At 38.5% G+C, this 72,089-nt stretch overlaps 2 protein-coding genes across 2 annotated transcripts; both read left to right on the top strand.

Moving 5' to 3' along the window:
* The first annotated feature begins 34,229 nt into the window (after positions 1-34,229).
* Positions 34,230-39,299, top strand: LOC114688860 (zinc finger protein 431-like). The gene is made up of 4 exons (XM_037201800.1): positions 34,230-34,430; positions 34,622-34,682; positions 35,602-35,822; positions 39,196-39,299. Exons 1-4 carry the CDS (start codon positions 34,397-34,399, stop codon positions 39,297-39,299), a joined length of 420 nt encoding a protein of 139 aa, XP_037057695.1. The 5' UTR covers positions 34,230-34,396.
* Positions 39,300-42,323: 3,024 nt separating this feature from the next.
* Positions 42,324-61,150, top strand: LOC114688859 (zinc finger protein 120-like). The gene is made up of 4 exons (XM_037201799.1): positions 42,324-42,350; positions 58,934-59,054; positions 59,248-59,314; positions 60,455-61,150. The coding sequence occupies exons 1-4, from the start codon at positions 42,324-42,326 to the stop codon at positions 61,107-61,109; spliced, it is 870 nt and encodes a 289-aa protein (XP_037057694.1). The 3' UTR covers positions 61,110-61,150.
* The last annotated feature ends 10,939 nt before the right edge of the window (positions 61,151-72,089 follow it).

The raw sequence follows: 72,089 nt of genomic DNA, 5'->3' as shown, positions 1-72,089 counted from the left end.
AAACTCTAGATCAATGGTTCTTAATTTTTCCAATTCTCTGATTCTTTAAATTGCACTAACAGTAGTTACTCATGTCATTGTGAACAATAAACATAATTGTTTCTTTATTTCTTAACTTTAATTTTGCCACTGTTATGAATCATAATTCAAATATTTGATTGCAGGATATCTGCTGTGAAACCCCAATGGGGTTGAGGACCACAGCTCTGAATGCAGGCAGAAATCTCCTCAAATCCTTGCAGTGATGCTGGGGCATTGTAATTTTTAGTTTTTATTATCAGACTGAATCAAACTAGTCACCTGGAAAGAGGGACCCTCAATGAGGAATTATATAGATCAGCTTTACTTTGAACATGTCTCTGTGGTATTTTATTAATTGTTAATTGAGATAAGAGCTCCCTAAAATGGGAAGAATCATTTCATTGTCTCCAACATGTACTGTGTATGTATGAAGAACTTCAAGCTTAAGCACAAACAAAGAGGCAGCATGGGTGATTTATTTCTACTCTTGTTTGTAGATGTGATATGATTAGCTGAGTTCTCACCTTGATTTCCAAAAAATGGAACTATTACCTGAAATTGTGGCCTATGATATATTTTTCATATTCTAAGTTGCTGTGCTTGATAACTCAGTGTAATAAAGATGTTAAGAATGCACTCTATGACAGAGGGGTTTTCACAAGTCAGTGAGATGTGTATTTCATGAAATGCTCAACAGCACCGTATCTGTCCCAAAAGAAGAGATCTTACTTCCTCCCGAACCCAACCTGTGTTGTCCTCTCACAGTTTTCCAAAGACACAGAGACACCCATAGACTCACAAACCACTTCACCCTGTCAACAAATGTCCTCTGATATTGTCTTGCCATATCAAGTACTATGCTAAATTCTTCTAATGTGTTATATACAACAAGCTTCACTTCAATGAATGAATTTTTCTTTGAATTTCCTGACCATTAACATTTTCAGATATGGGGAATTGGATCTGAATTCACTTCCTTGACTATGAAGTTCAATCTTATGCTATGTCCTTCATTGAAGGTCAGAAGAAGCTCCTTCAACCTGAGAGCAAAGTAGCACCTTAAATTCCAGGTGTGCAGGGTATTAGTAATGACTGTCAGTGTGTCCACTAGTTACCTTAGGTTGGAGATTAACTCCAGGCCTGATGTACAAACATCCCTGTGAGGACTTCTCGGTTTCCCTCTAACTTCTGAGCCTCTTCATTAAGGTTTCTGTAAACAGATCTTTGACAAATTTCCTCCTTCCAAAGTAACTGGACATTATCAGATGTGAAAAGTCACTTTGATTTTTTTCCTTCTCCTCCTAGGACATGAAACAGGCCCTTTTGAGATACATCAAAGGCTATCCAAGGAGAATACAGTCTGAAATAACCACAGGTACAGTTTTAGAAAGCAGATCTGAGGAACAGAGTGCAAAACAAGGGCAGGACAGCAGGCACACCCAGGAGATTCTTGGTTATGTCTTTGGCAGTTTAGCCTCTCTGCATGTCAGTTTTTCTTTCTAGAGAAAGATGGGTTGGGATGCACCATGGAGATGGGTTCTATCTCAAGGCATGTCTTATAAAATCACTTCCTTCATAAGTGGGACTTTGTTTGTTTGTTTGCATGTTTTTTTGGTGGGAGTGATGAGTTAGCATTTGTATGAGCTAAGCTGCATATCTCTTTTTGGTGAAAATCTCTTTCTGGGAACAGAGGAATCAGATGCTAAACTTAGCAAATATGCTGAAAATGAAGCTTTAGAGCAGAGAATCACTTCACTTGGTTGAAAAAAATCATTAACACTTCTCTTCATGACTGTTACCAAATATTGTGTGTCGATCCTGTCCTTTTACCATTTGGAAAGAACTCATGTAGTATATATTGAGTCCATCTATTAATATTTTCTTCTCTGTCTTGCTATTCTTATTTGAAGGTTTGCTTGTTTGAGTGGAAGTGAACTGCCCCATTTAAAATGGGGGGAAATTTTTTTCAAAAATATACTATTGTAACAGAATATGTTTGCGAGTTGTAAAAGATTTTCCATTGAATAAATCAGAATTAAGAGGATCCTGTTAAATGCTGGGGCAGAAGTCAGAGTCAGCAGAGTTTGCAAAACAGATTTTTTTTGCACTTTAGTGAGAGAAGCACTTTATTTTTTAAAATTTTATAATTAATTTATTTTTATATATTAGCTACAGATTCCCTGGTCCTCCCTCTTCCCACTCCCCTGACATCCTCCCAATCCACCCCGCATTCCCATCTCCTCCAGGGCAAGGACTCCTCTGGGGATTCATCTCAGCCTGGTAGGTTCAGTCAAGGCAGGTCCAGTCCCCTCCTCTCTACACCAAGGCTGAGCAAAGGGTCTCAGCATAGGACCTAGGTTCCAAAAAGCCAGCTTATGCACTAAGGACAGGCCCTGGTCATACTGCATGGAGGCCTCCGAAATAGTTCAAGATACTCAACTGTCTCACTTATCCAGAGGGCCTGATCCAGTTCCATGGGGGTTCCTCAGCTATTGGTTCACAGTTCATATGTTTCCACTAGTTTCGCTATTTGTCCCTGTGCTTTTTCTAATCACAGTCTCAATATCTCTTGCTCATATAATCCCACCTCTCTCTCACTGATTGGACCCCTGGAGCTCCACCTGGGGCTTGGGTGTGGATCTCTGCACTTGCTTCAGTCAGTCACTGGATGAGAGTTCTATCATGACAATTAGGGTGTTAAGCCATCTAATCACCAGAATGGGTCAGCTCAGGTACTCTCTCAACCATTGCCATTAGTCTATAGTGGAGGTATCTTTGTGGATTTCTGGGGACCTCTCTAGCACTCTGCTTCTTTCTATTCCCCTTGGGTCTTCTTTCATCTTTGTATCTCTTTCCTTTTTCTCCCACTCTGTTCCTGATCCATCTTGGAACTCCTGCTCCCCTAATCACTCTTTACATTGACCCTTGCCTTCCATTAACCACCTCACCCCAGTTTGCTTATGAAGATCACATCCATTTCTTTGTCACTGGATGATCCCTGTGTCTTTGGTAGGGTCCTCTTTACTAGATAGCCTCCTTGGAATTGTCAGTTGCAGTCTGGTTGTCCTTTGCTTTATTTATATTTAGTATCCACTTATGAACGAGTACATACCATGTTTGTCTTTCTGAGTCTGGGTTATTTCACTCAGGATGATATTTTCTAGTTCCATCTATTTGCCTGCAAATCTCATGTCATTGTTTTTCTCTGCTGAGTAGTACTCCATTGTATATATGTAACACTTTTTCTTCATTCATTTCTTCAGTTGAAGGGCATCAAGTTTGTTTCCAGGTTCTGGCTGTTATAAATAATGCTGCTATGAACATAGTTGAGCATGTGTCCTTGTGGTATGATTGAGCATTCCTTGGATATATGCCCAAGCCTGGTATAGCTGGGTCTTGAGGGAGGATGATTCCCAATTTTCTAAGAAAGCATTGTTATATTAAATTCACCCAGAATGATTTTTATTCTTTTTTAAATCCTTGTGCCTTCTTACACGATGCTCCCTGAGCCTTGTGTGTATTGATTTGAACAAGAAAAGGCATGTTTGCATGTTTCTTTAATTTTATTACCAAGAAAGGACAAAGTTCAGAGAGTTTTATTGAAATGACCCACAAATCTTAACTTTTTAAAAATATGGATGACAGGTTTTTAAAAAGGAAGACATGCCATCTCTCCAAAAAGTAATGTACTTAAGAATGATATCAAAGCTGGTTTCATTGGCACAGGCATGATTAATACACAAATGAATGCTCTCTTCCTCCCTGACACACGCACACATGTCCACACTCACAAATCATCTGTGAACATAAAAGTAAAAAATATGTATGATGTAAAACAATATGCTCGTCATATTTGCTGATCTAACTGGGACACAGATACCAATGTGCAGCTGTATTTTATATTTAATTAATTGTTTAATGCGTCCCCCATCAGAAGTAAGTCATTCTTTCCTGTCCGCAAAACCAATGACAGAAGTTAATGATAGAATATTCAAGTCGCTGCTTCTCAGTTTTCATCTCCTTAAGAAAGTCTCAGTAGCTCAGTGGTTACAGAGAGAATAGAAATTAAAACACATTTCATGTCTGTCTCTTAGTGCATCACACTCAATATAAAGTGTGGTTATTTTCAAGGGTTTTGTTGATTTTTCTTTTTTTCTTTGTATTCTTACATTTTTCCTTTTTCTTTTACTTTTTCTCTTTCTTTTTCTTTTTTTTTGTTCAGAGCATCCTGTTTGGCTGGCACTCCAGGATGTAGGTTCACATGGTTATGTTTTTTCCAATGTCACGTTCATCATGGAAGGTTAGTATGACATGGACTGTTAGCAACAGTGTGATGAAATATATTATATTACTGTGAAAGACGAGATGAGACTCTACTCTGAGGTGCTCTGCCGTGTCATAGAGAATTAGGATCAAATTCTTCTTTTTAAGTTGCTGATTTATGTCATGATGTGGGAAGAAAGGGAATTCTTAGACTCAAAGCAACAGCTTACTATAGTTATTTGGATAACTCGACCAAATATTGAATATTTCAATGGGAGAAATTCTACCCTGATGGAGAAGATTGTCTACAGAAGCAAATTTTTTAATGAGTAGAGCAATTATATATATTTATTTTATATTATATATTTTAATTTATAATACATATAATAAAATATCATATAATTTTAACTAGTAGAGCAAATATATTAAAGTAGTAGAGCAATTATATATATAACCATAAATATATATTGTTGCTATATTTTCAATGGAGGCCAATTATTCATATGATGATATTAACGTGATTAAAGCTACATATTAGAGAACTTCTTATGCTCATGGAAGAGACAAACATCACTGATCCCATCACTTCCTGTATGACGCTTCTGTGGTTACCAAATTATCACAGTGTTGAACATGAAATAATATAAATAAACAATATAAATAAATAAAATATTTTACATGTATAATAATATGTAATAAATAGAATAATATACATTCATAATAACATATAATAAATAATATAATTAAAAATATACATTCATAATAATGTATAGAATGAATGATGAATGAATGAAATATGATATATTTATAATAATATATAATATAAATGAATAAAATATTAGACATTTATAATAATATATAATAAATAATGTAAATAAATAAAATAATATATATTTTTCATTTATGTCATATAGGCTTACTGCAGTGATCTGTAGGTGTTTTCCTGCACATTTAAGATAAGACTATCTCACATTTCTTGCAGGCATGTGTAGGAGTTTCATGCATTCATTTTCACATATCTGCCCCAAACACACTTCTTGGTACATGTGTGTTTGTAAAAAAATAAGACAATGGCTGGGTAGTCCCATATTTTAAATATTTTGTTGAAATTTTTTGTAGGTGTCCAGCTTTGTAATGTGGTTTCTTGGCTTAGAATCACTTAATGAGCTAATTATAACTTGGTGTTGTGAACATGAAGATGAGATGGAAAATTGATCACACAGATTTGAAAGAGTCCTATTAACCAGAAGTGTTTAAATCACAGCCATATCCTCTGACATTCACACCTTATATTTACTCAAGGGAATATATCAAGAAAATGCATGCTCCAAGAAATATTGTCATTACGCTGCTGCATGTGAATAATATTTTCACCAATCTGTGTACCCAAATGGCCTGTCATGTATTTCGCTTGTTTCTCTCATGTATCATTTGAAATCGTACTTGGGACTGTAATTTATCTTCATAGATAGCTCGTAACCGCTCCCTTAGAGATGGGGGTGGGAAGACACAGCATCAGGGACACAGACACTGAGAGTTTGTTGAAGGCAAACAGCAGAATCATTTATTCAGTAACAGGGAAGGCCTTATATGCTCTCCTCCCAGCACCCAGGCTGTGTCCTGATCTAGTGACATTGTGAGGTCATCCCTCAATGGCTGGGCATGATGAGGGACTCTGACAGTGCCTGTTACTAGGTGCCCAGGCAGACTCTGCACGATCAGGAACTGTGACATTGACTAGGAAATCTGATGGCGACTATTGCTAGGTCCTCAGACAGACTCAAAGTTGGCTCTTAAGCAGGAAGGAGAAAGTAGCCATGCCTTGGCTACAGGTCTGAGCCAATTTCCTCAACCCTGTGGGCCTTTAGATTTTGAATTGTTAAATCTAGTCAGTGTAGCATATGCAACACTTAAGTAGATGTGTTTGTCGTAGTTAAGGATTCATGACTCATGATGTTTCTTCACTTTTGCTAGAAATGAAGTGATTGCAGCCCCTCAGTCAATTTTATTTTTCTGTTTACATGTCATACATGATAAATAGAAGAGACTATACAACTCTATGAACTTTAAAATACATATAGATGTTTTCTTAATGATTTCAGATTTAGTTTTTGTTTTACTGATGTTTTAATGCTTCTTCCTTTTTTGTGTTATTGTAACAGTTTTCCTATAATATACTTGTTTATTTTCTTTGTTTAGAATATTTTTATTAAATGGTTGTTTTGTTTATTATACTGAATTCTGACAAAGATTTTTATTTTATTTAACATACCAAATCAGTAGCTTCATTAAGAACAAGTGTCTGTGAAGTATAAGATATGCAAAGTTAAGATGTCATTCATTTACTCAATAATTTTTACTTTAGTTTTTTAAGAATGGAAATGGAAATCAAGAAATTTCATTATTTTCTCTTATTTCAGAACAATGTTCTAGTTGCAAAACACAATTATTTTCCATTTTTGAGGATATCTCATATATTTTCTCTTGGGATTCCAAATGAAACAGTGGTTCTCACATAGATGTCCCATAATTCTTTAGTGAGACTGGTTTCTTTTGCTACATTAAACATAAGTAAAAAGAGATAACCATTAGAAGTATGACTGTTTCTGAATTTTGGATCCCCCAAATTTATTGTCTAGACCTATATAACTTCATTGATTTTTAAATTTAGTTTCTTGAGTGTTCTGTGAATTTGAGGGAAATACACTTTGTTGGTAAGTACACTCAGATCCACCACCCCTTTTCTTCTTAATCAGTACAAACATACACAACAAACAAACACACATACACACACACACACACACACACACACACACTCCTTTTTAAATAACCTATCAACTCTGATTTATGCTGATGATATTTTAATGGATGTGAAGCTTTCCACTTCAGAATGGTCAATCTATCAGAGTTTTTGTTAATCACTCCCTTTTAGAATATTTTTTGCAAAACACCAATGCCAATCTCTTATTTGATATTTAGAAATTAAATAAAACCAAAATTCTCACCCCATTAAGGTCTAATATCCAAAATATACATACTGAACAAAAGAAGTGGAATAAAAAAGTTTCACCTGATAAAATTTATTATCAAAAATATACATATAGAACAGAAAAAAAACTGATAAATAAAACAAAAATTCTCTAATATCCAAAATATACATATTGAATATGATTAGACAAATAAAAATTGTCATCTGATAAAGGTCTAATATCAAATATGTACTTATTTAACCCAAGAAATTAAATAAAAAATTTTACCTAATGAAGTCTGATATCAAAAGTATACATATCAAACACAAGTAAACAGAAAAGCAAAAATTGCACATGTGAAAAAATTCAAATATCCAAAACCTTCTTATTGAACACAAGAAATTCATTAAAAAAATTCTCATCTGATAAAAGTCTAATATCCAAAATATACATTTGGAACACTGAAATCAGATAAATAAAACAAAAATTATTACATAAAAATGTCTAATATCCAAAATATACTCATTGAACACAAGAAAGCAGACAATTAAACAAATATTCTCATCTTATAAAATTCTAAATACAAAATGAATATATTGAACAAAGAAAACCAAAATTCATACCTGTAGCACTAATATATAATATATATATATATATATATATATATATATATCCAAAATATACACACTGAACACAAAAATCAGATAAATAAAACAAAAATTATTATCTGATAAAACTTTAATATCCCCTACGTTTATATTCAACCCAAGAAACCATATAAATAAGAACAAATTTTCATCGGATAAAGGAATAATATAAAAAATATACACATCGATCACAACAAATCAGATAATTAAAATGAAAAATACCAACTGATCAAGGTCTAATACCAAAATTATACATATTAAACACTAGAAATTAAATAAAATAAAATTGTCCTCTGATAAATATTTAATATTCAAAATATATATATTGAACACAAAAAAATCAGTTCAAAAAACAAATATTCTCATCTGATAAAGGTCTAATAGCCAAAATATACATATTGAACACAAGAAATCAGATGAATAAAATAAAAATTGTCATCTGATAAAAGTCTAATATCAATAATATACAATTGGGACATACAGGCTTTGTGGCATCCGGCAGAGACATACAGGCCTGGTGGCGGCCTGCAGAGGTGGACAGGCCCAGCAGCAGTAACAAGCAGAGGTAGGTAGGCCCTCAGTGGCAGCCGGCAGAGACATACAGGCCTGGAGGCTGCCCACAGATGTAGACAGGCCCAGCAGTGGCGGCTGACAGGGACATACAGGCCAGGTGGCAGCTGGCAGAGACGTACAGCCCAGCGGCAGCTGGCAGAGGTAGACAGGCCCAGTGGCGGTGGCCGACACAGACATACAGGACTGGCGGCAGCCTGTAGAGGTAGACAGGCCAGGGAGCGGCAGCTGACAGGGACATATAGGCCTGGCAGCAGCCGGCAGAGGCATAGAGGCCTGGCGGCAGCCTGCAGAGGTAAACAGGCCTGGCAGTAGTGAGAAGCAGAGGTAGGTAGGCCTGCGGCGGCAGCCAGCAGAGACATACAGGCCTCTGCGGCAGCAGCCAGCAGAGACATACAGGCCCCTGCAGCGGCTCGCAGAGGTAGACAGGCCTGGTGGCGGAGACAAGCAGACACAGGTAGGCCCACAGCAGCAGCACAACAATTAATAAATGGGACCTCTCAAAATTGAGAAGCTTTTGCTGGGCAAAAGACACAGGCAATAAGACAAAAAGACAGCCAACAGAATGGAAAAAGATCTTCACCAACCGCACATTTGACAAAGGGCTGATATCCACAGTATATAAAGAACTCAAGAAACGACATCAAAATGCTGAATAGTCCAATTAAAAAATGGGCTAAAGAGCTAAACAGAGAATTCACAAAACAAGAATCACAAATGGCTGAAAGACATTTAAAGAAATGCTCAACATCCTTAATCATCAGAGAAATGCAAATCAAAACGACTCTGAGATACTACCTTATACCTGTCAGAATGGCTACGATCAAAAACACCAATGACAGTCAATGTTGGAGAGGATGTGGAGGAAAGAGAACACTCCTCCACTGTTGGTGGGAATGTAAAATTGTACAATCACTGTGGAAATCAGTATGGCAGTTTCTCAGAAAATTAGGAATCGAACTACCTCAATAACCAGCCATCCTACTCTTGGGCATATACCCAAGGAATGCTGATTCATACCATAAAGATACATGCTCAGATATGTTCATAGCAGCACTATTTGTACCAGCCAGAACCTGGAAACAACCTAGATGCCCATCAATGAAAGAATGGATGAAAAAAATGCGGTACATATACACAATGGAGTACTACTCAGCAGAGAAAAACAATGAAAGCATGAAATTTGCAGGCAAATGGATGGAACTAGAAAAAAATCATCCTGAGTGAGGTAACCCAAACCCAGAAAGACAGTTATGGTATGTACTCACTCATAGGTGGATTCTAGATATAAAATAAAGAACAATCAGACCACAAACCCATAGAACCATGGAGGCTATATATATAGCATGGAGGTCCCTAGGACGACTGTGGCTTATAATAAATTTCAGTTTTACTCAATTATTGAAAAAAAATAGCCAAATGAATGGAAACACATGAACTATGAACCAAAGGCTGAGGGGCCCCAGCTGGATCAGGCCCTCTGAATAGGTGAGACAGTTGATTGGCTTGATCAGTTTGGGAGGCAACTAGGCAGTGGGACCAAGTCCTGTGCTCATTGCATGAGTTGGCTGTTTGAAACCTGGAACTTATGCAGGGACACTTGGCTCAGTCTGGGAGGAAGGGACTTGACCTCCCTGGACTGAGTCTACCAGGTTGATCGCAGTCCTCGGGGAGGACTTGTCCTGGAGGAAGTGGGAATGGAGGGTGGGCTGGGGTAAGGGGAGGGTGTGGGAGGGTGGAGAATAGGGGAACCCGTGGCTGATATGTAGAACTGAATGGTATTGTAAAATAAAATTAAAAAAAAGAAATTTGCTACTCACCCCACATACTATCCACAGACCCCTTTACTCCCTCTACCCACCCCTAGCTCTCTCTCCCAAGCCACACCACATCCCCACATACCCAAAATTGAGGTCTCACATGGGGGTCAGTAGAGCCCAGCACTCTGAGCCTAATCATGTACAAACCCCTCCCTACTAAACCAAGGCTGTTTAAGGTGTCACTCCACAGGAACCAGGTTCCAGAAGCCTGCCCAAAGACCAGGGACAGATCATGATACCCTGCCTGGGTGGCCCCCAAATAGTTCAAGCCAAACTACCATCTTCTGTATTCAGAGGACCTAGTCCAGGACAATAAGGACTCCACAACCACCAGTCCACAGTTCATCGGCGGCTTCTACTAGTGTGGCCGGTCAGATGCAGGTACTTATGATGAACTTTAGCATATATGAATTTCTATGATAATATTACCTTGTGTATATAACAATTCAGGAGGAGATAAACATTCAGTTCCACACAGCGAATGAACTAATGGATGTCCTATCAATCGGAAAGATAGATCCGTGGCTTTGGATGAAGGGGATGCTGAAGGGCTTCCCTTGTATCCCAGCAGAGGATCCTGCAAAGGTCAACTTGACTTCTAGTGTATGGTGAGGAAAGCACATTAGCAGGAAAGCAATGCCAGTTTCCATGACATCTGCAGCTCTTCCATGGACATTCTATGGTATCCTGGAGAGCCCTGGCATCCTCTGTGATGTCACCTATGTTGTGGCAACACCACCTGCCCTTGGGAAGTTTATTGAATGTATTCAACATTTACTGATGAACATGATGGCATAGTAAAGAGTCTAATTCAGAAAGAGAATGGAGAGGGTAGAAAACCAGAGAGTGACAGAAGAAAGCTGACCTTCAGCATCAATGTAAAACATCAAGGAAGAAATGGTCAAGAGAATGGTGTAATGAGATCTGTGCAGGAAAAGGGAAGCTTCCTGGAGGAAGTGGGCTTGAGTTGAATCTTCCAGTAATGGGGTCCAGAAAGCTGGAGTCTCTGGGAACCAACAGAACTTCCCTGCTTGTCATGGCTTTTGAAATTCAAGGATTCTAGGATTTTAATTTAAAATAAAGAACAATCAGACCACAAATCATAGAACCATGGAGGCTATATATATAGCATGGAGGTCCCTAGGATGACTGTGGCTTATAATAAATTTTGGTTTTACTCAGTTATTGAAAAAAAAATAGCCAAATGAATGGAAAAACACGAACTATGAACCAAAGGCTGAGGGGCCCCCAGCTGGATCAGGCCCTCTGAATAGGTGAGACATTTGATTGGCTTGATCACTTTGGGAGGCAACTAGGCAGTGGGACCAAGTCCTGTGCTCATTTCATGAGTTGACTAAAACCTGGAGCTTATGCAGGGACACTTGGCTCAGTCTGGAAGGAAGGGACTGGACGTGACTGGACTGAGTCTACCAGGTTGATCGCAGTCCTCGTGTGAGGATTTGCCCTGGAGGAGATGGTAATGGGGGGTGGGCTGGGAGTAAGGGGAGGGCCTGGGAGGGGGGAGAATAGGGGAACCCGTGGCTGATATGTAGAACTGAATGGTATTGTAAAATAAAATTTAAAAAAAGAAATTTGCTACTCACCCCACATACTATCCACATACCCCTTTCCTCCCTCTACCCACCCCCAGCTCTCTCTCCCAAGCCACACCACATCCCCACATATCCCAAATTGAGGTCTTCCATGGGGGTCAGTAGAGCCCAGCACTCTGAGCCTAATCATGTACAAACCCATCCCTACTAAACCAAGGCTGTTTAAGGTGTCACTCCACAGGAACCAGGTTCCAGAAGCCTGCCCAAAGACCAGGGACAGATCCCCTGCCTGGGTGCCCCCCAAACAGTTCGAGCCAAACTACCATCTTCTGTATTCAGAGGACCTATTCCAGGCCCATCAGGACTCCACAGCCAACAGTCCACTGTTCATGGGCTTCTACTAGTATGGCCAGTCATCTCAGATGCAGGTACTTATGATGAAGCTGCAGGCTGTTAATTGCTCTCCCAAGAATGATCCTTTTCCTTGTCTGAAGGCCTAAATGAAAGCCTTCCTTGATCAGTCCAGTCCTTAATACAACATTGTTTTACTTTTTAAATACTTGTCACCTGGTGTCATATTGACCTTCTGGCAAAATCATTCTTTTCTCAAGAAGAAAACTGGAAATTTATGGCACAACAGGCCTTAGGGTTGGCTGTGTCATATAATGTCTCAATAAGTAGCTTGTTAGAATCTCATTCTTTGATATAAGTTTGGGCCCAGTTGCTTGTTGTAAATCAGCAGTTGTTCCTTTGTAATGGTTTGGAAACAAATGTCTGGACAATGCCGGTCAACAAATTTGTATCCTGCTGTCCTAATCTTTAAAAGACCTGACTAGAATACACTTATCTTTGGGGAATTTTTTTTGAGACCGTCCTTCCTCCTCTAAATTCTGTTCCATGAGACTTAGTATCTCCTAAGCATTAGTAAATCCTTTAAAGCAACAATTATATTCATCTACATCACATGCTTGTAGTGAAGTACTCCCCAATGCATGAGATGCCTTTTATAACCACTCACAAAATTAACTATAAATGGATCTGTTGTGCCCAGATCGTGACCCCCAGAGAGACCACCAAAGACGAGCATGCTGGAATGCAAAAGCAAGGTTTAATTCTGGTTATCCAAAAGCAATACAAGCCTAGGCAGTGACTTCATACAATACATCCAACACAGTGGAGGCTGGAGGCAGTGCCCGCCTGTCTGCAAGCTCAGTTTTTAAAGGCAAAAGCCACAAGGTTACATCTTTTAGGGGTGCTAGTATGGGTAAAATTCTGATTGGCTCGCTTCTAGGAGCTTTCTAGAAATCATGGCTTAATCTTACTTCTAAGGGAGTGGTTACCCACCACCATTTCTCATTGGCTGCCATCAGGTGGGGACATTTCTGTGGTTAGTTACCCTGGAAACCAGGGAGAGGACATTCCATAGTCCAGCAGTCATTACCTCGTTATTACCTTGTGACTCTGTACTTTTACACTTCCTGGTTTCTGGAATCTGGACTGACTTGTTTCAGTAACTATTGGCCTATTCCTAGAAGGAGAAAACTTAGGCCTTAGTTTTTGGGTGAAAGCATTTTGGTCTTATTTCTAAGATGGCTCATTTTGGTCTCAGAGTACTAGAAGGTACTCTCCAAGTTTGGCAACATGCTTTCCATGGGTGCACCAAAAGCATGTTGAAGTTGAAAGATGGTTTTGAGCACAGCTCCCTCCTTCCAATTCTGTGAGCAGATTCAGCCCACAGAGCAATTATTCAGAGGCCTGCCCCTGGGTCCAGGAAGATTGAAGTACCACATAGGACCTCAGAGGATAGGGTATTCTGCAGACAGGTTCCCATCTAGATCCACGGAGGACCCACCACACTGGATCCTCCACCTCACCATCTGCTCCACCCCATCTGGAGACAGCAGCCCCTCACTCACCATGTCATGGTTTCCCAGCTCAGCCATGCTGTCTGCTCAGCTCCCTGCAGCAGCACTCACAGCACAGCACACAAAACTGCTGGTGCCAGCTCCTCTTCAAAGAAAAGTCTGAAGCCTGGGGTGGTAGGAAGAACCCTGCACCACTTTTGACTGGCAGGCCACCTGGAGGACCTGATTGGCTAATGAGACCTCAGTGACAAGACCACATCCCATAGGGTTACAATGTGCTTAAAAACACAGCACAATGGTTCCTGTCCCTCCCTTCCACCCCAGACAAAGACTTTTTCTAGATCAGCAGAGATATGCATATCAATAGCACTTGCCCCTGGCTGCAAAAGTAAACCCTGCTCTATTCCTGCTCTCCTTAGGCACTTCCCCTTCTTCCTCCTGGACACAATGTGGCTAGCTAGGATTCAAGCAAACACCTCAACCCAGCTTGAAACAGGCCTGAGTTTCAAAGTTCTCAAAGGTGCTAACATAGGTCCCAGGACAAGTTCAGGATGTTTTAAGAACCATCTGGTAACAACTGATTAACCATAGAATGCCCCAATGCTGGAGGTAGTTTATAAAGTTTGACAAACAACCGGCTAAAAGTACAAAGTAACATAACACACAAATTCTGAGAAGCCACTCAAACATAAGCCAATCAAAATTGTACCCATATTAGCACCGATAAATGATGTAACCTTATGGCTTTTGCCTTTAACACCTGAGCTTTCAGAGGGGGAGGTGGAACCTCCTCCAGCATCTACTGTTTTGGATGGCTTCACAAGGGCCCTGGATCATAAACAAGACATTAGGCCTTTCTCCCAGTAGAAAGCTGGACGATGGCTCCATTCCTTAGGGAGTTTTATTCTTGAAATTTAGAGCAAACTGTTGTCAAATTAAATAATAATAAAGAGTAGTCTTCATGGAAAGTTGAATACTTAGAGAATAATGAAGCTAAGAAGAATGCATTTATGAGCACCATTGTTAGCCAGCACATCTTCCTCCCTGGGCAGCTGAAAAAAAAAAAAACAAAAACAAAAAAAAAAACAAGCATCTCTACATGATCAGGACTGCTAGAATGAATCCATGTATGTAGAAAATTGATTTCGTAGAATATCTGATAAGCATGCAGGATGGGAAGGAGATCATTTTAACTAGCTGTTGTCTGTCTCAGGGCTGTGACATCATTGCAGAGAATTCCATTTTAAGCTTTATTTTATTTTACTTGTCTGCTTAGGAATAGGGAGAATTCTACTTGAATATGTCTAGCCTTCCTAAGAAAAATCCACATACTTCCTTTGTTTAGGAAAATCATGCTTTACCTGCATCCTGCAGGTAAGAACTTTCCTCATTTCTTTTTTCTTGGCTGTTGTGATGGATATTCTTATCACACTTACTACTTGTGGAATTAACTAAAACCCTACGAGTTGGGTATACCTGTGATGGTTTTTTTTTTTTTTTGAATGTTTTGAAAAAATATCCATCATTAATCTGGATAATTTGAGGTTAAATCCACCCTCAGCTGCTTGGTGGCTGTGTATACATTAACCAAAGCACTCAGGAGGCAGAAACAGTTGGATTTGCCTCAATTTGAGGCTGGCCTGGGCTACAGAGTGAGTTCCCCAGATACACAGATAAACCCTGTCTCAAAAACACCAAAAAAAATAAAATAAAAATCAAATGAAGTTTAAGATCCACCTTTAATCTGGATTGCATCTCTGGTGGCAGCCTGCACATAGAAAGTATATTGAAGGAGGAAGCTCTCTCTCTCTTTGCCACTTTGCCCTAGCACTGGTACCAAGTACATCCTTTTACCAGCATTAGACTTTTCTTCCTTGGTATTTTGGAGTATACTGAAGACCAGCTGAGACATGCAGTCTCATGGAATGAACATCTACTGGCTTCTTCAAATTTCCGTTGGGAGGCAGCCATTGTTGGACTACCTGGACCACAGCTTGTAAGACATTTTAGTAAAGCAACTTTCTACATACATGGAAATATTCATTCTCCCAGTCCTGGTCATGTAGAGAACCTTGAATAATACAGATGTGTTTTTTTTTAAACCTACTCACTGAAGATGATGTGCTGGCTAACAGTGGTGTTTATAACCACATTCTGCCCAGCTCCATTATTCTTGAAGTATTCAACTTTGCCTGAAGACTACTCTTTATTATTATATAATTTCCCAACACTCTGCTCTGAATTTCAGGAATAAAACTCCATAAGCAAATGGAGCCATCATCCAGCTTTCTGAAGCTGAAAGACCTATTTATCCTGTTTGTGATCTAGTTCCTGCTGTTTTCCCCTGCCTGTCTGAAGTCCCTGTGACAAGCAGTTAAAAAGTATAATCAATTCACCTTACCTCAGCGTGAAGCCACCTAAGAAACATCTCCTTTGGTGTGCTTAAATCTCTCTTCAGTTGTTAATATTCTGGGAATCCTTCCACCTTTGTGACAGGGAATCTCCACCCCACATAGTATAGTGGGTTGTACAAGCTAGTTCACCACATTGTGTCCAGGAGGAAGAAGGGGAAGTGCCTATGGAGAGCAGGAAGATCACATTGTCTGCTACTAGAGCCAGGGGCAAGTGCTATTGAATTGCAAATCTTTGCTGGTCCAGAAAAGGTATGGGTCTGGGGTGTAAGGCAGGATCAGGAATCATTGTGCTGTGTCTTTAAGTCCAGTGTAACCCTATGGGAGCTGCTCCTGTCACTCAGGCCGCATTAGCCAATCAGGAGCTTCAGGCGACCTGCCAGTCAGAAGATATGCAGTGTCCTTCCGGCCTCCTGCTTCAGAATTGGCTAAGAAGAGAATCTGTCTCCAGTAGTTTTGTGTGCTGTGCTGTGGGTGTTGCTGCTGCAAGCTGAGCAAAGGGCATGGCTGAGCTGGAAAACCACAATATGGTGAGTGAGGGGCTGCTGTCCCCAGACTGGGAGGAGTGCTCAGTTGAGTCATGGGAGTCAGTGTGTCGGGTCCTTCCCTTGCTGGGTGGGAGGAAGTGGTCAGGTGCAGAGTTCTGCTTGTTCTTGCTTGTCCTGCATTGTCCAGCATGGTTCCACTCTTCGTGCCTGCTCCAGTGTGGATCTTCGTGGTCCTGCAAAGTCTTGGCAATTGTTGGGGCCAGCTGGCAGCCTCCAAATAACTTCACTCTGCTGGCTGCATCTGTGCAGAACATTGGGAGCAGGACTGTGCTTTTGAAATGTCCTTGTTGACATCACTGTGAAATGCCGGCACCATGTTTGTATTGTTTCTATGGAACACAGATTTCCAAATTCAAAGAGGCCTGGTCCCTCCCTTTTCTTCCAGAAGTTCTACACTTTCAACATTTAACATTAAGATTTAAAGTCCACCTGGAATTAATTTTAGGAGCTTGTAAACAGTATTTCCTGTGTAAAGTTGCACTCTACCATGGAGGTGCCTACACTGACTGATTCAAAGTCGTATAGCTACATAGGTTTTCAAATATTTTTGTCACTTTAAAACATTAGTTATTGGTTTCCTTTTTAATATTCATTTTCTTTTAATGCACTACTGATAATTTTTCTATGTTTCTCAGTTTCAGAATTTTAGTATTTTTTTTCTTAACTGGCGTTTGCTTATGTATTTATTTATGTCAGTTTATAGCAGTGCTTCTCAATCTTAGAGATCATGGCTCCCTTTGGGGGATCAAATGACCCTATCACAGTACTGGCCTAAGACTGTCAGAAAGTGCAGATATTTATATTATAATTCATAACAGGAACAAAAATATAGTTATGAATTGGCACTGATAATAATTTTATAATTGTGGTGTCACCACATCATGAGAAATTGTATTAAAGAGTCACAGCATTTGGAGGGTTGTGAACCATTGGTTCGGGTCAATATCTCTTGTAACCAAGATTTGTCTCACATTATATAATTGAGAATTGCTTTGAACACCTAATCCAGCCTCTGCCTTCCAGTGCTGGAAAGAGTCCTTCAACTCCTTCCAGTCTGGGCCTTGACTGGTCTGTGGGAAGGAAAAAGAGACCAGTGAAGGAGTATCCTCCAACTTCTCTAGATTTTATTGTGAATTTACAAATGAGGTGGAACTTGTGTAAGAATTGAGTTCAAAATGCCAGGCGGTGGTGGTGCATGCCTTTAATCCCAGCACTGGGGAAGCAGAGGCAGGCGGATCTCTGTGAGTTCGAGGCCAGCCTGGGCTACCAAGTGAGTTCCATGAAAGGCACAAAGCTACACAGAGAAACCCTGTCTCGAAAAACCAAAAAAAAAAAAAAAGAATTGAGTTCACTGACCAACTATAAAGCAGGTTTAGTCACAGCAGAGAGAAGGATGAGCAAGAAAAAGGGTGAAAACTTTCCTGCTGTGATAGTAGTTGACCTTAGCAATGAGTAGTGAGGTAATCAATGTTATAAGATCAATAAATGTTCTGACTGGCCATTTCTTGGGTCCACAGACCAGGCAACCAAGAATCTGGATAAAAAACTGAAATTTCGTGAAACCTAATTAGAGTAGTTACACCATTTGAACCTAAGAAATAGAACTGGATAGAATGGTGTGGCCCTGCCTAACATGACTGTGCTTTCCAGGTTTAAGATGTATACCCCAAGAGAAATGGTTTTAGTAGTACTTGGTGTCCTCTAATACAAATCCCTGATTCTGGAGCACATGGCCATAAAGCCTGTTTCAACTTTTTAACAAAATGTTTTGGGATTATATTTACATTATTATCACTATGTCTTCCCTGCTTTCATACCCTCCCATAGACCCTTCATTGTGTTCTAATCCATGACTTCTTTTTGTTTAACAACAGTTACTGTTTGAATGTGACCTGTGTTTGGTTGCAGGATTTCCCAGCTATGAAGCAACAGGTTGGTTGCAATGGACATTGAGTATGTAATGAACTATGCACCCATAAAACCCTGTGCCTTGGAAGAAAAACAGGAAGTGATCTAGGAGATTAGAGAATTTTACCAAACTACCAAATCCCCTTGTAAGTGTCCTATCCAATCTTAGTGTGGAAGGACCTACCTGGGAGGTTTTTTTTTCTCTGAGTCCTTTGAATTCTGCTCTCCCAGTAGGGAAACTGCTAATGTCCTGAAGCCCAGCTTGGTGATCCTAGCTGATGAGGGATTCTGGGGAGGGTTAGCAATCAGGAGCACCAGCAGAAGGTAGCATCCAGGTTCTTTCCAGGATTCTCCTCTTGTTCTGCTTTAGGGAGCTGTAAGGAAGTCCACAAGCCATGCCATGGCGAGTGTAGCATGTTCAGAGCAGGTCAACTGAGATGTCATTTCTTCTAGGACTTGGATGAACCATGATCCAGACTGTAGTTTTGTTTGTCCATGTGGTGACATGGGCAGTAGTCCTTGTCCTGTAAACCTTCCTGTGTATGGATTTCCTGGGTATGTAGAGGCTCTGCAGCCCTATATGGGAAGATACACTTATAACATCACTGTCCAGTGTGCAAACACAGCCAAGTTTTTAGTGTGTAGTGGGAAGACAAATTGGATAACTGGAGGTCTGGTGTCTAGAAGTTCTGAACATTGCACTCCACTTTCAGGTTTGTCTTATAAATATTACAAATGGTTTAGAAACTGGTTAAAATTGGTGATATGGATTGTCTTTCAGCAATACATGATTAGAATGCTTCTAACTTTGCTATAACCAGCTATAGTGGTATAATTTGGTGATGTTCAGTTCCCCAGACAAAAGCAGTTTCTGATCTGTAGAAATTTCTCAGGAGAAATTTCATGGTGTTGGGTGGGTGGATAGGGCAAAATTCACATCTTATGCCATAATCCATGTGACACAAAGCATTCATAACTAATAAGAAGTCTTTGTGTCATGATTTGGGAGCTGGTTGGTGGCCTAAATTAAAGCCTGGTACATCCCCCCACTCACTCTGTTTTAAACTGTTTTTCTCCTTAGATATTTCTATTGCATGTATATTTATATGTCTGTGCACATAAATAAATATGAGCTGCTGAGTCCATTTTTTTTCTAGTTCTATGATTTTAGTGCAGTCCACTTTGTTTTAAAAAGCCAGCTAGGAGGCTCATCCCTGAAAAACACAATTCTCCCTCTCAATAGTCATTAGTTTCCTGTAGTTCTTGGTCTAGGGAGAAGATTCATTAGATCCCCTTAAACCTTCTCTTAGTCTATGTACTGGCCATGTTTACTTTTCCACAAGATCTTCTTGCAGTGCTCAGAGTCTGTCTACTTTGTCAGCTGTGGCTGTAAGTTCCCAGCTCATGTATGAATGCAGCTCTGGAGTAGGTCTCCTGCTCCAGAGCCCTGTGGTTGTAGTGGATGGGATGCCCTGCTGTCTCCTCTGGCCTGGATCTTAGAGCAGCTCTCCAGTTTAGCTGCCAAGCCCTTCCCATTCTGCTACTTACCAAAAACTGATGTCACCACAAGATTCCCATATCCTCTGAGTCAGGCTAAAAATAGGGTCTGGAAGGGTATTTCCAGGGAGGAGGAATGTCTGTGAGCACGTTATGTGGGTGTGTCTATGAGGGACTTGCCTGGGGGATGCATGTGGTGATTGCAGTGCTTGTGAGGAGAGGACTGGAGGAATTTCTGTTGAGTTTGCTTTAGGGGGAGGGTGTGATTAGTAGGTGATTTGGGGGCTTGTCCCAGGGCAGTAAGAATGCAGAGCTGAAAAAGCTCACAGGCCTTGTGCACCAACACTGTTCTTTTCTTGCCTACCTCAAATATCTGTGGGGCTACAGGAGGAGTTCATGGAGTGTCACCTAGCCTGATAATTTGCAGCCCTGGAACTAGTCCCTGGAAACCCCTGGACCTGGATCTACCTGGACAAGGAGTCAACCAGAGCTGATAATGAAACCCAGAGATGTGAAGTTCACAATGTTGCTGTTGTAGTTGCTAGGAGTAGCTGGGTGCTGGGAATAATGCAAGAATAGCTTGCCATGGTCACAGAGCTGAGAACTTGATGCAGGAAAAGTGAGACAGAAATCCACCTACATTTTCAAAGGATTTTCCTGCCACCAGGTTGCCTTCTGATTCTTTATGTATAAGCCAGTCTCCAGACCCTTGTTTGAGTCCCTATGCCTTCCAAATACTTCTTGGTTGCCCAGCTTCCATACTTAGCTTTCCAGGAGCCCCCATTGCCTCTGAAACTTCAAATATTGCTACAGTCTTGGATGTTCCTGAGACAGCATGGGTGATCCTCATAGGTGAGCTCCTTGGTAAAACTGGAAATGTTATAAGGCAAATAATCTAATTACTGTTGTTTTGAGGCATTTGCTATTTTGTATTTAAAACTTTTGTTATATTGGTTATTATGAGAATGATGGAGCTTGTTGATATTATAAATTATTGCTGTTGTTATAGATTGTGGTTTTGGTCTGTTGGAAAGAGTTATGTTAATTACATACAGAATGGCAAAGACCTGCCAAACAACTGACAACAAGTGCTGGAGAGGAAGTGGGAAAAGAGTAATGCCATGAGCAAGAAAGATATGTGTAGTTAGTGTGACAAAAATTATATTTTAAGATGCTGGTGGTCATCACACAAAGTTCACACTTCCAGTTCCTAACTAAGGTCCTAAGACTCCTTCCTCAAGGCTGCTCACCTGTTCTAAGTATGTTTGCTCAAGGTCAGGTCTAGTCTCTAACAGCCATCTGTTTTGAGGGTTGGGATTCTGGGGGAGACTTTCCATATGTAGAGTATATCAAGGTGGTGTCTCTCCAGATGTATAGACTAGAGCATTGCTCTTGATTTCTGCTTATATCCTGTCAAGTGTGTGTCATGGGGTTCTGGGCCTGTGTCTGCTTGTCATTAGTGAGTGATGTCACTTGGTTCTACTTATCAGGTACAGCTTTGGGTGTAGTGAAGTTACTGACGAAGCTATTTTTACTTGTCTAAAAGACCTTTATTATAATGCTCATTCCAATTAGGCTTCAGATTCACATATGCATTTGACCATGAATAACAAATAATATACCAGGATTCTTTGAAATTTATAATGGTATAGCTTTTCATTATGTACCTAATATTGGGAAAAATTAAAGTTTTCCCTGTAAGAGTTATTGGCAGCAAAGTTATTAAAACCGTAATCTCGATAAACATAATTGATATTGAAGAAGTGCACAACTTGACTCCCTTTTCAGTTTGAGGAAAAGGAGCAACCTTGTCATTATTTCCACATTGGTTTACATGCAAGGTATATATTTCACTTAATCTATCATGGGGCATTAGGTGGGCCCTACTAAAATTTTCATGGTCTAATAAATTATGGTATAGAAACAAACTTATACTTTTATTCTTTCTCAATAGAATGGGTTCATTGTTTTCTCACACAGGACATATCCTACTTCTTTGTAAACATTAATACTTAGTACCTGTGGTAGTCTGGATGGAATTTTCCCCCATAAACTCATAGGGATTGACAATATTAGAAGGTGTGGCTTTGCTGGAGGAAGTGTGTCACTGTGGAGGTAGGCTTTTTGGTTTCACACATGTTTAAACCATGTCCAGTGTCCCAGATTACCTGTAGATCATGGTGTAAATGCCCAGCTCCTTCTCCAGCACCATCTCTGCCTATATGTTGCTATGTTCACCATGATGATAATGGACTAAACCTCTGAAAATTTAAGCCACCCAAATTAAATATTATTCCTTGTAAGAGTTACCATGTTCATGGTGCCTCTTCACCACAATAAATACCCTAACTTAGGCAGTATATGATTCATTACTCTTAGAGAGGAAATACTATGAGAAACACTGCTAATTTTACTTTTGATAGAATCATATTTTCTATAGGCTTATGTAGTTTCTCTTCATGTTTTATTAATATAAATCCTAGTAATCCAATATAGTCCTTCTTTATTTCATGTAACATACAACAACAGATATTTAACTCAAAGTGTTGATAGCACAACAAATAATAGTAAAATTGTTCTTCAACAATCTTCTATTATTTTGATTCCAGTAAAGTTAAAAATAGAATGATATTCCAAAAATTTCAATACAATACTTGGAAATTTTCAACTATTTTTAAAAAATATTCTTAAAAATTCAATGGGTGAATGGTATCTGAAATGTTTACTTTTATAGGTATTGTTTATGTTTCCACAGTTTAAGCCTTAGCATAAACAAAATTTAAATAGCTCAATTTACAAATAAATTAGTTAAAATATTTCTAAATTAGAAGTTCAAGAAAAGATGGATATAAATTTCGTAGAATGATTGGAAGTAGGGAAACAACCTAGGAATATAAACAGTATAAATTTTCTCCCACTTCCAGATCTATTGAAGTTTAAGGGAATATAAAGACCATTGTTTGAAAGGTCCCTCTTGTTCAGAAAACTGTCATGCTTTGAATAATGGGCCAATGGTATAGAATGAAATGTTTTCTGGGATTTGTTTCAAAATATTCAGTAGATATTATCCATTAAACTATACAGTGTGAGGATTATGCTAGTTGGAGCATTCTAATGAGAGTTTGTCTCAAACAACAAAGCAAAGTGTATTCAACTGTGTGTGTGTGTGTGTGTGTGTGTGTGTGTGTGTGTGTTTCTGTGTGTTATTGAGGAATGTCTTACTATCATAATCCCTTCATAGACCAGGATGGCTTGAATTTAAGAAGAACTTCTTGGCTCTGCTACCATACCAAGCTATATTTATTTCTGAGAGTGATTTGACAGGGACCAGTGCCTGACACCTGAAATGACATTAAGAGATATTGTCCTGAACCATGAGACCTCTGCTGAGGTTAAGCTGGGACACTTCAATGCATTTTGGAAAAAGATTTCAGAATGAGACAATGAGACAATACAAATCAGAGTTGGAATTTTATTTTGAGACAGGATTTCTCCATGTATCTGTAGCTGTCCTTGAACTCAGTATATAGGTAACTTTGGTCCCAAACTCCCATATCTCTTCCTGCCTCTGCTGCTCAAGTATTGGAATAAAAGCTGTGTGCCACATCATGCAATTGTAATTTTATTATTTATTTGCTTATAACTGTTCGTATCTATGTCCTCATTTATGTGTGAAAAGGCATGCAGGTGTGTTCTGGTTTAGGTATAATAGTCAGAGAACATTTTGGGTATTGGTCCTTTGCCTTCAGCATGTTTGAGACAGGGTTCCTAGTTTACTATCACATATAAATAAACTTGCAAGATTTCTTCTGTGCACCTTTTATGTTGCCTTAAAATTACTGGATTAAAGCATGCATTGTGGCAACTGTTTTTATAAGACAGACAGAAGTAAAGGGATAGGTTCAAGGTGAGTACTTTATTTGTTAAACCTTTTTCACAGCCTTGAAGTTTATTAAGTAGAGATTTTTGAGTGCATGTGTTTTCAAACACAGTCTCACATTCTAACTCTGTCTCACCTTGAAGTCACTAAGTAGTAGATTGGTTAGAACTGGAACTTGAAGAGAGCCACCAGTTTCTGCCTTAAGTGGCCAAACATATAAAAAAAATTTCATTATAGATTTAGCACAGTAGGAAGAGGGACTTTTGGAAAGTGTCATCTTGTGATAAGAGCCATTCTTAAGAATTAATACAGAGCCTTGCTATAGTTTTGGTGACTTTTTCAGTTCCATTTCAGTGAGTTCTTAGGGAGCTCCTCTCTCTTTGTTTGTGTGTCTCTCTGTCTCTTTGTCTTTCAGTCTCTCTTCCTCTCTCCTTTTCTTTGATACCACAAGGAGTAGAAGTAGCAAGCCAGAGACATGACAGAAACATTTCATAGATAGAGCTATGTAAGCCCTTTGGGAATGAAGCTCACCTGTCTGAAACAGAGCTACAGGATTTGTTGTCTTCCCTCACTGTGTCCACATTTCAGTCTTCCTTTTTTTTAAATTTTTTTCTTCTGTCAAACAATACATACCAACTACAGTTTCCCCTCCTTCCACTCCTCCGAGACCTCTCCATTGCTCCTCTCTTCACCAGATCCACTCCTTTTCCATTTCCCTTCAGAAAAGGGCAGCTATCCCAGGGTTATCCACCCAACCCTGCATAACAAGAGACTAGGCAGGAACCCTCCTATCAATGCTGGACAAAGCAAGCTAACAGGAGATAAAGGATTTCAAGTGCAGGCAATAGAGTCAGAGACACACCCGCATTACACTGTTAGGAGGTGCACAAAAACACCAAGCTATAAGTGGTAACACATATGTAGAGAGACTGGTGTGGGCACAAGCAGGCCGTGGTTGCTTTTTCTGTCTCTGTGAGCTGCTATGAGCATTTCTGAGTAGATTCTCTGCACTGTGTTCTCTTCTGTCCTTTTAGTGAGAATTTTTTTTTTTTCAAAATCCATTCTGGGCTTTTGAGCTGAGATTTTCCTCCTTCTATTGCTATTAGTCTTAGGTTTGGTCTTTTAATAGTGTTCCAGATTTCCTGGATCTTATGTTTCAGGAAATCTTTAGATTTAACATTTTCTTTCATTGATATAGCCATCTCTTCTATCATATCTTCAAGGTCTGAAATTCTCTATGCCATGTCTTGTATTCTTTTGGTGAAGCTTGCCTCTGTAGTTCTTGTTTGAATATCGAGATTTTCATTTCTAGAATTCCTTCAGTTTGCATTTTTTAAATGCTTCTATTTTCATTATCAGGTCTTGAAATGCTTCATTCTTTTCCATTAGGTGTTTGTTTACCTTTGGCTTTCTTACAAGGATTTGTTAATTTTTTTCCAATATTACATTTATCATTTCTCTGCTTTCTTTAAAGGGATTCATTCATTTCCCCTTTAAGAACTCCTATCATCTTTATAAAGTTTGTCTTAATTGTCTCTCAAACATGATGAAATGTCCAGGACTTGTTGTAGTAGGACAGCAGGAATCTGGTAGTGACATATTGCTCCAGCTGTTGTTGACTATGTTCTTATGCTGGTGTCTGTGTATCTGAATTTGAGGTGATTGTGTATCCAGGTGCTGATTTCTCAGTTTTTTTTGGATGGATGTTTTTTTCCTTGGTTTATATTTGCCCTCTGGTCTTCTATTCAGTGTGGCCTATGGCTGAACAGGGATTTGCATCCCAAGTTGCGGGCTTGAAATCTTTCAGTAGGTGTGGCCTTTGTTCCAACAGTGAGTATCTGCTCAAGTTTGGGGATGACAAAATGGAAGAGAGGAGAAATTTGGGGATAGGGTTGAGAGGGCACTTAGAAAGTAGGGAGGTCATTGGGCAGGTGACCTACATGACATCTGGCACATTGTATGTCCTTTGGTTAGTGAAAAATTCAACAGAAGTAGGAGGCTACAACACAGAGATGAAGAGAGAAGTGGGATTGAGGATAGTGTTGGGGGTTATTGAAAGAAGGCAGGAGGTTCAATAGTGAACAGGTTACATGGATTTCTGGTGGCTGGCATGGTCTCTGGTCCAGCAGGGGGTCTTTATCTCAAGTTGTTTACTTGTTCTTCTGGATTGTGTGGCTGCATTTGAGCAGAAGATAGCCATTCTATTTGGGGTTGAGGACATGGCTTGGGGAGTGGCAGCTGTCGGGTTGATGGGCGACTGTGTCTTTGGACATGTGGGATTGTGGAAGTTTCATGGGCTGGAGGCCTGGTTACCTGATCTTCTGGTGGTGTGACATGCACATGTGCAATATTTGCCTGTTTGTGTTGTTGGCTGGAACACAGCCTCATCATTCTTCTTCTAAATGGGAGTATATCCTGTGACATTGTATGTTGGAAATCCTTTATTTGTTTCTTGATTTTTACAAGATGTGACAGTCAAGAGATTGTCTTCAGTGTCAGAAGAGACTTTGGACATTTGAGCTGTTTGAGGCTGTTACAGATTATGAGAATCATTGAACTTAGAGTAAATACATTTTCATTTTTACTTTTCTTTTGGTATTTATTCTTCTCTCATACAATATATCCTAACTGCAGTTTCCACTTCCTCCCCTCTAGTCAACCCCCCCTGAAAATCTCATTCCTACAAATCCACTGCTACTCTGTTTTTCTTCAGAAAATATTTGGCCTCCCAGGAATATCCACCAAACACATCATAACAAGGTGCAATAAGGCTAGGCACAAACCCTCATATCAAGGATGGATAATGTAACCCATTAGGAGGAAAGGGGTCCCAAGAAAAAGCGAGAAAACCAGACACCAAGAACCCTACAGTTAGTTGTAGATGTAACCAACTGTCTTGTTAAATAATAAACACAGAACCAATGCAAAGAAGAAAGCCAAGAGATCAGAGCTAAGAGCCTTGCTCCTGTTTGCCTTCTCATTGGCTGTAAACCCAAACACATGACTGCCTCATCACTGCCTGTCTGTAGAGATTTCCAGGTCTTTTATGGTATTGAGATTAAAGGCGTGCGTCACCACCGCCACACTCTTGCTATGGCTCTAATAGATCTGACCCCCAGGCAACTTTATTTATTAACATACAATTAACATTTTAGTACAAAATAAAATATCACCATATGTCCCCTTTTCTATTTTAATAAAAAGAAAAAGCAAAAGGTTATAACTAACAAAAGAAAAACTATATACAAAAGTACAATAACTATATACAATATATACAAGTAATAAATAACTAAACAATGTCTAGTCCATTTGTATTTGACAAATCAGAGAAAATAATTCCATTATCTATCCTATTTTGGTAAGTCCAAAATGTATCTAATTCACTTTCTATCCTAATTAATCTTCAATTATAACTAACTTGTCTTCAACTCCCTCAGAGACCCAAGAAGGAAATAATATTAGCTAACAAAAATAAAAAAGGAAGTGCATGCAAGCAACTTCCAAAAAATTTGTGAATTGACAGAAACAGCCAGCTGCCTGGACAGTCACCTGAGGTTTCTACGCAGTGTTGGGCATCATCTTCAGCCTATAGGCTTAGCATATCTGATAGACTCATTTGTGAAGTAGGATGTACACAAGGTCAACAGTTCAACCTTACATTGGGTGAGAGCAGTCCATATACCAGAAACACCTGAATTCCACTAGTGTCATGTCATGATTCAGGATTTTAAATTCTGGAAATTGTTGACAGTTTTTGAATTCAGCTGTCCATTCTTCTTGGCTGTGTATATATGGCTTCTTCTCAGCATCTCGTTCTTCTCCACATCCCTCTATTAAATGCCAGTCTACTATTGAGAGGCATGAGCTTAGTTACTCTTCAAGAATAACTTTCAGCTGCTGTTCCATTGTACATCAGAAGCCTTCGGCCCACTGCCTGTTTAGCTGTTTTTGAAGAAAAACACTGTACTTTTCCGATTGAAGGCCATTTTGGGATGGTGCCATATTGTCCTGGCCTCAGAAGAAGCCTTTTGATAAAGCCACAACCACACTTGTTTTGGCAAGAATCAGTAGTCCTTTGTTTTGTGTCCTGTCTGTCTTGTTTGTCAGCAGTTGATTCGAGGATGCTTTGTTGTCCAGTGGCTAACTTTTGCCACAATGAAAATTAACTCCATATACAGTTTCTTCAATGCCCATTTTTTCTCTGAATTGGTACTGCCAAGAGCCAACATGTCTCAAAAAAGAAAAATTTTCTAAGTTATTAAAACATTTCAAATGCCATATTCTGTAGATCTCTGAAGGGTTTGAAGATGACCTGTCTATCTAAAATATATCTGCTCAATATTTAAAACATATCTAATATGACCACAATTCTCTTGTAATGTCTAACTACTAACTTTCATTTCTTTATATCCTAATAGTTGGTAATAGTAACATTCAAGGATCAGAAAATTGCATTACATTGTTAAATGAATGGTATAAGTACAATTAGAAATATACATATAGCATTTTCTAACAATATCAATTTTAATATATATAATTTGTATACAATATAAAACAATCCAATCCAATGTAAAATATTTAAAACTAGTAATTGTCTTTTTCTTTTCTTTTCTTTCCTTCTTTTTTAAACAAGAACCTTAAATCTAATCTCCTTTGCTTAGCCTTTTTCCTAACCCTTGACAACAACTTGTAACCAACCCCTATAAACAATGAAAATTATTTCAGACCCAAAACCCATTAAAAAGAAAAAAAAAAACCACCCACCCCACCCCACCTCATTGGGAATGTGGGTGTCATATACTTAAAGTTGCTTCCTGCTGGCTATGGGCGAAGTTATCTTTATCCTGAAAGAAAAATTTTAGGTTAATTGTCAAATTCTAGGAAAGGTAACTATATCTTTGATTATCCAGTCTGTGTATAATGCCAAAGTTCAGGATTTATCTCAAGCCCTTTATTCAAGTAGTCTTTGAGACTGGATCATCTCAGCTAGTCATCTCAAAATTGCTCAGAGCACCTTGTAGTTCAAAGTTGATCTGTAGATGATGTTTTTCAGCTTAGTGATATTATTATTATTATTATTGTCCACGTGGAATTGCTGTTGTTTGGGGCCCCATCTTTTTCCTAGAGACTTCAGTTGATGTTAGGCCTGGCCGTGATTTCCTGCAGAAAACTGATAAGAGACTAGAACACAAAGACATATATATGCAGCTAAGTGAAGCCTTTTTTCTAGAATTAGTACTCTATATGACCATTCATATCTTAACAAGTTTAAAATGTATATATCTATATATCTTGTAATTTTTGATATAAAATTTATGCTTTAAGAAAAGTTTAAAGAATCAGAATAGAATCAAAGAGTTGAGATTAGTAATACAATAGTCCCTTAATTAATTTGGCTTTTGTGCTGTCCCATAGCAGAAGATGGCTCTTTTCTTCTGGCATGATACAGGGAGTTTGCATTTTCCTTTTAACAACATGCTTGAGTTTAAAGAAGGAGAGAGCCATTCTCCAACTCCAAAGTCAGCTTTAAATTTTAATTGAACTGGGACTATTAGAAGACCAATAGTGTTAAATTTCTTTAGAGAAAAGCAGAAACAAACATTTAGAAAGACTTATAAAAAAATTTACATGATATACCCACATGCCATTTCACTGTTTCCTGGGATAGATGATTTGTCCTTTTTCTTCAGTTTTCTCATTTGTCCTGTGTTCTTCAGATTCTTTAACCTTCATCCTCCTAAAAGAAAAAAACAAAAACTTTTCCCCAAGACTAATTTTGGGGATGTTCCTTTTTGGCAAGTTATTATCTGATTAAATGAAAAGGCATGTGTTACTGGTACAAGTTAGTTTAAATTGGATGCTCAAGCTGGTTGATGAACTATCACCTCCTCTAATTAAGAGGTTTCTCTTGTTCAAAACGAACCTTTATCAATTTTGAAGCTACCTACAGCTTATCTTCTCCTGTAGAAACAAAAGCAAAACCTCGTCCCCAACGTAACACACACCCTGGTTTCCATTCTGAGGTCAGCACATCCTTAAAGTATATAGGCTGATTTAATTTAATTCTGTAGTTTTTTCTGTTATCCAATGTCTCTCTGCAGCTGTTGTCCCTTTCTCATTGGCATTAAGAAAAATCAAAGTTAATAGAGCATTATGCAGTCTATTTCTGGGGGTTTTGTTAACCCTTTCTGTTTATGTAGCATATTCTTTAGAATTCTGTTAGATCTTTCTATAACTACCTGACCTGTAGGATTATGTGGTATACCTGTAATATGCTTTATATTATAATAAGCAAAAACCTGTTTCATTTTAACAGAGACATATGATGGAGCATTGTCAGTTTGGATTTGTGCAGGTATGCCCATGATGGCCATAACTTCTAGCAAATGAATAATTACAGAATCAGCTTTTTCAGAACTCAAAGCAGTTGCCGACTGCAATCCTGAATAAGTATCGATGGTGTGGTGTACATATTTCAATTTTCCAAATTCTGCAAAATAAAACACGTTCATCTGCCAGATTTCATTCCTCTGAGTACCCTTTGGGTTACTTCCTGCTGCTAATGGTGTTTGATTGTAGAAGGAACAAGTAGGACATTTCTTTACTATTTCTTTGGCTTGTTGCCAGGTTATGGAAAATTCTTTTTTTAAAACTTTACTATTGACATGTTTTTTTATGAAATTACAAGGCCTCCAGCATATTTCCTATCAACAATTTATCAATCTCATCATTGCCATTTGCTATAGGGCCTGGCAGACCAGTATGGGATCGGATATGAGTTATATATAAAGGATGACTCCTTTTCCTGGTTGTATCTTGTAATTCTTCAGCTCTGTCCCATGCATTCAAGGCTGCTGTTTGACATAGAATTAGGGTTTCGTCATCATATAAACATTGTGTTTGTATTGAAGCATATTGGCCATCTCCAATAAGCTGATCCTGACAGACTTGTATTCCTTTATCCCTCCATTGTTTTTCTATGTTTTTAGCCTCATCCTTGAACCAAGTTAAACATTGAAGCCTTTGACTGGGTTCAAGAACAGCCTGTGCCAGCTCCCACCAGTCCTGTCCTATTATTGACCAAGAGTTTATCATTTGCTGTAGATATGGGGAATGCATGCCATAAAATACAATTGCCTCCTTAAACCTTTTTAAATCCAACATTTCAATTGGAGCCCAAATATTTTGTGTAGCCATTTGGTTAGGCAACTGCTGTATGGTTACCGGATAAATTGAAGGTGACTGTGTGAAAACAGGCTTTCTTTCTGTGACCTTATGATCCAATTGTGAAACAACTTTACTGTTAACTTCTTCTGTTTGAATTTTTACAAGTTTACCAAGTTTTTCTAATGCTGTCATCCTGGAACTTAAATTGACTATCTTTTTAAATAGTAAAATAATGATAAGCATAGTAATAAACTGCATAATTCCAACAATACTAATCTTCTCATATAGTTGTTTAATTGTCAGACTGCCTAAAATTTCAAACAAAGCCCAATTTTTATTCCATGTACACATAAAACCCATTTTTATTTTAATGTGGAAAAATTTTCTTTTAAATAGTTTCCTTTAAAATATCTGATGTTAAGTGACTTACCAAGTCTGTGTATAATAGTAGAAATCCAAGGGAATTTCAACACAGCCACCTAGTGTCCGAGTTGTGGAGAGAGAGAGACAGAGACAGAGAGACAGAGAGAGCAAAAAAGCATAGCTACTAAAAGCTTAAATCCAGCCATGTTTTCCCGCTTGAGCAGGGCTGATCTGAGTTGTTGACAGTTGTTGACAGTTGGAAACCGGACCCTTCCACCAAGCCAAATCAAGCAGTTTTTAATGGATTCTTGTCACTTTGTGCACCAAATGTAGATATAACCAACTGTCTTGTTAAATAATAAACACAGAACCAATGCAAAAAGAAAGCCAAGAGATCAGAGCTAAGAGCCTTACCCTTCCTGCTGCAGCTAGCACTTCCGCCAAGAGACCTCTTTGAAGGAGAGCTATTTCCTGTCTATTTGACTTTATATAGACTTTCTGTTCTGCCTTCTCATTGACTGTAAACCCAAACACATGACTGCCTCATCACTTGCCTGTCTATAGAGGCTTCCAGTTCTTCTATGGTATTGAGATTAAAGGCGTGCGTCACCACTGCCACGCTCTTGCTATGGCTCTAATAGCTCTGACCCCTAGGAAACTTTATTTATTAACATACAATTAACATTTTAGTACAAAATAAAATATCACCATAGTTAGTAGTCCCACAAACACCCCAAGGAAAATAACCATTGCATGTGTGCAGAGGAACTGACATAGAGCCATGCAGGCTTCATGATTGCCACTTCAGTTTCTATGAAGCCCTATGCACCCTGCTTTGTTGATTCTGTGGGTCAGGTTCTCCTTGTTCCGTCAATCTCCCTGTATCTTACAACATTCATTCCCTCCTTCCACAGCATTTCTAAAGATCCACATCATGTTTGAGTAAATATCTCTGCATGTGTTCTCATCATCTACTGAAAGTAACTTCTCTGAGAACAATTATGCTAGGCACCAATCTTTTATTATAACAGTATATAGTTATAAACCATCTTTTTTCCTTGTTCAGTTGTATTTGCTTCTTTCCTAGTTCTCTGAGCCATCCAATTCCAGTTCACATCCATCTAGGCAGTGTCAGGCATGGAATTCACTCAAAGCTTGGGCATCAATTTTGACTAGTTATGGTTAGACAATACAGAAGCTCTGAGCCACCATTGCCCCAGCATATCTTTCAGGCAGGATATGTGTTAAATGACAGCTGAATGTTGTGTATCTGGCTTGGTGTCCCAATCCCACCACTGGGAGCCTTGTGTGGTAACATAAGATCATTGGCTCAGCCTCTGTATTCTTTTTCTTTCTTTCTTTCTTTTTTGGTTTTTCAATACAGGGTTATTCTGTGTAAGTTTTGGAGCCTGTCCTGGAACTCATTTTGTAGAGAAAGCTGTCCTCAAATTCACAAAGAAATGCCTGCCTCTTCCTCCTGAGTGCTGGTATTAAAGGTATATGCCACCACTGCCCAGCCAGCCTCTGTATTTTTGATTACTAGTGGTACTCACTAGGCCCACCCTTATAGGTTCCATAAAATTTGCATTGCACGGTTTCGTTGTTGTCCCCTGCTAAAATCTTCCCTATTCCAGTTATTACTCCCTGTCTTTTCCCCATCTGTAACATCCTTACTAAGCTGACACTTACTATTCCCATCCCCAACTGTCTCCAGTGCACCCACAAAGTCTAATCTATTTCCTTCTCTCAACAAGATTAATGCATATACCCTAGAGCTGCTCCTGTTACATAGCCTCTATGCATCTATGGGTTGTAATGTGATTAACTATTTTTACTGTGATTGTAATTTACTTAACAGCTAATTTCCACATATAAGTGAGTACAACATGTGCTTCTGTGTCTTCTCACACAAGATAATAAAGAACCCAAGAAACTAGACAACAACAAAGCAATGCTTTGTCATGTAATGTAATGTAATGTAATAATATAATGTAATGTAATGTAATGTAAATGTAATGAGGTACATGTCTAAACAGAATACTCAGTAGAGATATCTAAAGAGGCTGAAAAAGACTTAAATATTCAACATCCTTAGCCATCAGGGAAATGCATATGGAAACTACATTGAGCTTTCATCTTACATTTATAAGAATAGTTAAGATCAATCACAAAAGTGACAGCTAGTGCTAGCAAGTACATGGAGCAAGGGGATTCATTGCTATCACAAGTTGAAATTTGTACAGGCACTGTGGACATCAATATGCAATTCTTAGAAAATTGGGAGTCAAACTACCTCAAGACCCAGATATATTTCCCTTGTGCATATACCCGATAATACTCCTCCATCCTACCACAAGGACAATTGCTCATCTAGGTTCTGTCTGTCTTGGACCTGATTGCATAGACTATTCTGGCAATAAGTCAGAGGCAGATATACCTGCACCTGATTTTTGAGTGTTGGGGTTAAAGTCATGAGACAATACACCCAGTTTGTCCATCTTATTTTCTTCTCTGTAGTTAGTTATTGTTCATACATTTTCTCTCATGTGTACTCTGTACTGTTCATCAGTTTCCTTGTCTCTATATTTGTTAATAGGCATTTCTCTTGTAAGGTGGTATCCTATTCAAAGGAACAGAAATGACAGTGGTTACCCTCCTATTCAGTTTCCTTCTAAAGTGACTTGGTGTTACATTATAATATGTATGTCAGGAAATAAGTATGAGGAGCACCAGAATTATATGAATATACTGTCAAAGAAGTATACATTTGTAATATTCTCAGTACCATGCTTTCTGCTGTACATATGTATGGGATCTTTTAGAATGCAGTGACCTATGATGATGTGCATATCAACTTCACTTGGGAAGAGTGGACTTTGCTGGACCTTCCCAGAAGAATCTCTACAAAGATGTGATGATTGAGACCTACAGGAACCTCACTATTATAGGTAAGACAGTGTATTTTTCTTTACATTTTAAAATAATGTTAAAGAAACTGGTTTTTGATGTTCCTGTATAATTTGATTGAGAAAGAATAGTGAGGTGAATAAATCAGGCATGTTTCTAAGATTCACTGAAGATAGTAACATAAATTTTACAATGCTTTCAATAATATACTTTTTCTCCTACTATATTTTAGGATACAATTGGGAAAATCATAATATTGAAGAACATTTTCAAAATTCTAGAAGACATGTGAGGTAATTATCCTGTTCAAGCTGATAAAAATATGCCTGTGAAGAAATTCTATTGTGTCCTGGAAATTTTAAACAAATGCAACAGTGTAAATAAGTACTACTTAAAGTGCATTGATGAGTATTAAATACTTATAACACCATAAACCTAAAAATTTTAGATTGGTGAATTGCATTTGCAAGGCATTCATTTAAGAACAATGTCAAAGAAACAATTTCTCAAAAGGCATCACCATTAAAATCATAGCACCATGAAAGCTGTGCTGTAATACTGTCAGTCTTTTTATTTCATAACATTCATATTTCAAAAGTCACACACAGTGAAGAGCTGATAAGTATATTGTCAAAGCTTTCTATTAAGCAAATCGTCCATAGTAAAGCTAGTGTAACTCATATACTTGTTGTGACTGAGCTGTTTAGTGAGTGGGGCAGTTAGAGTCAAAAGTCAAGGGATGTTGTTGAGGAGAAACCTTAATCTCTATACCACAAGTCTATGAGGACAGAAAGTTAAAACAGAATTCAATGTGGGAATCTTTTATTTGTTATTTTTCCTTTACCATGTATATTATATGTCATTCTGGATACAAGCCATATGAGCATGGGGATATGGAAGACATAACATACCTAATTCACATAACAATGAGAAAATATGTAACAGTCCCCACATTGAGTATACTTGTTGAATTTGGTTCTAGTATACACATAATTGATTTTCTATCTTCATTGTTAATATATTAACAAACTCACACTACAGAGAAGCCCTATGAGTACTAGGACTGCATAAATAAACATGGGTGTAAAAACAATGATGAAATCTTAAGATCTGATTCCTCTTTACAATTACACCAAATTTAAATTTAATTCATACACATATATAGAGTCAGCATTGTAATGATTACGATAAAGCGTTTACATGTGATTACAGGCATGAGAGAAGTCAAACTGGAGAGAAGAACCCTTTCATATATACTGAATGTGGTAAAACCGCTGTATATGAGAGTCATCTTCAAAGGCGTGAAAGTGCACCTATGGGAGAGAAACCTTTTCAATGTAATCAGTGTGTTAAAGCTTTTGCCCATCACAGTAATCTTCAAAGGCATAAAAGAACACATACTGGAGAGAAACCCTATGAATGTAATCAATGTGGTAAAGCCTTTGCATATCATAGTAATCTTCAAATACATAAAAGAACACATACTGGAGCGAAACCCTATGAGTGTAATCAATGTGGTAAAGGCTTTGCTCGACATGTTCATCTTCAAAAGCATAAAAGAACTCATACTGGAGAGAAACCCTATGAGTGTAATCAATGTGGTAAAGGCTTTGCTCGACATGTTCACTTCAAATGCATAAAAGAACTCATACTGGAGAGAAACCCTATGAATGTAATCAATGTGGTAAAACCTTTGCATATACCAGTAATCTTCAAAGGCATAAAAGAACTCACACTGGAGAAAAACCCTATGAATGTAATCAGTGTGGTAAAGCCTTTGCATGTCTTAGTTCTCTTCAAATGCATAAAACAACACATACTGGACAGAAACCCTATGAATGTGATCTATGTACTAAAGCCTTTGCATGTAACAGATATCTTCAAGTGCATAAAAGAACACATACTGGAGAGAAACCCTATGAGTGTAATCAGTGCAGGAAAGCCTTTGCACAACATGATACTCTTCAAAAGCATAAAAGAACACATACTGGAGAGAAACCCTATGAATGTAATCAATGTGGTAAAGGCTTTGCTCGACATGTTCATCTTCAAATGCATAAAAGAACTCATACTGGAGAGAAACCCTATGAATGTAATCAGTGTGGTAAAGCATTTGTATATCATAGATCTCTTCAAAGGCATAAAACAACACATACTGGACAGAAACCCTATGAATGTGATCTATGTACTAAAGCCTTTGCATGTAACAGTTATCTTCAAGTGCATAAAAGAACACATACTGGAGAGAAACCCTATGAGTGTAATCAGTGCGGTAAAGGCTTTGCAACACATACTCTTCAAATGCATAAAAGAACACATACTGGAGAGAAACCCTATGAATGTAATCAGTGTGGTAAAGCCTTTGCATACATGTTTCTCTTCAAATGCATAAAACAACACATACTGGACAGAAACCCTATGAATGTGATCTATGTACTAAAGCCTTTGCATGTAACAGTTATCTTCAAGTGCATAAAAGAACACATACTGGAGAGAAACCCTATGAGTGTAATCAGTGTGGTAAAACCTTTGCATATATCAGTAATCTTCAAAGGCATAAAAGAACTCACACTGGATAAAAACCCTATGAATGTAATCAGTGTGGTAAAGCCTTTGCATATCATAGTTCTCTTCAAATGCATAAAAGAAGACATACTGGAGAGAAATCCTTTGAATGTAATCAATGTGGTAAAGCCTTTGCATGTAAAAGTTATCTTCAAGTGCATAAAAGAAGACATACTGGAGAGAAATCCTTTGAATGTAATCAGTGTGGTAAAGCCTTTGCATGTAACAGTTATCTTCAAGGGCATAAAAGAACACATCCTGGAGTGAACCCCTATGAATGTAACCAGTGTTGTAAATACTTTTCACATCACAGTAATCTTCAAAGGCGTAAATGAACACATACTGGAGAGAAAAACCTATGAATGTAATCAATGTGGTAAAGCCTTTGCATGTATCAGTAATCTTCAAAATCATTAGAAAAAACTCATTCTGCAGAGAAACGCTATAAATATAGGTAGTGAGGTAAAGTTATACAAGAGTAAAACATTTGGTGTACAATTAGTCTGTGGAAGCCTTTCTATACTATGAGTCTTTGACTATCTGAAAAAGATACTGATGGCATCTTATTATAAAGTACTTTGTAAGATCTACAGCCAACACAGTTATAATCAGTTACAGAAAAGTATGTATTCTGTAGGTAATATTTGACAGTGTCAACAAACTGTTCAAATATCATGTTGTCCATTTTTATATTATTTCCACTAGCAAACTTAATGAAGAAAACCAAATTTATAAACTATGAATGCTTATTTGTAGGGTAAAAGTGCCAGCCATGGAAACACACTCTGACCCTGAAAATGGAGCCCATGAAAGACACATTTTTGGGGCCTGAAACGAGAGGGAAAAGCATGCCTGGACTGTGAAACCACAGTCAAATAAACACAGGTTGTTTCTGAATCCAGAACCAGTTATAGAAATACCCTGACCATGAAGCCAGACCAAAAATGTTAAAAGGGGAGGGGTCTGGAGAAATGGCTCAATGGTTAAGAGCACTGGCAGCTTTTCCAGAGGAGCTGAGGACCCGAGTTCAATACCCAGCAACCACATGGTGGTTCACAACCATCTATAAGAGGATCTGATGCCCTCTTCAGTCATGCAGGCATACATGTAGAACACTCCTACATAATATATAATAAATAAATAAGTAAATAAATAGATAAATAAATAAATAAATAAGTTAAAAGGGGCCAGTGAAAGAAAACCATGTTAGACCTGAAACCAGAACCAAAGAAACACTCTTCCCTTGACCAACTACGCACAAAAGCAACCAATCCTGAGCATAAAATCCAGCCAGTTTTTGAGTTTGTTCAAGCCCTGTGCCTGTTAAGGTGGGAGCTGCCTTTTTCCACCCTTCAAAAGGCAGCCAGGTTCCTGGATTCCTTCCTGCTAAATAAATCTCTTGAATATGTTTTAAGTGGAGACCCTTAATTTAAGGAAATAAGAAATTCACTATTCGATTGGATAAGAGAAGCAATGGACACCTCTGCTGTCAAACTCCATTAAAGAAGTAGAGTATAACAGCTTTTCATCGGACTCAGTTTTATTCTGCAGCAATTTCCCCCTTACCTGAGTGAATCATAGAAGTAAGATTTTGAGCTGGAGCTGAGAGAAAATGGACATCTCTGCTGGAAACACCCTAGCAGAGCAAAGAAGAGAAACATATGATAGCTCTGCTGAGAATCTTCCTCAAAGGAGCAGAGTAGAGTAGAAATGGACATCTCTCCTGGTAAACTCTCTTAGCAGAGTGGTGCAGAGCCCAGTTGTAATGGCTCACTTTTAGAGAGAAGCCAAATTATGACATTCTGTGGGGAGACAATTCTCCCTGAAACACGCGTTCAGGTATATCCTGACTTCACAATAGACAGGGTACGTTTTTGCCTCTCAGCAATAGTTATCCAAGATATATCTATCACCCTTTGCAGCTGAAGGTAGAGCCTGACATCCAACAGTCAGTGTTCCTTTCTCTTCCAAGCTATAAGTATCTAGGATACCTTCCTTTCACAGCTCTAAGTATAGCCTGACTTCTGATAGTCTGGTTACTTTTCCCTCTAGAGCTGTAAAACTTGCCCTATCAATTTAAATGATAATGAGACCTTTTTAGATTTTGTACTTGTCTTAAATTGCAATAAATACCTAATTCAGGTGTAAAACTTTATGAATTTTTGTTAGTTCTTTTTCTGTTGTTGTGATATAGTTTCTAGGTCAACTTATAAAAGAGTTTAATTTGGCCCTTGGTTCCAGAGGCATACAGGATCACCATGAAAGTGGCATGGCAACAAGTGTCAGACATGGTAGCTAAAACAGGAGGCTATGAACTCACATCCTTAAACTTCAGCCTGAAGTAGAGTGTGGGAACTGTGAAGGGTGTGTGGGTGTAATTCTCAAAGCCTACCTCCAGTGGCATGTTTCCTCCAGCAGGGCAACATTTCCTAAATCTTATCAAATGATACCACCAACATAGAATGGTTGATTTCTGTGACTTCAAGCATACTTGTTAGCTTTCTCTTACATGATCCCATTCATCATGAAAAAAGCTACAAGCCATTAGATGCCTCAACACCTGTTACAGGAATTAATGCTTACAAGAAAAAAATCTTCATAGAAAATTATTTAAAGAGTTATTTGATTTTTAATTTTGTAATGCCACTGTGTTTGTGTTAATATGTGATTGTGCATTGTGGTTCCTGAGGATACGAGACCCTTGGATCTTGTAGCAGAAATTACAGGAAGTTTTCAAAAATCAGACCTGGTCCTGGGAAAGAATAGTTCTTAACAGCCCAGCCATGTCACTAGTGCTGTGAATATTTTAAAGCCTATTTGTATCCTTTTGGAGTCAGGAAATGGGAACAAACTCATAAAAATAGAAATTACATTTATTTTTCATTGTAGCCTTGAAGGAAGTAAATTACTATGTTCCCTCAAGACTGATGGTGGAGATCACTGCACTGTAGTTTCCAATTTGTGACATTTCATGTAGACACAAAAGACAGGGTTTCTCTGTGTAGCTTTGCGCCTTTCCTGGGACTCACTTGGTAGCCCAGGCTGGCCTCGAAATCACAGAGATCCATCTGGCTCTGCCTCCCGAGTGCTGGGATTAAAGGCATGCCCCACCACCACCCGGCCTAAAACTTTTTTTTATCCAGTTAGAAAATGAAAGAATGGAATTCTCCACAGTGATGTCACAGTGCTGAGACTGACAGTAGCCAGAGATAGTTCAAATGAAATCTTCTGATCTTGCACAGAAGCAGTTGTGGCCTTCTGCTGAGCCAGCCTGCTGAGAGGCAAAAGCAGCTTTGTTCTGTGGTTAATAGACCTCCTCACAACTGTTCATCTAGGAGCAGAGTAAACAGTGCTGTTTGTTGACTTTTTATTGATGTTTTGTGTATTGGTGTTCTCTATCCTTTGTATCTGAGAATTGTGGCATTGGTACACTTATGTTTTATGTTAAACAGCAAGATTGACAGGTCATAGAGGCTCCAAAACAATGTGATTTTCACAGTGTCTTTTCCTCAATTTTCAGGTAACACATTGTGTTCCAAGATGAACACACCAGGGGCATTTCTTTCCATTATTTTTTTTTATATATATATATATATATTATATTATATATATATTTTTTTTTTTTTGTTTGTGTGTGTGTGTGTTTCTGCATGACTTTTAGGCAAGAATGTCCCTTAATGCCTCTGTTTTTGTGATCGTGTTTAGAAATGGATTTGCAAACTAAGCATGCTTAAGAAGTGCAGGAGCTCTACAATAACACATGTAGATTCCCTAAGTAAAATACAAATGCTTCCTTTGTTTAGAAAAAGCATTGTTTTGGAAATAACTCCCATGCTCTCCTTGCCTCCTGCAGGTAAGAAATCTTTCTTATTTCATCTGTCTTTTCTGATGTGATAGCTATTCTTGGTAGCCAACCCGACTAACTTTAGAATTAACTAAAATCCAAAGAGTTGGGTACCCCATGATGGATTTTCTTAAATGATTTGAAGTTAAAGACCCATCTTTAATCTGGATCATTTGAGGTGATAAGATCCACTTTTACCAGCTTGTTGGCAGTGTACACTTTGAAATCCAGCAGTCAGGAGGCAGAGGCAGTTGGATTTTCTGAGTTTGAGGCCAGCTGGTTCTACAGAATGGGTTCCAGGTGTATACAGATAAACTCTGTCTTGAAAACACCAAAAAACCCTATCAAACAAAGTGTAATAGCCACCATTAATGTGGATCTCACCTTCTGGTAGCAGCTAACATAAATAAAGACTATTGAAGCAGGAAGCTCTCTTTTCCTTCTTGCCATAGCTCTGGCTACCAAGTTTATTCTTTTACCAGCATTAGCATCTACTGCCTTAGACTTTTGGTGTATACAGAAGACCAGCTGAGATTTCTAACCTTATGAACTGAACACCTACTGGACTCTTTATATTTCCCTTGATAGCAACCATTGTTGGAAACACGGACCACAGTTTGTGAGACAATGTATTAAATCCACTTTTCACATACATGTAGAGATTCATTCTGCCAGTCCTGATCATGTGGAGAATCTTGATTAATGCAGCTGTGTTTTGTTTTCACCTACCCACTGAGGAGGATGTGCTTACTAACAATACAGTTCATAAACACAGTCTTCCTTGCTCCATTATTCTCTAAGTATTCAACTTTCCATGAAGACTACTCCTTATTATTATTTATTTGCCAACAGTTTGCTTTGATTTCAGGAATAAAACTCCTAAAGCAATGAAGCCATCAGCCAGCTTTCTGATGGGAGAAAGTCTTTTATCTTGTTTATGGTCTAGTCTGGCTTTTCATCCCTGGTTGTCTGAATTTTCTGTGACAATCAGGTCAAAAGTACTTTCAGTTCACCTGACCTCAGTGTGGAGCCCCAAACAAATATCTCATTTTTGTGTCCTTAAATCTCTCTTTAGTTGTTAATATTCTGGGCACCTTTCCACCTGTGAGACAGGAAGTCACTCCACTACACTTATGGTAGTGGGGTGTGCAAGCTGGTCACATTATGTCCCAGAGGATAAGGAGGAAGTATCTATGGAAAGCAGAAGACAGCAAGGTCTGCTCTTGGAGCAGGAGCAAGTGCTATTGAAACGCTTATCTCTGCTGATCTAGAAAATGTCTTTGTCTGGGGTGGAAGGCAGGGTCTGAAACCATTGTGCTGTGTCTTTAAGCACAGTGTAACCCTTAGGGAGGTGCTCTTGTCACTCAGGCCTCACCAGCCAATCAGGTACTCCAGGAAACTGTCCATCAGAAGTTGTGCCTAGTCCTTCATTCTGCAGGCTTCAGGCTTGGTTCGAAGAGAAGCTGGCACCAGTGTTTTAGTGTGCTGTGTTATGAATGCTGCTGCAAACAGCTGAGCAGGGAGCATGGGTGAGCTGGAAAACCACAACATGGTGAGTGAGGGCCTGCCATCCCCAGACTGGGACTAGCAGTCAGGTGAGTCATGCGAGCCAGTATGTTGGGTCCTCTCATGGCTGGCTGGGTGCATGTGGCCAGATGCAGAGTTTGTCATGTTCTTGCCTGGTCCTGCATGGTACAGCATGATCCTGTCTTGTCCTTCAGGCTCCAGTGTGGTTCTGCATGGTCCTGTGTGGTCTTTGCCATTTCTGTGGCAGGCTATTACCCTGTACAGAACTTCTCTCCACCAGCAGCATCTGTGTAGAGCATCAGGAGTAGGACTGTGCTTTGAAATATCCTTGTTGACATCACTGTGAAATGCTGGTGCCATTAGTGCTAATGTTGTTGCTATAGAACACAGATTTGCCAAACTCAGAACCCACTGGTTCATCTCATATCTCCCAAAAGTTCTGCACTTTGAAATTTAACATTAAGGTTTAGGAAACAACTGGTGTTTGTGAAGGGGCCCCAAAATAGCTTGAGCACACAGCAACCATGACAGGCTTAGGGGGATAGACATGGCTTCTGAGACAGGCTTACTGGCAGTCTAACATCCAGATCCAGGAAAAGCCTCAAAGGGATACCACCAGGGATCCACCCAGGGATGAGGAAATACCTAACATTCCAACCATTAGGTGGCCAGATGTTCTTGAGTCTAGCACACACCTATTTTTGTTTTACAATACCCCTAGACATTTGTCAGCCAATCAGGATCCTGAACCCAGGAAATCCCCTCACCCCTGCCTCTGCTTTGATAAAATAAAATCCCACCCTGCCTGGGCTCAGGGCCCTCTGCTCTCACCACTGCATTGGACAGACAGAGGGACTGAGCCCCATAACTTGAATAAAGGCTCTTTGATTTTTTTTTTTTTTGGTTTTTCGAGACAGGGTTTCTCTGTGTAGCTTTGCGCCTTTCCTGGGACTCACTTGGTAGCCCAGGCTGGCCTCGAACTCACAGAGATCCGCCTGGCTCTGCCTCCCGAGTGCTGGATTAAAGCGTGCGCCACCACCGCCGGCAAGGCTCTTTGATTTTAAAACATGGGATTTGGTCTCTGTGGTGGTCTTTAAGGGGTCCCTGTGATCTGGGCACAACAGAGTTAATTTTGTGGAGCTTGTAAACAGTATCTCCTGTGTCAAGTAGCACTCCACTGCTAACCTGTGATGTAGAAGAGTAGAATTGATGGTAATAGAATTGATGGTATAAGGGCTTCCCAGTTCTTTGGAGACATCGAGTCACAAAGTAGAGTTTACGAAAGGGAGGGCTTGTCCCAGTATCCCAAAGATAAGTAGTATGCTAACCATACCTATTAGAGATTAGTAAAATAAGATGATAGTGTTTTTTTCCCAGGATAAACCAGCTACATTCACATAACAAAGGGGACAACCTTGATTAATAACCAGCAGAAAGGCCTATTCCCTCCATTAAAAACCTGGCCTCTAAATGCTTCTCCAGTGACTATTACAATGTTACAGCCAACATTAAGTCTGGTGTGCCACAAAACTATGTTAATTTTAGAACAGGGGCATCTCTAGTCTTTTTGAAAATCAGGTTTGAGACAAGGCCTTCTATGTTGATTGAGGTGGACTTGAACCCTGTCTATAGCATCACAGGGCATTTCCCTTGCTATCTTCCTGACTAATTAATCCTAAATCTTGGTTTATACATCTGCAGCACTATAGAGTTCTAAAATTATCAGTGGGAGTCACATAGTGGACTGTCGCTTGCAGAACAGGGAAAGGATTTTTGTGTGGAACATGGCTCCTCCCTTCAGGCCAGAAGAGGAAGAACAGTATACTGTGTTCACAGTAGGGGAAACAGAGTAGACAATAGCTGGATCATAGACTGAAGTTGAGTGCAGTGAGCTGCAGGGGTCTCCATTACACTGAAGGATTGATGTGGCATGGTGAGTGACTTTCTGTGTAATTTCCCTGCATGCATTAGTTTTTTCCAGGTGAATGAAGACAGACAGAATTGATGTGTGCACAGTTTTGGGAGGATAGCTACTAAGTATTTAGTTTCCAATTAGCAAACACTCCCATGAAGATATGTGCAATCCTGGTTGACACAGTAAAGTTGGCATAGAGGTCTGAGGCACAGGCCATTGGCTGTAAATCTGTGTCAGCTTACAGCACTCAGCAGCTAATAATTTACATGAGACAAAGTCATACAAAGTCTTACTAAAGGCGTTTTCTCTAACAGGAAAGTGACTGCTCTTTTTCAACATCAGCATAGCCTAATATTCCTTCAATTCTTTTTATCATTTTAAAGTCAATTATGAGTATCATTTTAAAATTTCATTTTCTTTAAATGAATTAGTGCTCTAGTGAATGTTTGTTTCTATTTCCTAATGTTTTTTTATGTCACTAAAATTTTTATTCTATTTTTAATTAAGTGTAAGTTAATTAATTAATTAAGTTAACTAATTAATGTCAGCTTAAAATAGTAGTCCTCCATCTGCAAATTATGACTCCCTTTGGGGGTGTCAAAAAACCCTATCACAAGGGTTGCTTAAGACCATCAGAAAACACAGTTGTTTATATTATGATTCATAACAGTAACAAAATTATAGTTATGGGGTAGTAGTTAAAAGAATTTTATAGTTGTGGGGGTCACTACAATGTGAAGAACTGTATAAAAGGGTCTCAGAATTAGGAAGATTGAGAATCACTGGTCAAATTAATGTCTTCTCTAGCTGAGGTTTCTCTCACAATACATAATTGAAACTTGTTTAAAAATTTAATGCTTACTCTGCTGCCTAGTCTTGGAAGATAGTCTTGCAACTGCCTCCAGGCTGGGCCTAGACTGGTGTGTGAAAACAAAGATAAAAGGGTGAATGAGTTTCCTCCAATATCCCTGACTTATATTGGGAACTTAAAATGAAGAGGTTCTGTGCAAGAACTGAGTTCACAGATGAAGAGCAAAGCCAGTTGTATTCACAGCACAGAAATGGAGGGCCAAGAAGTTGTTTCAACTTTCCTACTCTGACAGTAGTTGATATTAGCAATGAGAAGTGAGGTATTAATTTTTTCATGATGTCATTGTTTTAACAGTTGAGTAATATTACATTATATAAATGTACCACGTCCTCTTTATATATTCTTCAGTTCAGGGACATCTTCACTATTTTTTAGTTATTGGCTATTATGAATAAATCTTCATAAATGAACATAGTTGAGCAAGAGTTACTAGGTTAGGATAGGATGGATCATCCTTTGAGAATGCCCAATACTGGTATAGCTGAGTCTTGAGATTGATAGATGCCCAGATTTCTGAAGAACCATGGTATTGACTTCCATGGTGTCTGTATTAGAATTAACTCCTACACACAATGAGGTTGTGTTGCCCTTGCTTCACTTCTTCATTAGCATGTCATGTCACTTGGGTTTTTCATATTTGCCATTCTGACAGTTCTAAGATGGAATCTAAAAGTAATTTTGATTTAAATATCCCTGGTGGCCAATGATTTTAAACATTTCTTCAAGTGTTTCTTGGGTATTTGACATTCCTCTGTTGAGAATTCTCTGCTTAGATCCAAACTCCATTTTTTTTATTAGTTAGATTTTCAAGGGTAGATATATGTATTATTCCTGGTTGCAGCTCACAAATAAATACACTGAGGCTTATATTTACAAGTGCTCAGCCTACAGCTCAAACTTGTGACTAATTACCTCTGATAACAGAAATTACACCATTTCTATCCATCTATGTGCAGCCCAGAGACTTGTGGCATTTACCTTTCTGGTGTGTCTTAATTCCTCTCTGTTGGATTGGTGACTCTTCTGTCTCTGAACTTCTTTTTCCCAGAATTCTCCTAGTCTGACTCTCCCTTCCAATCTCTACCTGCCCAGCTATAGGCCAGTCAATTTGTAATTAACCTTTGAGAGTACTACATATTCACAATGTACAGAAGGATTATTCTGTAGCATTCAATATCTTGATTTTTTATTTCTTTGCATATTGGATATTTGGCCTCTATTGGTTATGGAATTGTTAAAAATCTTTTCACATTCCTTAAGCTTCCTCTTTAATTGACTATGTCTTTTGCCTTATGGAAGGTTTACAACTTCATGAGGTCTCATTTATTAATTATTGACCTTAGTGCCTGTACTCTTGGTGTTCTGTTCAGAAAGTTGACTCCTGTGCCAGTGCGTTCAAGGCTTTCCCCCACATTGTCTTGTATCATTTTCAGTGTGTCTGGTTTTATGTTGGGGTTTTTGACCCAATTGGACTTGAGTTTTGTTCAGCATGATGAACATGTATCTATTTGAATTCTTCTACATGCCGAAATTCAGATTAACAGGCACCATTTGATGAAAGTGCTGTCTCTTTTTCCTTTCCATATTTCTTATTTTCGTTGTCAGAAAGCAGGTGTCCACATGTTTATGGATTTATGTCTGGGTCTTAAAAACTTGATTCCATTTTTCAACTTGTCTTTTTTACTGACAATATCATGTTGTTCTTTTATTGTTCAAGATTGTTATAGCTATCCCATTCTTTCAGTTATTCATATGAATATGCAAACTGTCTTTTCAGGGTATTCTAACAAATGTGTTTGAATTTTGATGGGGTTCGTGCTGAATCTTTAGATTGCTGTTGGTAGAGTGGCCTTTGTACTATGTTATTCCTGCTAAGCCATGAACATGGGGGATCTTTCCATCTCCGATACCTTCTTCAATCTCCTTCTTCAAATACTTTGAAGTTTTTATCACACTTATATCGCTTGCTTTGTTAGAGTTAATTGAACATGTTTTATAATATTTGAGGTGATTGTGAAGGGTGTTTCCCTTATTTCTTTCTCAGTCAGTTTGTTACTTTTTAGAGGAGGGGTACTGAATTTTTTGAGTTACCTTTGTATCTAGTCACTTTGCTGAAAGTGTTTATCAGCTGTAGTTCCCTTGTTGGAATTTAATCTCACTTATGTATACTATCATATCATCTACAAATAACAATACTTTGACTTTTTCCTTTCCAAATTGTATCTCATTTATGTCCTTCAGTTGTTTTATTAGTCTATCTAGATCTTCAAGTGCTATATTGAGTAGCTATAGAGAGTTCACAGCATTATCTTGTTCCAGGTTATAGTGGAATTACTTGGAGTTTCTCTCCATTTAATTTGTTGTTAGCTATAGGCTTGCTGTAAATTTCATTTATTACATTTATGTATTTACCTTGTATCCCTTATCTCTCCAAGACTTTTATGATGTATGATTTTGTCAAAGGTTTTTTCAGTGTCTAATGGGATGATACAGGTTTTTTCCAGTATATTTTATGGTGGATTGCATTTACTGATTTTTATATATTGAATAATCACTGCCTCTCTAGGATGAAGCCCACTCAATCAGTTTGGATGATCTTTTTTATGTATTCTTAGAATACATTTGCAAATCTTTTATTGGGTATTTGTTTCTTTATGTTCATGATGGCAATTGGCATTTTTTCACCTTATATTTACCACAATGCTGGAAATCTGTGCTGCATTACATTAATAATCTCAAGGTTATCAAGCAGTGGGGCTGTGATTTATTGAATACTAAAATTGGAATTCCGGAGTCTATCCTGATTTTTGCAATCTTCAGATTTTTTTTTTTTTTTTTTTTTTTTTTTTTTTTTTTTTTTTTTTTTTTTCTGTTTTTGCAATCTTCAGATTTTTAAGGGTCAGTTTTCTTTTTGATTTTATTAATTAGAATATTCTCTCTGTGTCTTTTAGCTTTTGATGAGGAATTGTCTGTCTTGCTTTTCTCACAGAACCAAATCTGTTTTTCATTGATTCCTTGTATTTTTCTCTGTTTCTATTTTGTTGATTTTATTCCTCAATTTGATAGTTTCTTCCTGTCTACTCCTCTTAGGTATGCTTACTTATTTTTGTTTTAGAGTTTTCATATGTCTGTTAAGTTGCTAGAATGAGATTCTTCATTCTTTTTACTTTTATGTAGATTCACACTTCTATGAAGTTTCTTCATGTCACCCTTTTGTTGTCTCCCTAAGTTTTGGGTAGTTTGCATAATTATTTCCTTGAATTCTAGAAAGTTTTTAATTTCTTCTTGATTTCTGCCTTGACCCATATTCTTCAGTAGAGATTTGTTCATTGTCCATGAGTTTGTAAGCTTTCTGTTTTTTGTTTGCTTGGATTTAATATGCAGCTGTAATCCATAGTGCTCTGATAGGACACAGTCATTATTTCAATTTTCTTGTATATGTTGAGACTTGAATTGTATCCAAGTATGTCATCAACTTTGGAGAGAATTCCATGTAGTGATTAGAATAAGGTGGATTGTTTTTCTTTGGGTAGAATATTCTCTAGCATCTATTAGATTCATATGGTTTATAAAATCCATGAGTTCTAATATTTCTCTGTTTGGTTTTCATCTGGATGACATGTCCATTTGTGAGAGTAGAGTATTGAAGTCTACCACTGTCAAACACTTTGTGAGAGTCAATGTGTCATTTAATCTGTACAAGTGTTTCTTTTACAAAAGTGAGTGACCTTGTATTTGGGGTATAGATATTAACAATTGAAATGTCATATTTGTGGACTTGTTCTTTGATGAATGTGGAGTATATTTCCCAACTCTTTTGATTAATTTTTGACTGACATCTATTTTGCTAGATACTAAAATGGCTATACAAGCCTGCTTCTTAGTTCCAATTGATTGAAATGTTTTGCCCAGCCTTTATTTTTCATTAATATGTGCCAGGAGTCATCCCTGGTGGTGGATGAGTCCTGCAGAGGGTGTAAGGAGTCAGCATGGAAAGAAGTAAGCCAGGCCATGGTGGTCAGGACAATCTTGCAGCCTGACTGACTAGCAGCCAGAGTTTTTTTTTTATTTATACAGAATTTAGTTAGCAGGGATGCATTCATGATGTTCCAAAACATAGATGATATCATTTTTGATTTGGGACATGTGTCTCACTTCCTTTTGCTCATCTTTTAGTCATCATTAATAAACTATGATAGAACAGAGTTATCATTTCCAATTATTTCCCCTTTAGTTTTGGCATCATTAAAAAACAGAGTTATCATTATTACTCATTAACCCCAAAACCCAATTTTTTAGAATCTAGAGGCATATGACAGCCTGTGCTCAGGCTGGTTTCTTTGGTTGCTTCAAGGACACTAGACCAAAAGAAAATCTTCAACCACCCTGGGCATTTTGCCATGTCTCAAGCAATGTATTATTAACTCTTAGTGGTCAGAATGCCCAGGAAAAATCCTCAGGCTAAAACTGCTGTCGTTATTATTCCAATTCTGCCATAATACAATCAATGTTCACATTTATAACCTTATAGAATTTGTCTATATGTCTATTCCTGGCATTCTGTTGTTTCTTGGTCATAAGACATTATAGTGGCTCTACATGAGCTAACTTCTAAGAGAGGGAGGTCCTAACACCTCATACTTTTATTATCTTTCCACTCCACACGTTGCTCATCAATATGTCTTTGTGTAGGGCGGTTGTATGCCACATAATTGTCTGAGTGTTCAGTGGGAAGAGCCTTGTAATCTCAACTGCAGACAATTCCTCCAGCCCACTGAATCTTGTTGACCTTTTGAATTTTACTTTGTTTTGAATATCTTGTTCCAGTGTAAATAGAAGGACAGATGTTTCAAGAATGTCTCATAGCCTAATAAAGAGACCTCTGGCTTTTTATGTGTCACAATGTCCAAGGTGTAAGGAAGACCTTCAAGTAGATAAGGATATCTCCCTCAGAGTGGTGGTGGTGGGGGGATACTATGTTCAGGACTATCCTGGATAAGCTTAGGTACAACATTCCTAAGAGAAGGCATAAATGATTCATAAGGAATTTTCCATCAACCCAATATCCTCAAGTTGTACAAATATTAAAAGTAACAGGTGGAGATGAAAACCAAAGGTGACATGGAAGCCATCATGTGGCTCAGCTTTGCTGGATCTTTGTCAAGCAGCTGTGCTGGCTTTATGACTTCTGCCATTCCATTCAGATATGACTGTGCCACATATCTGTCCTTGATTTTGAAGTGGGTTTCTTGTATGCCATGCAATGATAGATATTGTTTTTGAATCTATACTCTTAATTTGTGAATCCATTGGGGGAATTGAGGCTATTAATATTGAGAGATATCAGGAATTATGATTATTAATATCTCTTATTTTGTTCTTGTTATTGGTGGTGATGATAGCATGTGAATGAGATTATGTTAGTTTCTGTGTGTGTGGGGGTGTGTGTGCATGCGTTTCCATTCTTTTGGTTTTGCTGATGTGATATTATTTATTTACTGTGTTTCCATGTGTATATCTAGCTTCCTTGTGTTGGATTTTTTTCTTCTACTACCATTTGTAAGGCTTGATTGATATGTATATAATGTTTAAATTTGACTTTATCATGAAATATCTCATTTTCTTCACTTATGGTGATTGAAAATTTTCTGGATATAATAATTTGGCATGGCATATGTGGTTACTTGGAGCTTGCATCAATGTGTCCAAGAGCTGGTGGATTTTAGAATCTCCACTGATAAGTCCGGTGCAATTTTCATAAGTCTGTCTTTATATGTTACTTGGTCTTTTTCATTTGCAGCTTTTAATATTCTCCTTTGATCTGTATGTTTATTGATTTGCTAATTATGTGACAAGGGATCTTTCTTCTCTGACCCAATTTATTTGGTGTTTTGCATGCTTCTTTGTGCCTTCATGAGCACCTCCTTTAACTTAGGAAACATTTATTATATGATTTTATTGAAAATATTTTCTGGACATATGAGCTGGGTTTTTTCTCTTTCTTCTTTTCCTGTCATTCATAGGTTTGGTCTCTGCATAATGTCCCAGAATTTTTTTTGCATCAAGTAATTTTTATATTTAACATTTTTTGACTGATGTATCCATTTCTTCTACTGTATCCCCAGTGCTTGAGCTTCTCTGTTCCATCTCTCTATTCTATTGGTGAATCTTGCCTCTGTACTTTTTGTACTGTTTGCAGTCCTAAATTTTTCATTTCTAGAATTCCTTCAGTTTCTGTTTTCTTTATTGTTTCTGTTTCCATTTTCATTTTGTAAACAGTTTTGTTTCCTTCATCTATTTGTTGGTTTATCTTGGCTTTATTAAGTTATTTATTGGTTTACTGCAATTGTTTTTGTTATTCTAACTTTCTTGAAGGAATTTATTGATTTCCTCCAATTGTCTGTTTGTGCTTTAATGAATTTATTTAAGGTATTTATTTATTTTCTTTTTAAGAACCTCTATCATCACCATATAGATTTATTTTAAGGTCTTTTTCTTGTATTTCTGCTATGTTAGAAAATTTAGGGGGCTAGAGAGATGGCTCACAGGTTAAAAGCACTGACTGCTCTTCCAGAGGTCCTGAGTTCAATTCCCAGCAACCACATGGTGGCTCACAACCATCTATAATGAGATCTGTTGCCATCTTCTGGCCTGCAGTCATATATGCTGTATATATAAAATAAATAAATCTTAAAAAAAAGAAAAGAAAATTTAAGGCCCACTGTGATAGTATAGCTGAACTCTATTGGTTCCATGTTGCTCTGACTATTACTATGTTCTTATGCTCAGCATCTGGGTTTAGGGTGATTATTAATCTAGGTGCTAGTTTCTAACATCATCTTGGTTTGATTGGAGTTTTGTTTCTGGGTTTCTCTTTTTTCTTTGGAGTTTCAGAGTATGTGTTGAGTGAGTATTGCCTTTTGTCCTGGCCTTCTTGGCTGTTGTGTTCAAGGGAGAAAAAAGCCTTGGTGGTGTTGGAAGCTGGGGAAAATAAATGCAGAGGAACTGATATTAGGGATCCACAGAAGGCATGGAGAGGGCAGAGGGGAAGATGCCTTGGCATTCTACTCCAGTGGTAAGGGCAACTTTTGGAATAAGGTCTAGGGTAAGTGACAGTGTGGTAGATCTGCAGGCAATTTAACTGGCATTCTAGAAGATGTAGCAAATAATTGAGCCAGGAGTGTCTGCCCATTTGAGTGATGTGATTCAGATATGAAGTGAGTAGGGGGGAGGTGGCTATGGTTTTTGGAATTCAGAGGGGACATGGAAAGGGAAAGGAAAAGCTGCAGTTCTGTTTCAGCCTTGGGGTGACCCTGAGTATTTTGTCTTGAGTAACAGAGAGTTGGGAAAGTCTGAAGGTAGCCTACCTGATCCCATACCCAACATCTTAATACCGATTCATTAGGTTCCCAGGGATTATTCATTTCCTTATTTCCTTATTTAGGTTTCTGTTGTGGTTAATCTGTGAAAGACTTTCAGTTTATTGGATAAAAAGTACTATGTGGGCTGTGCATGTCACTCTGCAAGTATTCTTCTTGGGGTGTTTAGATACCAGCACCCAAGTTTTTAGGCTTGTAACTATTTGATATTCCCAGATCCAGGGGACCTGATATGCTCTTTGTTGTGTCATCTGTACACATGGAAAATATGCTCTTTCACACACACAGATATACACATAAAATATGGCTAGATTTGTTTTCAAAAGCCCTTATGACTTATAAAAGAATTAGAGGAAATCAGGTTGCTTTAGGTATAGAATAGAAATCACACAATATTTATTTAAAAAGCTTTTATCTTTCATTTTGTTTCAAAATTTTCCATTTTCCCACTCTGATGCAGATTTACAACTAATCTTCAATCATAGGAAAGAAAATCATTTCTAAATGATCTAACAGACATCCTTTTCATTACCAATAGAGAATTATATAACTTTAAGAGCCAAAACTATTTTCTACAATGTAGAAATATCAGAATTCAAGGAAGTCTATCCAATTTTGGTGGGAGAGTCCTTCTCACCCAACCCATTTTTTTGTGTTTTGAGACAAGGTTTTTCTATGTAGTTTTGGTGTCTGTCCTGGATCTCACTCTGTAGTCCAGTCTGGCATCAAACTCATAGAGACCTTCCTGGCACTGCCTCTCAAATGCTGGAATTAAAGGTATCTTCCACCACTGACCCCATTTTCTATTATTGGTGAAGGCAAGAACTGCAGTGCACAAGGTGAGTGTTAGTGTTTTCTTTGATTTGAATTTTCATTTAAAATGTAATATTTCTTGTTCAAGTGACAATGTTATATTTGTATGTCTGCCTCTCTATCTTCTTTTGTCAGTGGTACCATCTATGTTTTGTGATTATTTTTTTAATATTGTTTTATAATTTAATTTAATTTTACATATCAGCCATGGATTCCCTTGTTCTGCCCCCTCTGGCCCCCCCTCTGCCTTCTCCCCAGTCCACCCCCCATTCCCATCTCCTCCACGGCAAAGACTCCCTTGAGGATTGAGTTCAATCTGGTAGATTCAGTCCAGGTAGGTCCAGTACCTTCCTCCCTGGCTGAGCCAAGTGTCCCTGTATAAACCCCAGGTTTCAAATAGCCAACTCATGAACTGAGTACAGGATTCAGTCCCACTGTGTATAATCTAGTCATATTTCTTTCTCTGGAAAATGATGAACCTTCACCTATTTTTATTTTCTGGAAAACTGATCCATTATGTCAGGGGTTTCTTGAGTTTATTGGTTTAGCAACTTTCTGTGGAGGAAAAAATTAAGCTTTCTTTTCTTGCTCCTAGAAAGTTGTATTTCCTTATTTTTAGCATATATGTATTTCTAGTTGTTATTATCATTAATGGTTGCATTTTATCTACTTAAGTTATTGGCATAGTTGATATATTGTTTTTGTTTTTTAAAATCTTCTCACATATTATTATCTTAATTAATGTCAATAATTCACATTCTACAGCTACCTTTGACAACATCAGTTGAGGATGTTCCCCATCAGAATGGCTGGTTGCTAAGTCTTTGAGAGATTTTTTTGATTGATGATTGATGGGTGATGGCCCTTCCACTGAGTGTGCAATATCCCTAAGAAAGTTTGCCTGCACTGGATAAGACAGTAAACTAAGCATTAGATAATGACCAAGTAAGAGAGAAAGCCAGGAAATGAATATTCCTCATGGTTTTTGCCTTCAGTTGCTAGACTGAATTATAACCTAAGCTCCCACAATGATGGAAGAATGAGCCAAATAAGCACATCCTTTACCTGAGGTGCTTTTGTTTAGATAATTGAATCAGAGCAAGAAAAATTTAAGTTATAACAGAATGTGATAAACCAAAAGTGATTTTGTTATTCAAAGGTCCTGGGAATGATGACTTTTGGAGAAATATTAAAGATAACAAAATTTAGATAGAAAAGGACATAGAACGCTGTACACAGAGCTTCATTGGTCATTCTTGTAGTATTTAGAATAAAGTACTGTTGAAGGTACTGTAAACAGTTGGGGTAGAGGACATAGGATTACAGTAGGAATTAAGATAGAGGTCATTTGTATGATATTTTGGCACCTAGCCTTTCTTATTATGCCATGTTCCCAAGAAAATGATTAAGGAAGCATTAAAAAAAATAATGGGGCTGATTTCTTAAATGGAATAATGACTCTCTCAGGTGCCTATTAGTTATGATTCATTCAGGATTACAGTGAAAAAATTCAAGAAGTGGATCATAAATATATGAAAAGTCTATGGGTTGTAGAGTAAAACAGTACTATATATTTTAGATGACAGTCAAATGCTGAACAGAGACAGGAATTTTCAGGAAGATTATAACCATTATATAGAAGGACTTTGTTCTACATTGGAAATCTAGCAAGATGTCTGAAGGGTAAGAATCCATCCTTCTATACCATGAGTTAATGGAGGCATTAGGCAAAGTGATTCCCAGTCCCAGGAAGGAACTTCATACAAACCCTGCTGCAGCTCTGATCCAAGCATGGTAGGGGCCATCAGAACTTAGAAGCCAAATTTGGGGGAATCATTGATGAATTGGTTCTAGAAACCAGAATGATTCAAAATTTAAGTTCATACATTGTTAGTCTGGGTTTTCAGATCAGCACTGTTATTGCCATGTGTGTTTGGTATGGTCAGAGCTCCAGTGAGGACACTGTCTAAGTTCATTGCATGATACTATGAGGATGCAGGCTGGGTCGCATTTGGAGACCATAAGATGTTGAGATGCTTAAGCTATGAGACATCTTCCATGGATAGCTGCATATATGGAGAGGAAGTAACCAAAGAGAGAGATGTATGGGAAGTTGTGGGTTGAAAGTCATCTAAGCCCTTTGAAAATGAAGCCCCATGTGTCTGACACAGAACTACTAGATTTGATTGTTGCCCTGCTTAGTTTCAGTCTTCTCTTTGTCCAATCTTTCCTCATTATGTCTCAGTTACTCTCCTTTGGAATGGGAATGGGTTTTCTCTGCCATTTACTTGTTGGAAAGATTTAAATTGTTTTCTGATTTTATAAGATGACACAGTCAAGAATTTATCTTGAGTGTCAAAAGAGACTTTGGACATTTGAACAATGTAGAGGTGTTGCAGACTTGGAGGATTATTGAGTTGGCTAAATGATCATGGATAATCCTGAGCCTATAGTGATGTGGGCCAAAATCTAGTTGACTGTATGAAAAGATCCCAGATAGAATGACGTATTTGAACATATGTCCCTCCTTGGGAGCTTTCTCTGGGGTGCTTTTAGATCCTTAAGTAGGAAGAACCTCTCTGGAGGAAATATCTCATGGGGGAGGGTATGATATGTATCTCCATAGCCTCAACTCATTTTCTTTTCTAGGTTTCTATTATGTTGTGGTTAAAATCAATCAACCATATTTCTTCTTGTACTGTCATGACTTCAACACCTATAGATGGTATTACTAAATCACATAAGATGCAACCAAACAAAGTAGTATTCAATGCTAAGCCATTTTCTAGCATGATTTTTTTTAAATTTTGCTGTTTTTATATTTGTTTCCGATGATATACTTTGTCTGAGTCACCCTGATTGTCCTAAACATAGTTCTATACACCAGCCTGGCCTTAAACTCTGAGATTCATCTGACTCTTTCTTCTATAAGCTTACATTAAAGGTTGGTCAAAATTCCAGGTTTTTTTAATAGATATTATTGGGTGATTGGCCTAGAGTATACATTTTTGTACATGTCAAACTTGTGCTGTTTTTCTGAGCTTTATCCCCAGCTTTAATTTTAAAATTTGGCAGAGGATATCAGTCTCTTTCCCAGGATGGCAATATTCAGGACAGAACTAGTGCCTGGGTCTTCTGAGCCTTTAAATTACATGTGTGTGACATTCCTCTTGCTCATTGTGTTTGTTTTGATTTTTTAAAAATAATTATGATTCTTTTTGCCTGTATACATGGATATGCACCACACATATATGTGGCCCTAGCAGTAGTCAAAAGACAGTCTTAGAATCCATGAGCTTGAAATAATGAACAGTTGTGTGATTTCCCCATTTAAGTCCTGGCAATTGAACCCATCTATATGAAGGAACAGCAAAAGCTCTTAACTTTGAGTCATCTGAACTGCCCTGTGCTGTGGGATGATCTGTATGTCAAATCTGTTGCTCTGATTGATCAATAAATAAAACACTGATTGGCCAGTGGCTAGGCAGGAAGTAGGTGGGACAAGGAGAGAAGAGAATTCTGGGAAGCAGAAGGCTGAGGCAGAGAAACACTGTCAGCCACTGCCATGACAAGCACCATGTGAAGACACCGGTATGCCACAAGCCACATGACAAGGTATAGATTTATGGAAATGGATTAATTTAAGATATAAGAACAGTTAGCAAGAAGCCTGCCATGGCCATACAGTTTGTAAGCAATATAGGTCTCTATGTTTACTTGGTTGGGTCTGAGTGGCTGTGGGACTGGCGGGTGAGAAAGATTTGTCCTGACTGTGGGCAAGGCAGGAAAACTCTAACTACAAATGGCACCCAACATGTTGGCAAGAGTTTCCACCTAAAACCTGAGAAAAAAGATTCTAAAACGGAGCTAAAAACAATTCCTAGTTGTTTCTCTCAAGTTAGCAGCAGCCTGTGTGTTTGAGCTATCATGGCGGGTTTCAGGCATAAAAGGCTGCAGTATAAAGCAATAGGCTTAAGGTAATATAAAAAATAAACCACATAAAGATGACTATCACACAGAGAATTTGGATTATGTTCTCTTTGATATTTGTAACTGAAGAAAAACATTTGATTGTAAAAGCTGTTGAGTTATGCCAAAATGTATATTTTAAGGGTACCTTGACTTCAAAATTTGCATGTAAGGATATGTTGCATTAGAAAGGTGGCTCTGCTTGTGTTTCTACAGAAAGCCAGAGGCTATGGATTTGTTCCAGATTAAGATACATTAGGTTTGACCAGCCAAGACCACCTGAAAGGTCTCTGATGACACCATGGCCCAGATGATCCAACATCCAGAATCATTTCAAGGCAACAGGCTCAGACGATACAGCCTCACGGACTACTCCATAATCCTAAAATTTTCTTTGTGTCCCCATAAGATACAGTGCCTCCCTCCAGCAGGAAGTAGTAAGAGAGACTACGCCCAAATCCCCAAATATACCAAGCTAGCTTTGGAGATGTGTAAAAGTTAAAACCTTCCTTTTTGAAAAAAAAATATAGGGGAAGTGCTGTGGGATGGTCTGTATGTCAAATCTGTTGCTCTGATTGATCAATAAATAAAACACTGATTGGCCAGTGGCCAGGCAGGAAGTAGGTGGGACAAGGAGAGAGGAGAATTCTGGGAAGCAGAAGGCTGAGGCAGAGAGACACTGCCAGCCACCGCCATGACAAGCACCATGTGAAGACACCGGTAAGCCACAAGCCATGTGGTAAGGTATAGATTTATGGAAATGGATTAATTTAAGATATAAGAACAGTTAGCAAGAAGCCTGCCATGGCCATACTGTTTGTAAGCAATATAAGTCTCTGTGTTTACTTGGTTGGGTCTGAGCGGCTGTGGGACTGGTTGGTGAGAAAGATTTGTCCTGATTCTGGACAAGGCAAGAAAACTCTAGCTACAGCCCTGTGTTTATAATCAATGGTGATATTGCTAATGTTATCATCTGTCTATTTGAAACTGTTTCAATAAACAGTTCTTTTTTTTAGTAAGATTTTTTTAAACTACAGTTTAAACTAGAGCAATTCAGGTTTCTTGAAGATAAATACAGAACTGGAGTGAATGCCTAACTCTTTGTAGCAACTTCATTAAAAAAAAGTCTCTGTGTTTATCCTATCTTTTTTGTACATTTGATTGATGTTTGCAGTGCAGACAGGTTCTTAATATTCACTTCTTGCTGTCCTGGAACTGACTGCATAGACTAGGCTAACTTTCAGCCTAGAAGTACCTATAACTGCCTCTGCTTTCCGCGTTCTGCGATTAAAGGCATGAGCCAATACACTAAACTTACTCATCTTTTTTTTGTAGTTAGTTATTATTCATACAGTTTCTCTTATGTATACTCAGTACAGCTGATGTGTTTACTTGTATCTCTATGTCTGTTAATAAGCATTTCTCTTGCAAAGTGATATCCCATTCAAAGCATTCAGCAAAAATAGAAGCAAACCACATATTCTGTTTCATTCTAAAAAAAAATTGATGATTATATTGTAATGTCTGGGTTGTACAATAAGTGTGGGAAGCACCAGAATTATATGACCATATTGTCAAAGTAGCATGCATTTACAATGTTGCCAGTATCATGCTTTTGTTTTATACATATACATGGCATACTTATGTATGGCATATTTTAGGATGCCGTGACCTATGATGATGTGCATGTCAACTTCACTCAGGAGGAGTGGGCATTGCTGGATCCTTCCCAAAAGAATCTCTATAAAGATGTGATGCTGGAAACATATATGAACCTCACTGTATAGGTAAATTTTCCTCCACATTTTAAAATAAACCAACAACTGTTTCTTCTTTATTGATGCTCTTTGGTAATTCTGATTGAGAATGCGGAAGAATGAGGTGACTAAATCAGGCATGGTTCTAAGGATCACTGAAGATAGTAACTTAAATTTTGCACAAATTTCTGTAATATTTCATACATTTTCTCATCTTATTTTAGGATACAATTGGGACGATCTTGAAGTTGAAGAACATTGTCAAAGTTTTGAGCAACATGAAAGGTAATTTTCATGTGAAAGCTGATACAAATGTGCCTCTGGATATATTTTAATGTATTTTTAAGTTTTAAAGAAATGCAGCAGTGTAAATAATCACAGCTTAAAGTACATTCATGATGTTCATAATCCATATACCTGAAAGGTAGGTAAGTGAATTGTGTTGGTAGGTCATTCCTTTGAGAAGAAAGACAAGCAATCAATGCCTTAACAGAAATCAGCATTTGAATCATAGATCTATCAGAACTGTGCTGTAGAATTTCCAATTCATTTAGATTCATATCACTCATACTACCAAAGGTATACACATTGAATTTATAAGTCTATGTCCAAAACATTCTAATAAGCAAGTAGTCCATAGTATAGCTAGTGTTATTGTCTAGTTGTTCTGACTCTGCTAAGTTTAATGAAATGGGTTGTTAGATTCAAGTGTTAAGGGAGGATTGTAGGGGAGAATCCTTAAAACCTATAGGACATGTCCATGAGGAACAAAATGTCAAAAAGTGTAGAGGCATTGTAGAAACCTTGTATTTGTTATTCTTCATTACTAGGAACATCATATGTCACTCTGGATAGGGAACATATGAACATAGGGATATGGAAAGAAGAAATGTATCCTTGTACATCTCAGAACAATTATAAGTTATGCAGTAGTCCCATGTTGAGTAGCCTTGCTAAATGTGATTCAAGTTTACAGGTAATTGATTTCCCAGCTTAAAAGAGAATACATCAGCAAACAAACTGATGAGAAGCCCTATGAGTAGTGAGAAGATGTAATACTTCTGTTTTCCCTGGTTCACTTTGAAAATATACTAGGATTCACCGTATAAAAAATATATTGATGAAATAAGTAGGGAGAAAGTCTGAATTCTTCCAGTTCTTTTCATATATATGAAAAAATCTCCTTGAGAAAAAAGATCCCATAAATGTGAGTCCTGTAATAAAGTTGGTTACCATAACAGGCATCTCCAAATGTGGAAAATAATCCTTATTGAAGGAGAACAATATGAGTCTAAGCAAAGTGATAAAACCTTAAGATTTGATTGCTTTTTACATGTACAACAAACTGAAAAATTCTTAGAGAAATAAAGATGTAACAGTGTAATAATTGTGGTAAAGTTTTACATTTTTTAATTATTCTTATAGGCATGAAAGAAGTCAAAAGGGAGAGAAACAATATGAATGCAATCAATGTGGTAAAGCCTTTGCACAACATGGTAATCTTAAAAGCCATCAGAAAACACATACTGGAGAGAAACCCTATGAATCTAATCAGTGTGGTAAAGCCTTTGCTCGCCAGAGTGTTCTTCAATTGCATAAAAGAACACATAGTGGAGAGAAACCATATGAATGTGATCAATGTGCTAAAGCCTTTAGACATCATGGTAATCTTCAAAGACATACAAGAACACATACTGGAGAGAAACCCTATGAATGTGATCAATGTACTAAAGCCTTTGGAAATCATAGTAATCTTCAAAGGCATACAAGAACACATACTGGAGAAAAACCCTATGAATGTAATCAGTGTGGTAAAGCCTTTGCACAAAGCAGTGCTCTTCAATTGCATAAAAGAACACATACTGGAGAGAAACCCTATGAATGTAATCAGTGTGGTAAAGCTTTTGCACAAAGCAGTGCTCTTCAATTGCATAAAAGAACACATACTGGAGAGAAACCCTATGAATGTAATCAGTGTGGTAGAGCCTTTGCACAACATGGCCATCTTCAATTGCATAAAAGAACACATACTGGAGAGAAACCCTATGAATGTAATCAGTGTGGTAAAGCCTGTGCATAACACAGTATTTTTCCAATGCATGAAAGAACACATACTGGAGAGAAACCCTAGAAATGTATTACTATTAGTGTGTAATTGCTGTATAAAAGCCTGTGAATATAACTTTACATCTTGAACATCTATAAAAAAAAAAAACTCATACCAAAGAAAATGTGACTATAAAGGATTTGATAAGATCTTTAGCAAACACTTATATTCAGTTACACGTGATTATTATCGAGAGAATTATCTCCAATAATTCTTCAAGAATTATTCTTGAAGAGAATTTTGATGTTCCTCTGTATTTGGTTGATACCTGCTAATTCCCATGATCAAAAGGACTACGGATTTAAAAGATATGGTAACTCTTTTGGATTTCATACTTCAGTTACGTGAGATAATGAACCCAGGGGTGAAACTTCATGAATGTGTACTAATTCATTCCTGTTTCTGTGATATAACATCATGTTAATGTGAACCTATGAAAGTACTTAATTGGCCCTTGGTTCCAAAGCAATACAAGACAAGCATGAAACTGGCATGGAAACAAGTGTCAGACATGGCAGCTAAAACAGGAAACTAAAAATTCACAATCTTAATCTGCAACATAAAGCTTAAAGTATAAATGGGAAATGTTATACTCAGGCCTAGCCCCAACAGCGCAGCATTTCCTAAATTTTCCCAATTAATACCACACACTGAGAACGATTGATTTCTCTGAAGACAAGCCTACATGCTTGCTTCCAGTTAAATGTATCAATACATGATCGGGAGTAATTCTGTAAGCCTTCTGATGCTTCAACACCTTTTGTGACTAGTATTACAAGAGAAAAACATTTGTAGTGAAAATTAGTTTGAAGATTTGTTTTAATTTTAATTATGTGATGTCCATCTGTATTGTGCATGTGCATTCTGCTTCTCAAGAATGTTAGACCCTTGGAACTTCTTGCCATGGAAATCATTGCAAGTTGACAAAACTCTGACTTTGATCATGGGGATGAGCTTGTATTAAAAGATTGGCTGTGTCTCTAGCCCTGTAAATATTTTAGAGCTTTCTTTTATGTCATTTTGACATATGGAAATAGGAAAAAAAATCTTATACAACAGAAAACCTCTATTTCAGTAAACATTTGGTAAAGCCTTTAGAAAGCACAGTTGCTTCATTTTCATTAAAAAACTTAGAACCCCTGTTTTCATTTCCTTGAAACAAGTAAATTATTCAACATGTTCATGGAAGACTGATGTGAAGATCACATTATATCTTGTATTTTGCAACATTTAAGGTACATATTAAAGTAGCTATATGTAATGCAAATCCATTTAGTGAAGTTTATTTTGTGGTGCTTATATTCCTTCTGTGGCTTTGGTTCATGTTCTATGGTGCTTTCACTTAGTGAGAGATATTTATCTGCTGCAGTGTATAGAATATTGGCCATCATTGAAGTGGTCTATTTGTATTTAAATATCAGGCAGTATGTGACCCTAATTTTTAAGTAAGGGTGTCTGTGAAAGGGTGGTGGGCTTTATTTTTCATATTTTTCTGTGAATTACCTTGAAGTGCTGTTTGTTATACAGTCTGGCTTTGACATCAGTAATTAGTCAAGGATATGTTGGAGCACATAATACTCATGTTTTGGTATCCTAAGTACAATTCTAAGTGTAGATGATGCACGCCCAACATTGTCTGGCAAAACATTTTAACAATGTTAATGTTAAAATACTTAATAGAGAATATAAAATAAAATTAAATACCTCATATGTGTATGCTATGAAACATTGTATTTCCTTGTCATTAAATATTTCTTTGCATTTTTCTCAGGTATTAATTATTATTTTTTTATTTAGAGCACTTTCTTCTTTAGCTCAGGGTTTCCTCACACGATGTAATTGAGAATTGCTTTGATCTTTTAATCCTGACTGTGGTGTTGAGGGCTGTGAATATAGTTCTGCCTTTCCTTCAAGTCTAGGTCTATATTGGTCAGTGAGAAAGAAAAATAGGCCAATGCATGAGTATCTTCCAAACTCTGGAATTTCTGGAAACTTACAATTGAAGAGGGACCACAAACTATACTATGGGGAGTGTAGAGTCTTCAGAACATGTCTGTTGAGCTGTCATTTCTGTTGGGATTTGGATGTATTACAAAATGGAATAATATATTACTCAGTGGTAAAAGTCAATTACATCATGAAATTTTAAGCAAATCGATAGTACTAGAAAAAGTCATCCTGAGTGAGGTAACCCAGATCAAAAGAGACAACATAGTGAGTTTTTTTCTGCCCAGATTAGGATGCCCCAAATGCAATAGCAAGGTTTAATTCAGCGCACGTGTGGAGTTCAAGCTAGCAGGGAACCATTGTCTGCCACACCCGATGCAGCGAGGCAGGGAGGAGAGTTCCTCTTTTTGGGGGAAGTTAGTTTTTATAAACAAAAAGTCCCAAAATTCATTAGAGGGGAGGGGTTAGTATGGATCCATCCTTGATTGGTCCAGTTTTTCCCAAGCCTGGACTTTGTCTTATTCTAGCTTATCTGTTTGCCCTGTCAGGAGTTTTACAACCAATCTCTTTGGGTCTGCTCATGTTATCTCCAGAGATGGGCATCTCATAGTTGATTGGTCACCACCGGACATCCTGACTTTGTTCTTTTGAAAACACCTGATTTCACCCTCTCCAGGAAGGGGAAACTGTCTCAGTTCTGTTTATTTTTAAGATGTCTCATCCCTCAGCTCTTTTGGGTTTCTGGGGGGAACTGTGTTTTGGAACTGTGTCTGTGCCTTTGGTGGGGGTCTTTCATGTCCTCACACATAAGTTGATATCAGAGTTAAAATGAAGGACAACCAGGATACAATTGACAATCCCAGAGAAACTAGGTAACAAGAACAACCCTAATGAGACATACATGGATAGCCCTTGCAAGGGAAAATAGATAAGATCTGCTTAAACTAGGAGTGTGGTGGGGAGGGAATGGGGAATGAAAACATAAGGGAACAGGATTGTTGAGTTTGGTGGCACAGAGAGGGAGAGCAAGGAAAGAGGTATCTTGATAGGAGTCATTATGTGGTTAGGGAGAAACCTGGTACTAGGGTAATACACAGGAATCCACAAAATTGACCTAAGATAAGACTGGCCTTCCCCTGTAATCAGATTGATGACTACCTATAGCATACTATTGGGGGGTCTAGCCTCATGATAGCCCTCTCGTGGGGTCCACAAAGGATGTAACACCAGCTGAATATCTAATCTTTGATGATAATAAATGAATCTAATTACATGAATCTCTTTGGACCATACATTTTGTTTTCCTGAGTCAAGATTCAGTTTATACTGCTTCCATTCTATTCTTCTATTTAGCTCCTCTCTGTCCCTTCCCTTGCTGAGTTCTCCCTCTATGTGGCTTAGTTCTGTTCTCACACTCAGCTTAGTCCTGTCCTCTCATAGTTTTAACTAAGCTATTCTGCTAATAATCTCATCTTCATCCTCAGTTTCTTCATCAATGCTCATTCCTTCTTTTCCTACACTTCTGACCTCACTCAATCTCTACCATCTAAAAAACTGCCCTGTTCTTTCTTTGGCTACCTGACTCTGGTCTGAGCTAGTCATTCTGCCTCAATCCTCCCTCACCTGGTATGCAAAAAATCCCTTTTTTGTTATGAGTCAATTGTTCTGGAATGTCATTTGGCCTGTGATTGGTAGGACAGTCTCTCCTTCATTTGTACAAGAAACAAAGCAATGCATCTACAAATACTAGGATACAGGCATTGTCTCTGTAAGGGTGTTACCTAGTTCAGATCAGCAGTAGGTATGAAAAGCTTATACTGTTTGACTTATGGCCTAGGAGTATGAGCACACAAGAAATTGATAGCAGGAAGCAGCTGATATATTAAAAGCTGAATAACACCAAATATTCTTTGATATTTGATTTCTCCTATAGAAGGATTTTTGGATCCTTCTAGATATAGTTTTATCATATATAGCTGAGTCTCTATTTCAGATTCTTGTGGCCTTCAGCAACTACCCTAATTGTCATCATAGAACCTTCATCCAGTAACTGATGAAGCCGATACAGAGATCTACATCTAAGCACTGGGCCAAGCTCCTGGAGTCCAGTCAAAGAGGGGGATGGATTAGATGAGCAAGGGTGTCAAGATCACGATGGGGAAAATAACAGGGACAGCTAACCCTAGCTAATGAGAGCTCGCAGACTCAGAATGACAACTCAGCAGCCTACATCGGAACAAACTAGGACCTCTGAATGTGGGTGGTATTTGTGTGGCTTGGTCAGTTTGTGGGTCCCCTGTCAGTGGGACTAGGATTTATCCCTAGTAAATAAACTGGATTTTTGGACTCCATTCTATATATAGGGATGCCTTGCTCAGCTGTAAAGCAGAGGGGAGGTGCTTGGTGATATGCCAGACTTTGTTGACTCCCCATGGGAGGCCTTAGCCTCTCTGATGAGTGAACGGCAGGTGTGGAGGTGGAAGGTGGAGGATGAGCAGGAGGAGGGAAGAGAGGGGGAACTGTGCTGGGTATGTAAAGTGAAAAAAATAAAATAACATAAAGAAAAATAATCTGGAACTTCTGCTCATTGAGACATGATAACTGCTGACTGTGCATTGATGACAACTTGTCACAAAGGCTGAATACAGAAAACCATCTCTTAGTAGTGAAAAAATATCCAATTTAGAAATTATTTGAATTGACATGTCAGCTTTGATGTGACAATTTAATGACTAACAAGCAGGGCTGTGTGGAGGGTCTGAGTGGTTGGTCCACAAGCCTGAGGACCTGTTTGAACCCTTATCACCTACATAAAAATGAATCTTTGAAAGTCATGGGATCCTCATACCCAGGCAAGAGAAAAGGGACAATAAAATATCCTGAGAGATGGTAGTTCAGTGATTCCCCGTTGTAAAAGGAAGAGACTCTCACTTGGCCAGACAAGGGGCAATGTGAGCTGCATGGTTTCAGGATATCCCTGCAATGAGCTAGCTTCTGGCCCCCCTCCTTGTTTTATTCTTAAGAATCTAGCTGGGAGGGCTCTTCCTGCTCTTCAGAACTGGGAGAAGGGAATGTGCCAAACAAGGTGAACATTACCAACAAGCCCTCAGATGGTCTGGGCCTTAAAATTCCCCACCTCTTTGACATGCTTGAACTCGGTCCCTCAAGAACTTGTGAGTGTGGGCAACCTCAAAATGGCAGACAGAGCAGCTTAGAGAGGAACTTCTGCTAGGTTGGCAAGAGTCCATGTTTCCAGAATGCTTGACCAGCAATGCAAGTTGGCCAAGGTCCATGTGAGTTCTCATAGAGGCCCTGAGGAGAAACAGGAGCCAGAATGCATATGGGGTTTGTGCTGGAGTCCTCAGGGTTCAAAGGCAGGCTGCAAACTATGGTGTGCTGAAACCCATGGGAACAAGGCAAGAGAACCTGAATCTTGCTCTTCTGTGGTCATGTGGTGTAGCTGGAGAGCTTCTCTCCAGGTCCCACCAAGCCCCAGCAATCCAACAGACCACTTATAAAATAACCACACAGACGCTTATGTTATTTAAACTGTTTGGCCTAATGGCTCAGGCTTCCAGCTATCTAGCTCTGACATCTTCAATTAATCCATTTCTATAAATCTATACCATGCCACATGGCTCATGGCTTGCCAGCATCTTCAAATGCCGTTTGTCATAGAGGTGGCTGGCAGTGTCTCCCTCCTTCTATCTGTTCTTTCAATTCTTCTCTCTGTTAGTCCCACGTATACTTCCTGCCTGGCCACTGGCCAAACAGTGTTTTATTTATTGACCAATCAGAGCACATACAGACCATGCCACAGCAATGTGGAGTCTCCTGGAAGAAGTGCCTTATGTTCCCTGCAAAACTCCCGGCCTGTTTTTCCTCCTTTGCAAAGTGACTAGATTGTTTTGTGTTAGTCTTTTTGAAGAGCCTACCCCACTTATTAAATTTCATGTCTCTGTTATATACCCTTTGTTGTTATGGAACTCTTACTTTTCTGTCTTCTGCTCTGCCATCCTGGGCATGAAACTAGCCTTATCCATGCATGCTGGATAAGTATTCCACCATGGAGCCACATGCCCAGCCAGGAATCAAGTATGTTCTTGCACAAAGCACAATTCTGTAGTTTTGACCTTTTTATTGGGCAAAACTATCTCTCAAGTCTAGCCAGTGGCAAGATAGGTCAAGCGGGACAGGACTACAGGATTATTGGTTTGACTTTTGTCCTGACAAAAGACCATGAACTTGTGACTTCCCTTCCTTCAGGTCTCTGGAGTGACATGTGCTGGATGGATCCAACATCTCACCAAGAAAGAACTTTTTGGGCCAAGTGCTTAGATGCTGAGATCTCTGTGTTCATCAAAGAGACAGCTACTGTCCCTTTACATGGAATGAATGAAATTTCCGACAGGCAGGCACTCACAGTGACAGATGGCTTGGGTTATCACACAGGCAGAATTGTGGACATGAAGAATGAGGCTTGGTAGTAGGGGAGTCCATTGTGTTTCCTCAGAATAGGTGAATGGACCCCAGACAAACCTGGAAAGCCATGTTAGTGATGAACCCATGAGGACAAGATATGAGACCCCATCACTCTGGTCTTGAAGACACTTGCTGTGGTCCCTGTCTTTGTTTGTCTCAGCTGTCTTTTCAGTCAGTCTCCAGGAGAAGATCCTTGTTCTTAATTCCCAAAATAGATTCAGATAGGGGCTGGTTTTAGACAAGATTTCTAAAACCAGGAAGCTTGACTGGGAGACTAGGCTCATGTTCTAGCTCTTAGTGCATGCAAGCCTCAGGCATCCCCATCCCCAGCATACCAAGAGAGCAAAATGACAAGTCCTTGAACTCCTACCCTATACAATAGCTTTTATTTATGACATCTGATGTGGGGTGTTCCTTCGCTCCATGGTCTACCTTTTCAATCCTCTGATATTGTAGTGTCTCTGGCTTGTATCATCATAAGGGTGGTGACCAAAGGTGATGACAGCTTATGCCATGTCAAGTGGGCCACATGGAATGGACCCAAGGTGAGACTTGATGCTTTGTGCTGTTTTGAGCCCCTTGCCCATTGTAACATTCCAAGGATTTTCTCCAGGTCTTTGTTCACTTCAGGGAATTTGTCTTTCTTCCCCACCATACTGTTTTAATTTCCCAGCATCCTTGTTTATCTCCTTTAGTATGAATCTTAAGGTGGGAAAGAGCCAATCATAAGCACTGTTTGAAAAGTTAGCCCTAAACACCGTACAAAGAATAGTTTGGAGTGAAGCATTTCTAGACTTCTGTCTTTAGAAGGAGGAGGTAGTGAAGTTTCCCTTGTACCTGAGGAGAGGCTCCTGGGAAGGGTAACTTGAAGTGAGTTAGTTAGCAGGTAGGCAACAGCTGTGACATCAGCAGTCCCATACTTGAGTATTCTATGGTATCCTGGAGAGCCCTGTCGTCTCCTGTGATGTCACCAGTGTTGCTGTGATACCAACAGGCTATGGGGCATTTATTCAGTGCCTTTATGGTTAACCTGTAGACATGGTGGCAACATGAAGCAAACTACTTGGAAAAGAGAATGGAGAGCATAGAGAGACTAGACAGAGGCAGAAGGAACCTTTGGTACTTTTGTAAAACAGCAAGAGACAAACCTTCTGGGAATGTTGAGTCTTGGCAGGGGATGGAGTGCTTCCTGCAGGAGGTAGGCTTGAAGTGGGCCTTCAAGGAGTAGGGCACAGGAGGTGGCAGTTTCTGGGAAACAATGAGCCTATCCTGTATCTTTGAGTTCCTACAGAGCAGATATGGAGTCAAGGATTTCTGATGATTAGTTTGGCAGAGATCCAGGAATTGTCCAGGCTGCATATTCTGTAAGTCTTTGAAGTGTTTGAAGATTACCTACATAATTGAAATATACCTTTATACACCTAAAAATTTAATTAACAAACATGACTACAAGTTTGATTATTCTAGATTGCTATCAATCTGTATTTCTTAATTGTATATTATAATTTTAAATGAGTCGCATAAACATAATACCTTAAACAAGAGTAGAGATATATACAGTATAACAAAATTAACTTTAAATTTGTATCAATAAACTAAAATCTATAGCAATATAAAATATTTTAAACAAGTTGTTGCTCTTTAATCTAAATTTTCATTCTATCATATCTATATCCCCTTTTCTTATTTTAAAGATGTTTTTATTTATTATGTATACAGAAGAGTACCAGATCTCATTACAGATGGTTGTGAGCCACCATGTGGGTGCTGCGAATTGAACTCAGGACCTCTGGAAGAGCTGTCGGTGCTCTTAACCTCAGAGTCATCTCTCTAGCCCTATCCCCTTTTCTTTTTTAGAAATAGATTGCATTTCTAATCAATATCCTTTAAATAAAAACAAACATTTTAAATAATATATTGGGAATTTGAGCATAGCTCATACTACTCCCTGGGCCTTGATTAGTCTGTGGGAAAGAAAAATAGACCAGTGAATAAGTATCCTCAAACTTCTCTAGATTTTATTGTGAATTTACAAATGAGGTGGATCTTGTGTAAGAATTGAATTCACTGACCAACTATAAAGCAGGAATAGTAATAGCAGAAAGAGGGATAAGGAAGAAAGCTGGTGAAAACTGTCCTGCTGTGATAGTAGTTGATGTTAGCAATGAGGAGTGAGATAATCAATGTTACAAGGTCAATAAATATTATGACTGGCCATTTCTTGAGTCCACAGACCAGGCAATCAAGAATCTGGATAAAAACCTGAAATTTCATGAAACCAAATTAGAGTAGTTACACCATTTGAACCTAAGAAATAGAACTGGTTAGAATGGTGTGGGCCTGCCTAACCTGACTGTGTTTTCCAGGTTTAAGATGTACACCCCAAGGGAAATGGTATGAGCAGTACTTGGTGTCCTCTAATACAAATCCTTCATCTCTGGAGCACATGGCCATGAACCCTGTTTCAACTTTTTAACAAAATTCTTTGGGATTATATTTACATTATTATCTTTATGTCTCCCTGCTTTCATACCCTCCCATAGAAACTTCATTGTATTCTAATCCATGACTTCTTTTTTGTTTAACAACAGTTACTGTTTGAATGTGACCTGTGTTTGGATTCAGGACTTCCCAGCTATGAAGCAAGAGGTTGGTTGCACTGGACTTTGAGTATGTAATGTACAGTGCACCCATAGAAGCATGTGCTGTGGAAGAAAAACGGGAAGCGCTCTAGGAGATTAAAGTATATTACTAAACTGCCAAATTCCCTGGTTATTGTCCTATCCAATCATAGTGTGGAAGGACCCACCTGGGAGGATTTTTTCTCTCTGAGTCCTTTGAACTCTGCTCACCCAGTAGGGAAACTGCTAATGTCCTGAAGCCCAGCTGGGTGGTCCTAGCTGATAAGGGACTTTGGGGAGAGTTAGAAAACAAGAGCATCAGCAGAAGGTAGCTTCCAGGTTCTTTCCAGGATTCTTCTCTTGTTCTGCTCTAGGGAGCTGTAAGGAAGTCCACAAGCCATGCCATGGTGAGTGTAGCATATACATAGCAGGTGGCTGAGCTGTCATTTCTGCTGGGACTTGGATGAACCATGATCCAGACTGTTGTTTTGTTGGTCCATGTGGTGACATGGGCAGTAGTACTTGTCCTGTAAACCTTCCTGTGTATGGATTTCCTGGGTATATAGAGGCTCTGTAGCCCTATATGGGAAGATGTGCTTATAACATCACTGTCCAGTGTTCACACATGGCCAAGTTTTTAGTGTGTAGTGGGAAGACAAATTGGAAAACTGAAGGTGGTGTGTCTAGAAGTTCTGAACATTGCACTCCATATTCAGGTTTGTCTTATAAATATTACAAATGGTTTAGAAACTGGTTAAAATTGGTGATATGGATTGTCTTTCAGCAATACATGATTAGAATGCTTCTAACTTTGCTATAACCAGCTATAGTGGTATGATTTGGTGATGTTCAGTTCCCGGGACAAAAGCAGTTTCTGATCTGTAGAAATTTCTCTGGTATGCATGGTGTTGGGTGGGTGGATAGGGCACAATTCACATCTTGTGCCATAATCCATGTGACAGGAAGCATTCATAACTAATAAGAAGTCTTTGTGTCATGATTTGGGAGGTGGTTGTTGGCCTAAATGAAATCCTGCTACATGCCCCGACTCACTCTGTCTCAAACTGATTTTCTCCTTAGATATTACTATTGCATATGTATTTATTTGTCTATACACATAAATACATATGAGCTGCTGAGTCCATTTGGTATTTCTTCTATGTATATGATTTTAGTGCAGTCCAGTTTTTTTTGGATAACCAACTAGGAGGTTCATCCCTGGGAAAAACAATGCTCCCTCTCAATAGTCATTAGTTTCCTGTAGTTGTTGGTCTAGGGAGAAGATTCATTGGATCCCCTTAAACCTTCTCTTAGTCTATTTACTGGCCAAGTTTTCTCTTCCATGAGATCTTCTAACAGGGCCCAGGGTCTGTCTACTTTGTCAGCAGTGGCTTTAGGTTTCCAGCTTCTGTATGAATGCAGCTCTGGAGTAGGTCTCCTCTTCCAGAGTCCTGTGGTTGTAGTAGATGGGCCGCCCTGCTGTCTCATGTGGCCTTGAACTTAGAGCAGCTCTCCAGTTTAGCTGCCAAGCCCTCCCCATTCTGCTAATTACCAAAAAACTGATGTCACCACAGGATTCCATATCCTCTGAGTCAGGCTAAAATAATGTCTGGAGGGGTATTTCAGGATGGAGGAATGTCTGTGAGCAGGTTATGTGGGTGTGTCTATGAGGTACTTGCCTGGGGGATGCATGTGGAGATTGCAGTGCTTGTGAGGAGAGGACTGGAGGAATTTCTGTTAGTTTGCTTTAGGGAGAGGGTATGTTTAGTAGGTGATTTTTGGGCTTGGCCCAGGGAAGCAGGAATGCAGGGCTGCAAAGCTCACAGGCCTTGTGCACAAACACTGCTCTTCTCTTGCCTATCTCAAATATCTGTGGAGCTGAAGGAGGTGTTCATGGAGTGTC

Source organism: Peromyscus leucopus, unplaced genomic scaffold (genome assembly GCF_004664715.2).
Source record: "Peromyscus leucopus breed LL Stock unplaced genomic scaffold, UCI_PerLeu_2.1 scaffold_1445, whole genome shotgun sequence".
Lineage (NCBI taxonomy): Eukaryota > Metazoa > Chordata > Mammalia > Rodentia > Cricetidae > Peromyscus > Peromyscus leucopus.
The sequence above is the reverse complement of the archived record's forward strand: the minus strand, read 5'-3'. Positions and strand labels throughout refer to the sequence as shown.

Coding starts and splice junctions, on each gene's coding strand:
- LOC114688860 (XM_037201800.1), top strand. CDS start 34,397: ATGATTGAGACCTACAGGAACCTCACTATTATAG. Junction 34,683..35,601: donor AATTCTAGAAGACATGTGAG/GTAATTATCCTG, acceptor ATGTGATTACAG/GCATGAGAGAAGTCAAACTG. Junction 35,823..39,195: donor CTATGAATGTAATCAATGTG/GTAAAGCCTTTG, acceptor CCTTGGTTCCAG/AGGCATACAGGATCACCATG.
- LOC114688859 (XM_037201799.1), top strand. CDS start 42,324: ATGGGTGAGCTGGAAAACCACAACATG. Junction 42,351..58,933: donor AGCTGGAAAACCACAACATG/GTGAGTGAGGGC, acceptor GGCATATTTTAG/GATGCCGTGACCTATGATGA. Junction 59,315..60,454: donor AGTTTTGAGCAACATGAAAG/GTAATTTTCATG, acceptor TTATTCTTATAG/GCATGAAAGAAGTCAAAAGG.